Raw genomic sequence first — 72,089 nt, forward strand, 5'->3', positions numbered from 1 at the left:
AATTATTTAGTAATAATAAAGATCATGGCAAAAGAATAATTTAGGAAAAAAATTTAAAGAAAAAAGGACCACTCAGCTCCAACTAACAACCTCTGAATTCCCTAATAATCCATAGTGAATTTTGTAATGATTCTTAAATGAGTCAATATTCTTTAGTTAAGGAAATTAAACATGGTAGCAAATTCTATCAACAATCAAGTTTTCTAAGTTTTCTGCAACAACTATACCAAGAAATTAAACCCAGTTTGTTAGCATCCGTATTCACAAAAAAATATTCAGCTTTATAAGTAAATGTGCACATTCCATAAGCCGATATACAAGTAAAAAATGTCTACGACTCTTGTTTATGATCAATTGTATCCAATAATTGGGTTAGGTGGCGTGATATATGAAAATGATAGAAATATATATATATATATACTGCTTTTTGGTGTAGAATTGATTGGAAATAAATGAAATATATACTTCTTTTTGGGTGGAGAATTGATTGGAAAAAGGTTTTTCTTCTTCATAGGAATTAGAGGGAAATTACTAACAAAAAATTAGGATACTATTTTCTCATAGTATATTTAGATAGCCATTTATAAAAGCATACTTTGAGATTTATGAACAGGAAGAAAATATATATTTTGACAAATATAAATAAAAAGTAGAGTAATTTCACATAGAAAATAGGGAAGAAAGTTTTGCAACATGGGTCATAGAAGAAAAAGAAACCATTATGGCTCTTTAAATTGTACCTTAATATCTTTGAACTTTGTTATTGAATTAATCAGAGGACAAAAGGAGCATGGTTTTTTAATTTGCTTTCCATGTCCACACTTAAAATGTCGCCAGACATGAGCAAAGTTTTTCGATATAGACCATTGGTAATCAAATCTAGTGATCAAATATAGTTAAGTTATTGAATGGGCTATTAAATTCTTTTATCAAACAATAAGAGACTCGACAGGCATATCCATTGGCATTCAATAAAAAGTTTTTCCTTTTTTTCCTTCTTCAGTAAATTCATTTTCTTTTATTTTTGAAATTACTCGTATATTGCTTTTTTCCCTCAGATTCTCTCCAAGACATACAATTAATTAAGTTTTGTTAAAAAAAACTACAAAGTACATTACATGATATATCGAAAAAGAAGATTGATATCAGTACAACACTTTTAATCAATTAAATTTTCTTTTAATTGATCTCAAGAGAATGATTACATGAATAAGTATCACAAATCATGGTACCTACGACGTGTAACGCACGTACTGTCATACTCAATGTTAGTCTTGGTAATGGTCAGTCTACTCTATGTCATTTTCAATGTCTTAGAAATGTATTGAGGTTGTTGTTTATGTCAAACTCACTGTTTCACGTATTATCAGTTGAATATGTGAAGTATTGAATTTTTAACCCTGATATTGGGGTTATTCAATTGAAAACCTCTATTAATGACCTTAAGAAAGGGGTAGGAGATGGGCAGTTGTAAGTTATATTCTACCTTAATTGATAGGACCTGCAGTTTGATGTCTAAAAATTTCTAACATATGACCTCTAAAAATGAAATTCCGTTCTTTTGATTGTTTAGTTTTAACATACTTGGTAGGGTTATGAATTGATGTCTAATCAAAGTAGTTGATACAATTAAATTTGACAAATATGAGTTACACAATGAATAATATTCTTCCACAAAATAAATCGAAGATTAAAATCTAAAATAAGAATTAAGCAAGTAGACTAACATGTTCATGAAAGAAAAAAGACTGCACACATTAAAGGATTTAAGGAAAAGTTTGTTACAGGATTTTGTAGCTAACATATGGAATTACCTACCTTTAATATAGAAAAAGAATAGCATTATTTTAGTATATTGTTTCTTTAACTGTACATTTATTTGAAAGGCTGTTAAAATCACAGTAAAACCTGGATCTTATATAATTACTAGGCAGATTTATTATCTGTTTTCCTCCCCTTTAATGAAGAATAATCTCAAGATCATTTCCTTAGCAAAACATATTAATTTGATTGTAAAATAATCAATGTTTTGCTGACTGGTGCTTCGAATAATCAATATCCACCTAATCATTGACTAAGTAATCATTGACTAAGTGATCGATGCCAACATTTCTGTCATAATGTTACAGACTTCAACGAAGGCTTCAAGTCGTTTCGTCGATTTGCGACCTTTTCCAGCAACATTTAGAACCGTGCTTAACAATTCTGGGTTCATGTTACAGGTTTCCATGAAGACTTCCAAGTCATCTCGCCGATTCGTCACTTTATCCAACAAATATTTGGAACCATGCCTAACAATTCTGTCATACTTCCTCTGTCTCACTTTGATAGTCTTGTTTTCCTTTTTCGTCTGTCCTAAATTATAGTCCACTTTCCAATTGAAGAATATAGTTGTATTTTAATTTTCCTAAAATGCCCTTATTCAATGTAAGTTGTTGTTACTATAAACCTACCCTATTTAATGAGAGTTGATTTTTTTTTTACCATCAATTTAAGTTCCCATAAAGTTGTACTCTATTTAATGTGAGGGTATTTTAGGAAAATAGCAATCTAAATTTACTTTTCCAACAAAGTTAATTACTTTTTCTTAAACTGTGTGAAAAAAGAAACATGACTATCAAAGTGGGACGGAGGGAGTAATGTTTTACAGTTTTCCATGAAGACTTCAAGTCGTCTCGTCGATTTGTCTCATTTTCCACCAAACATTTAGTTGATGGTTTTCTATTTAGTTTCCACGAAGACTTTCTACTAAACACGTTTAGAACCGTCATTGGTGCTTTTCATCAAAGACTGACTAGGGCGAGTGCTCGTGCATGGCGCGGGTGTTTGGTACCTGTGGTTAGAGAGAGTTTTTCATTGGACAAATAATAATATATTTTAAAAAGAAATAATCATCAAATATGACAAATCTAATAATAGTATATTTTAATTGCAACACACACTTGCACACTTTCCTTTATCATTGTTTTACAATTTTACCATTTCCAAAAGACCTCTACAGATGTCAGTTGAAAATCACCCAAGACCAGACATAAGTTGTTTCAGATAAAGAAATATCCTCCAATGGCTAGTTATAGCAACGTGTTAATTGCATAACATGTTAATATGTCTTTATGTTTATTGTACAACAAAAGCTACACTTCAATTAAATGTGTCTTTTTTTTTTTTTTTTTTTTTTTTTGAGCAGACAAATATTTTTCTCTACTAAGATGATCCCGCAAATGTCAATTAAATGTGTCATAGCACCATTTCAGTAATTATACCAACACAGAAATTTATATGAGCTGTACTCGTTGCAAAAACAGTTACAAAATAATTTCATATTCCAAAAAAATACCCAGATGTCTCCATAAATCAAAACTTTAAATGTACCAAAATGATGACATTTCGATAAATATATTTAAATATATGCTGCCCTCAGTTGTACAAAAAATTTTAAAAAAACTATACAACATTCCCAAAAAACTCTTATCCATACGGTTGAAATTCAAACACCCTTTGACTACAACTCATTTTTATATAGGATAATAAGATAAGAATTTCTTCTAATAATCTTTATAGTGTTTAATAATATGAAATCAAAGGGAGATGGAATTCAACCTAATACGTGTATAACATCGATAACATAATTTAGCTTCCTTTTGGCCTTCTGATGTGTTTCTGTGTCTTAATTCATGCATAATTTTCTTTACCAGAATGTTTGTTTGGGAGCATATAGTTGGCTAAGAAAAGATGAACCGAACTAGATAATTGCGCAATAATTGTTTATTTATTTTGCCTTTTTTGTTATTAAAATGGAATTCATAATTCAAGTATCTCTTTTTGCATCTCCTGAAAAGTTTTACATCCATGACATGACAATCTTGCAAATCAATGTATTATTAAATTACACACTTAACCATAAGCAAGACTACCAAACAGCGTGCTTTTCTTACCTACTGGCAGAAAAAAATTAATTAAATGTAGTGGATCACATACTCTCCATCATTAACACACAAAAGAATGCAAAGAGGTCATATTTAAAAATTATACTTCTATTAAACCTGGATGATTCTACGTCTCATTTCATATTGAAAAACTTTATCAAAACACTAATAAAAGTTTACTCAAATAACATTGAAAAAAATAATGGCATAGCACAAACACATCTATACATGCAACAAATTGAGTCTTACTTGCCATGAAAATTTATGTCACCAAAAAGAAAAAAATTTAAACTGTTTAGATACCTCTTTTATAATTAATTAACTCACTGCAATTGTTCAATTACATTTTGTTTGTCTAGCAAAACAAAATTTAAAACAAAAGAGACAGAAGTCATTAGAGCTATTGATATTGCATACACCATTCAAACTACCAATATTGTGATTTTTTCAATTGATCAAATTGGATGATTCCACTGCAAAATTTTTCGTGAATTATGCTTTCAATTTGTAGAATCTTGCTGGTAAATGAGTTTGCAGTGGGAGCAAGGGGAGAGTGAGTAAAAAGTGGAGTAAGTGCACAGCATAACGGGGGCTCATTTATGTAAGACTTACCTCATTTTTAGGCAATTATGACCCACATAATTGATTCTAAAGTACTTGATATCATAATTAATTGATTGACATTTTATCAATAATTAATTAGGATCTCGCAATAGATAATGATTGACATCCTGATTAATTGAATGACATTTTGTCAATAATTAATTAGTATCTCCCATTTGTTAATGATTAATTGATATTTTATTCAATCAGTTAATCAATCAATTAGTCAGAAAAAGTTATTTTCAGCTATGAATTTTGGCAAGATTTCCTTGATGGAAGGAAACCCTAGGAATTTTTGTATTTGCTAGTAAGGGTCCCTAGCCTAGTCTATAAATATTCTGTGGTATTCTATCAATTGTACACTTTTGGGTTAGACATAGGTTAGAAGATCTTGATTCTAAATTCTCCTTCTACTTTTCCTTCTTCTACATATTTTGTTTTCTTAGAATAGACAGGAAGAAGTCAAAAACACAAGAAAGATCAACTTGTGTTTGACAATAATGGTTAGAGGCAAGTGTATTTAGATTTTAACTGCGTAGTACATTCATATGTACATAATAAGTTTAACATGTGGTATCAAAGTCAACCTCTAACCATGTTGTTCAACTTATAATTTCATGGTTTATTGGTAATCTGATAAAAGTTTTAGAGAGTCGTATCAAGTTTAAACGAATCGAATTTAATTTGCGATGGGATCTATGGTCCATTGTCTCAATAATTAAGATTTATTTACTAATCCTATGTATATGTATCATTCATATGATATTTTATTTGGTTATGCAATTCATCCAGATTTCCTCCAATAATCGGTTGTTATTTGGAATTATGTAGCATTTTGTGCACTACACTTAGGTTCATTTATCTCATATTATAATGTCAACATTAGTATGATTGATTACATTTAAATTTCAGAGAATTTCCTCTATAAAGTGTGTCTTGCATCTCAATTGTTTGATGCATGAAGTATTTTAATCACATAAAGGTTGATGGTTAAAAATGAATATTAAAAAAAGGAAATTATGAAATTCTTTTGTCAAAATACAGACTTTTTGCTTATTTTGATATCTGTATAAAGTCTAGCACACTTTATGTTTGAGAGTAGCCATAGCATCTCAAACATTGGTGTACTACAATTTTGATCACATATAGTTTAGTGATTAAAATCAAGGATTTCTAGTCAACAAGTTGACTACTCGTTTTCTATGAATTTTCATTAGAAGTTTTCTTGCATCGTATATTTGGGAGTAGCAACAGTATCTCAAATATGTGGTGTAAATAACTTTAATCACATAAGATTAAGTGATTATAAAAAGAAAGGAAAATTCAATGAAATTCAATCAACATAAAGTTTTTTGACTATTAACAAATAACAAGATGCCATGCTAAGAATTTCACTTTTACATTACATATTTGGGAGTAGCCACAGCATCCCAAATATTTGATGAGAAAAGTTTTTCATCACATACAATTTGGTGATTGAAATCATGAATTTTTAGTCAACATATTGACTAGTTGACAATTTTTCTTATAAAGCCATATACTTAGGAGTAGCCACAGCATCTTAAGTATATTGGTGTTTGGAGAAATTTTGTATTTCTTTTTCACATATTATTGAGTGATTAAAGAAATTAAAAAAATGGCATCTATATCATCAAGTTGCAATTAATTCATTGAGATAGTTATCCAGCCCCACAGGGAGGTAATTATTTTGGTGAGATTAATTGACATAAGATGGTAAATTAGACAGTCAATTAAGAGATATTTTTATGCCCACGGTACGAATTATTTCTTTAATTCTTTGTCCTAGATTACTAGTCTTATGATTAAGTAAAGTAAATTCTATGCATGTTTGCAACCTTTGTCCATAGAAAGTTTTGAATTTAGTATTTAAATTGACATAAGGTTGATTCAAAATAAAGGTACAAATTTTCATAGCTTTTTTATGATATAGTTCTGGATTGTTAATTCAGTGTTTCATTCCAATGATTTTATGGTTCTTATTAGCTTGATTTTTAAATTCATTCTCTTTTGTTTTGGTGCAAGTTTTAAATTAGCACTTTCATGAGAATAAACAAACCATTCTCATAATGTGGATATATTTGCTAATATAGAGGTTGAGTATGAGAACTGGGAGCTCGATTGGTCACGGCACGCCTCCTTAGGAGCCGTTTCCAGTGCCCGCTAGGGTTCGAGTCTCATGGTTAACGTGTTCGGGGGGATGGGGCCTCTCCTCTCGCGCCGGTGGGGGATTAGTCGGGTCCGATTTATCCGATGGCCCGGATACCCCCTCCGTCAAGAAAAAAAAAAGAGTATGAGAACTGGGAGCAATTTAATAGTTTGTTCATTTTGTCTCATATTCATATAAAATAGGGTTCAAACCCTAATTATTTATAGTTAAATCTTGCATGAAAACCATAAAGAAATTGTCACAAGTTTTAACTAGCACCATTAGAAGACTTTCTTTTGTGACACTTAAATATTGAAGCGTATTTTAGCACATTTCTTAGAGTTGAGAATTTTGCTATATCATCAATTAAAGTCCCATCACATTGGGATTGAGTTATTTTTATAGCATTTCATTCTTGATTCTTTCTTGTAGAATTTCTTAACCATTCAAACCTTTATAATACACATAAGGATATATGGTTAATTACTTGTTTTAACCATGTGTATTAAGAAAGGATAAAGAGGTTAAGAATTAAGAGAAACTCAACCTTCATGAAAGAAGAAATGGAAAGAAAGGTAATTTTGTTCTCATTAAGTCGAACAGCAATAAAGACCAACGTTGTTTGTAAGAGAATGATATTTGATATTTGACCTTGAGAGAAAGTAACTCAAAAGAAAAATCTCAATTGTTGAGTATTATAAATTGTGATATATTTGGTGAATTGGCTAAAGCTGTCAATTTACGCTGCTAGTATAATAAGTTTCTGATTATATGAAAAGTGAACAAAAGTTTCTTTATAGAAACTAAAAAAAATGTTCACATAAAGATAAGTGATGTATTATTGCTCATTTCAAGAAAATTTGTTTTCTTATTACTTTAGAATTTCTATTTTTAAATTAATTACTATTGGGTATGATTATGAACCTCATTATCCAATAGTAAATTTTGAAAATAGTGAAGTTATTAATTCTAAAGTTTTCAGTACCATCTTTTGAATTGAGCAATATACTGCACTTGACCACAGTAATTATATTGGCAGTAAGTATGTTTATCACTAGGGAAACTCCTTAAATTTTGGCATAAGAGATTGAGATATATCTCTATAATGAAATAAAGAGTTGATAAATCATAAATCTTTAAATATTTTAGATTTATTGACTATAAAATTTCAGGTAGACTGTATAAGTAAAGCAGACTATTCAACCATTATGGATGCCATAAGAGTTTCATTATAGCACCAATATTTTGTGAATTATTTTCTATCCTTTTTGATTGGTGAGAGATATTTATCTCATTATTAGGTAACCATTCATCAAATATAAAGTTCCTTTCTTATTTGATAAAGGATCAATATTTGATACCTCTGTAAGTGTTCAAATGAGAAAGGAAATTTGAAATTTGAGGGATAGAAAATAAAATGAAGGCACACAAAATTAGGGGATTATCCCATATGTGCTCATTTTATAAATTCCTTAATTATGAAGCATTGCTAATGAGTAAAAGCAATGCTTGATTAGTTACATCCAAATGATATACCTTAAGGAAATAATGAGATAGTTGTGGGTACAGCATTTTGACAATCTTTATATCTTGTGAGTAATGCCTTGAAATTGAAATATATACTTAAACAATTTCCTCTAATATTGTTTAAACACCACTTTGATTATGGTATGGATGGAAATCAAGTTTAAAATATTATGTTTAGTTTTGTGAGGGTAATCAACCTACACATAAAGAAGTTGTACAAAGGAAACAAGGCTCTTACTTCAAGAAATTTAGATTCCTTTACACTTTAAGAATTATTAGAACTGGAGATTTAAATTTATTAAGAACATGAAGTAAGTGGGAGTGTTTTGACTCTAGAATGGAGTTTTGAAATGGTAAGGATTCATATTTTGACTTTTTGCATATGGAAAATTGGTAGCTTTTGTCAAAATAATTATTTAATTATTTTAGAGAAGCAATCAATTGAAAAACTCCTTGTCAAATAAACACATAAAGATAAATCCACTTTGAACCTACTGGTTGACTTCTCTTTGAAACAGTAGGAGGCAAAATGTTCTCTATAGAGAATTGAAGTTCTCTGGTTACTATGTTGCATACCTACAAGAGTTTAAGGATGAATTGGGTAATGTTTTTATAAGGTACAAATGGAGAAATCTCTATTTTCAGGAATAATGTCACAAATTACCACAAAATCTCTACCAAATTTTGAGAGATTTTAATTAGGGTAATTATGACACTAGTAACTCGCTATTAGAGTTACATTAGATAATTATGAAAACAAATGCCCTTAATGTGACTCTTGATAATTAGGTGTACACATGTGTCACCGTAATACATTTGTAGAGAATGCAATTTAAATTGTTTCTTCCCATAGTATATTAATTTATTCTTCATTTGATCTTAGAAGAATTTTTTCTAGTAAATTAATATACATTAAGGTTAGTAGGAGTAATACTATAAGAGTTTTTCTCAATCATGATATTTGTGAAACCCTTCTATCATTGATATTCACAAAATAGAATGTAAAAGATAGTTAATCTAACTTAAAACCTTCATGCAAGAGTTTAATTTCTAGACTCAAAAGCAAGCAAAGAATTTCATAATTTCTTTATAAGTCATATTTCCAACATCAAGGAAATAATAAGTTATAGGATCCATTATTTCCTGATTGTTAGATCACTAAATCGAGCTCAAAGCCTAACAATCAATTCGGCTCGACTCATTTACTAACCTGTATTAGTACCAAACTTATATAATATACATGCAATTCGATGCTTAAATTCAACTGATTATGAAACATGTATCACTTAATAGATTTACCAAAATAATATTTTAGCATTTGAATTTCTTAGTGTTCAGATTTTAGATTTTATTTTTCAGTTTTACCTAACACCCTTTTGTCTTCTTCGAGTGTTCGGCGGATGAGTTCTAGAAGGAATCTAGAAATTTCGTGCGATAAATGATGCGTGAAAACTGAGCAATGTTTGGTAAGATTTTCCTGTCAATTCAGGTCACAACTCTTTTCGGGGTGCCGATCTTTAACGTTTACCAATGGTATTGGTATTTGTTTCTGATCCACAGTTAGTTTCATTAACGTTGATGTATTTGACCACCATTGCCGGCTCCATTCATTTATAAGTAGAACCTAGTCCTGCAGTCGCTTCTTCTCTCGCCTCCCCATATTTGTTTTTAAGTAACAAAACCAACCAACTCTCTGCAAATGGATTCTATTTTTGGGAGAAGAGCACTAATTTGATAATTGGTTTGTTTGCATTGTATTTATTTGCTTGTATCATCAATACATTTTTTAACTACCCTTTTATGTCACATACATCAAATAAAAAACAGTGTTACAGTATTTTTTTTAAAAAAAATATCCCAAATAATTTATTATCCAAACATAGACAAATGTTTCATGTAAATTCTTCACCCGAGAAGGAGGTATGGAAACAAAAAATGAATATTTTGGAGGGTAATTCTTAGCTGTCATTTTATTTGTTCCTATTGTTATGAAGCTTTTAAGATAGAGTGCTTATTAGTGAATAAGTTCAATGAACGTAACCATGGCAGCCGAGACTGCCCCCCCTCCTCCGGGTGGGGGGCTGTCGGCCTCTTCCTCCCCCTTTAGGAAGAAGGCCTTCTCTGCATTGTTTGAGCCACAACCGACGTCCGAGGTAGTGCAAGTTCAAGCGAGGATGACAACACACCGTGGAGAGCCTGCGGTGGTCTTCAGTGCGGCTGACATAGCAGTGGTTGCTGCTCCATTCCGCTACACTTTGGTTGGGAAGTTCTCTAAGGGGCGGCCGCTGCTGCCTGACCTGAGGAAATTCTTGTCGACTCTTGATTTGAAGATTACGGCGACTGTGGGATTGTTAGATGATAGGCATGTGTTGCTGAAATTTCAGTGTGAAGCGGATTTCCTTCGCGTTTGGGGACGAAGTTTGTGGTATGTGAATGGATCCCCCATGAGGGTTTTTAAGTGGACATCTAAGTTCCATGTGAACAGAGAGTCTTCCCTTGCTCCCGTCTGGTTTAGATTGCCCAAACTCCCAATTCACTTATTTGCTAAGCCATGTCTATTTCATCTTGTCTCCTGCTTGGGTACGCCGCTATTCGTGGATGCGGCTACGTCTTCGTTTTCGCGACCGAATGTGGCGCGGGTATGTGTTGAGGTGGATCTGCTCAAATCGATTCCGTCGAGGGTGTGGGTCGATATGGGAGATGGGGATGGTTTTTGGCAGGTTCTTATCCCTGAGAACCTCCCTAATTATTGCAGCCACTGCTATCGTCAAGGGCATGGCGAGAATCATTGCCGTGTGAAGCACCCTGATTTGCGCTTGCACAAGACGCAGGAGGATCTGGTCACAGGGGTGATGGGCGCAAAGGTTCGCTCCTCACCAGCTAACACGCAGCGTACAGAGGATGAGGAGCGAAGGGGGGTGAGTGAAGGAGATGGGGTGAAATCTGGTGCGACACAGAATTCGGGTAAGAGCCATTCCGAGGGGTCACTGCACGTTGACACCCCTACTACTGCTGTGGGAGATGCATCGTGCTTACTGAACCAGCTTGGAGGGTCTACGGTTGTGCTTGTGGAGAAGGGGATAGAGGCTGCTGCTGATGCCATTCTTCACGCTATGGCTGACCGCGTGATTGGCGAACCAGAGGAAGTGATGGAAGGGACTGCTAATACGGGAGAATTGGCGCTGGTGGAGCTGAACGTGGTAGCAGGCCCAGGCATGATGGAGCCCATAGAGGGGGCTGCTGTGCCAGGGCAAAACTGCAACGAAAAAGCTGTCAAGCATGGAAAAGCAAAGTTCGTTGTTGATGACCAAAGGGAGGGACCATGCGATCACATTGCTGGAAATGATTGTGAGGAGTCCCATATTCTAGTGGAGCAAATATTGGGAGATGGTCAGCAGCAAATGGCCGACAATACTTCAATTAGAAATCAAAATGCTGAAAATTCTAATTGGAATAAAAGTGATGGGTCCCAAGCTTTTGAGAAGCAGAATTTGGGAGACGATAATCATCAAAAGGTCGACACCACTGACCCCGACGTTGCCTTACCACTCCTTGTGGTTCCAAGTACAAGTACAAGAACAGAAACGAAAACCACGGTGCCTCAAAATCCAGTGCCAGCTTTCAAAGATGTGTTCGAAGAGGTTAAATGGGAAAAATTACATGGTACACTTCCCCGACCACATCAAATTAGTTTTATTCGTTCAAGTATAACATGCAATAACGACAAAAAAGAAGAAGAGGAAGACGATTCACAACACGACAAACACAAAGATCAAGACCAGAATCTAGTACAACAGCAATTTACCCAAGTGATTTCAAAGAAAGCGAGGAAACAGCTTTCAAAAAAAGGTAAAACAATGCAAACACGTCAAGATCTCAAACCAAATTCCAATGCTCACTCGCAGTCACACAAATGTGGAGCACCCTCGTGTGGATGATTTCTTTGGATTGATCTGTTATGTCTTTACAATTCCTTTATATGTGTGTTTATTTTCCATCATTACATGTTTCTTTTTCTTTAACAGAGGTCAGGTTTGGCCCCCCTCTAATTTGATGTATTTTTTTCTCGGTTTTTAATATATTAAGGGATGGTATCCTTTTAAAAAAAAAAAAAAAAAAAAAAAAAAAAAAAGATAGAGTTTTTTTTATTATTATTTTTGATAAGTAAGAGGTTTTGAACTTTGAACCACATACTTACAATCCCTCCTAACTTATAACCAAGCAAATAGCCCCCCCCCCCCCTCCCACCCCAAAGATGGATCTTTTTCTTTTTTCTTTTTATGTGTAAATGGGAGATTTCGAAGTCGGAACCTCTACTTACACTCCCTCCTTCTGTACCATCTAATATACCCCTCCTCCTCTAAGATGAAGTTTTAAGTGTTCATAAATTGAAAATATGTACAAATAAAGGCATAATAATAATTATTAATTTACAGTGCCCTTTATCTTGTTATTTTAGCTAACTTTGTCATTTATTGGAATTAAATGAGACAAACTTAGAGTTTGGAGTACAAGCGTCTAAAAATGGATTTTAAAATGTAACGTGTCTTAAATCGAAATTTTAGGATGCAAAGCAAGAAAGAAGTACAAGTTTGGAGATTCAAAGTAAAGTTACTCTTATTTTCATTGGTCACTCAAATAATGAACCTAACCTTTATCAAGGATCAAATACAACTCGACTTAATAGATCCCTTTTGCTTGAGTGAGGGACGTGAAAGGTCTCTTCAGTACCTTCCAAACCAACCTCGAACTGCTTAAATAGCGTTCCTCAGCATGCCATCGTCCCCAGACTTCATTCTTTTCCTGATCCTCCACATCAGTTTAAAAAACTCTCCATAACCCTTCAGTTTTAGATATCTCAGAATATTCAAGAATGGCAGAAAAAAGCAAGATTTTGATCATTGGTGGAACAGGATACATTGGCAAGTTTATAGTTGCGGCCAGCACTAAGGCTAGTCATCCCACCTTTGTATTGGTTAGAGAATCTACAGTTTCTGATCCTGTTAAGGGAAAACTTGTTGAAGGCTTCAAGAACTCTGGGGCGACTCTTGTTCATGTAAGCAGCGTTAATTTTTCAATTCATTTGACAGTGTTGTCAATTGAGATTCCTTTTTTTCCCTTTTAGCTGGTGATGCTTGTTTTTTATCTCGATATTGGAATTCTTCCTTGGAGCAGGGTGACTTGTATGATCATGAAAGTTTAGTGAAGGCCATAAAACAGGTGGATGTGGTCATATCAACTGTTGGTAACGGACAATTGAATGATCAGAGGAAGATCATTGATGCAATTAAAGAAGCTGGAAATGTCAAGGTGTGTTGTTTATGTGGTCTTGTTACTAATGATTCTCACTGGGGACTGTATTTGAATACGTTTGTTGTTTTTCTTATGTTGCAGATCTGTAGCTCTGCAATTTAGATAATTATAGGTATTTAATTGTTGAAATATAGTAAATTTTGATAATGCACACGAAATTCATGTGTCGTTCGTAGAGCTTGATGATACATTTTCGGAGTGGAGAAGCAACTAAGATTAATTGGCCAATTTGCTTAATTGAAATTTCAGTCGATTTTAAGCCTATCTATTGGGCAGAGTTAATTGAGGTTCTTTTAGTCATCGTGAAAAACCACAGTGATTTGACAATCTGTGAATTTGAGGAAAAGAATGCAGATTGGAATGAAATAGAGTATAATTTGTGTCAGTTTTTATCTACTATCGTTCCCAAATTCTGACACATAATATGGTGAAATTCTCAGAAATTCTACCCTTCAGAGTTTGGAGTTGATGTGGATCGCCAAAATGCAGTTGAGCCTGCCAAGTCTGCATTTGCAGGAAAGTCTCAGATTCGTAGAGCTACTGAGGCAGCAGGGATCCCTTACACCTATATCTCGTCTAACGCTTTTGCTGGATATTTTCTTCCAACCTTGTTACAGCCAGGAGCCACTGCACCACCACGAGATAAAGTTGTCATCTTGGGAGATGGAAATGCTAAAGGTATGGCATATAATATCACTTGGCTATTTTATTCTTTTTCACCCACTTCACCTGATCATTTTCTTATCCTCTGCTGAATTTATCCTGTAAGAACGTGAATATTGTACTGGTGCTTAAAAATTTTTTTTTTTTAATGTTTCAATTGTAGCTGTTTTTAATGAAGAACATGACATTGGTACTTTCACCATCAAAACTGTTGATGATCCAAGAGCATTGAACAAAGTTGTCTACATTAGGCCTCCTAAGAATAGTGTATCATTTAAAGAGTTAGTGGCAGTATGGGAGAAGAAGATTGGTAAAACTCTGGAGAAAGAATATATTCCTGAGGAACAACTCCTGAAGAACATCCAAGGTGACAAGAAGTTTGATTTCAATTTCCTTAATTCTTTATTGTATGAATTATTAGTGTATGAATGGACCATTTCTTCGCAGAGGCTCCAATTCCGCTCAATGTCATATTATCAATTAACCATGCAATTCTGGTAAACGGTGATACTACCAACTTTGCAATTGAGCCATCTTTCCGTGTAGAGGCTTCAGAGCTTTATCCTAATGTCAAGTACACCACTGTCGAGGAGTACCTTGATCGATTCGTCTAAGAAGTTCATTAGTCTTCTGATTGATGTGGTCATGGCCTGGAATAATTGGCTGATGAACTTGGTCCAAGACTTTGTGTTGAACGTGTTGTAATGATCTTTGTTAAATGCTTCTGCTATATTTGATTTTACTAAATGTATTAGCACAAGTTTCAAAAATAGGAGGAGTTGTTATCTATTATATTGGTATTGAATATTCTCCGAACTTTGCGGGAATAACTTAGTAATGAAACGAGCTGTTTTCCTTTTTCTGCAATGCTTCTACCGCATCTCCTTGCAACTCATTTTATAAGCATGTCAATCTTGTGAATTGCTGCTATTAAATTTCTGACTTTTGTGAAATACAACTCTAATGCGACTGTTGAAAGAATAGGCTTAACAATATGCAATCATATCTGTGCCATTGCCGTTGTGGTTTACTTTGTTGATGAACAAGCAACTTGAAGTTTGTTGAGTTGTGGCTTGGGGGGGATTTTTAGAATCCTTCCTGCTGTCAAATTGTCAAATCGAGAGTTCAAATCCTTTGTTCGGTAGTTGGAGAATGAAAAGTGTGTGGGAAAGAGCGGGAGGGTAAAAAAAAAAAAAAAGACATTTGTGTGGGGAGGAGCGGAAGGATTTAAAAAAAGGGTACAATACAAAAAATATCCCCTGTGGTAAATTTAATACACAGGAAAACCTCCCGTAGTTTCAAAATATACAACATAATACCCCGTACTTTGAACTAAATTGTAAAGGTGACGGAATCCGTTAAACTTAACGGAAATGACTTATTGGAATCTAAAAAAAAATTTTATACCTAATTTTTAACAAATATACCTGTTCTACCCCTTAACCCTCAATTCTCTCTATCTAGAAAATAAAACAAATGATTTTTTTGCGCTGTCTTTTACTTAATTATATTAGGGCATTTTGGTAATTTCGTCCATTTCCGTTAAATTTAACGGATTCCGTCACCTTTACAATTTAGTTAAAAGAATGGGGTGTCGTGTTATATATTTTGAAACTATGAGGGGCTTTTCTGTGTATTAGGTTTACCACATGGATTTTTTATTTTTTACCCTAAAAAAAAATGAAAAAGACGTTTGTTGAGTCATAGGTGCATAATTATTGCTTTAAACCCACCAAGCCTATGATTGTGTCTGGTTGTTGTTCAATGAAGGGATGCTTTTGAATTTCGCTCTTTGCTTGTTTCTTTATTGAGATATAGTAATGATGTCAACAGCAAAACTTTGTTAAGGAACATTTAATGGAAGAAATACCAGTGGCCCGCGCATGGTGTTTATAATCTCAAATACGTCGCCTTTGAACTAAAGCATGGTGTGTTTCATCCATTTCATATAGATTCCGGTCTCCAATTTTCATGCCTTATTTTCTGGTAAATTGTTCAGTAAGTAGTCTCTTTGATTTGGCTTTGGCCAATATTCACCAAAATGGATCCTTTGATTGGTCGGAAGCAACTTATAGATGTTGTTGTGGACCCTTCTCTGCATCCCAATTATTTGTTACGTGACAATTTGTTCCACTAAAACCCTGGAGAATGACATTGAACTTTTCATCAGAACCTTAGAATTTGGGCTTTAGCTTTGTAAATTACAACCATCTTCTATTTTAACTAATTCTAAATTCTATTATAGTTTCTAATTTTTAAAGGAAAATTTCTCTAATAACTTAAATATGTTATAAAACTAATAAAATAAGCTACTATAATATCAAGTGAAATATTGGAGAAAGAAGTAGAGAAATGGAGAGTGATATTCTTATATTCCAATAAGATACAAAAGTCATTCCAAAGGGTGTCAATGTACCTCTATATATAGGTACTACAAGATTAAAGGAACAATCAATCCTATTAAACACCCACTATTACAAGAATATGAAGAAACCTATGAAACGGTTCTTCCACTACATGAATAGATTTATGGATTGTAACTTCTATACATAATGTAACCATAAATCAAGAATTAATCCTCTTGGGAATACAAAGGGACATCCATACTTTTAATTGTTTCATAACACTCCCCCTTGGATGTCCATTACACAAAGAATATGCCTCGTTAAAACCTTACTAGGGAAAAATCCATCGGGACAAAAACCCTAGTGAAGGAAAAAGAGTACACTATTCTTGTGTATTAATTTCTCCCCCTGATGCAAACATCATTTGAGATCTTTTAATCGTCGCATTCCAATATTCTTCGCCAATTGTACTGAGATATGGTACTTCAGGACCAAATATCTCTTCATCTTTCTCTCACGATCTAAAAGGATCTTTATTAGGATCTAATGATCTGACAACCATTAGAGTACTTAATATATGTGCCTTATCCATATAAAAACGCTTTAATACCTTCCGGGTATATGCAGTTTGGTGAACAAAAATTCCACTCTTCAAATGTTCAATTTGTAAACCAAGGAATTTTATTTTTCCAAAATCTTTGATATCAAATTCCTTCTTCAAATATTCAACATTATTTTGATTCTCTTCAGGAGTTCCAATCAAATTTAGATCATCAATATATATAACAATGATCACAAAATTTGATCCATTTTTCTTGGTAAAAACATATGGACATATTGGATCATTGGTATAACCTTCTTTAGTCAGACATTCATTGAGGCGATTATACCACATACGTCCAAATTGTTTGAGCCCATACAGAGACCTTTGTAGTTTAATAGAATAAATATTTTTAGAATTTGATTTGTATGCTTCAGGCATGTTAAATCCTTCGGGGATTCTCATATAAATATCATTTTCAAGATTTCCATATAAATATGCAGTAACGACGTCCATTAGACGCATATCTAATTTTTCATTTACTGCAAAACTCACAAGATATCTAAATGTGATAGCATCCACTACAGGTGAATACATTTCATCATAATTAAATCCAGGCCTTTGTGAAAATCCTTGGACTACAAGTTTTGCTTTATACCTCACAATTTCCTTTTTCTTATTTCTCTTTATCACAAATACCCATTTATATTCTATTAGTTTTACACCTTCAAGTGTTTGGACTACAGGTCCAAAAACTTTTTCTTTTAACCAATAAATCCAATTCAGATTGGATTGTATCTTTCCACTTTGAACAATCATTTCTATACCGACATTCATCAACCGATTTAGATTCATGATCCTCATCAACTTCTATAATATCAAGTGCTACATTTCATTAGGCTCCAATTAAATTTTCTATGATTTCATTCTCTTCAGGAGTTGGCTCTTCAGGAGCAACCTCTTCAAGAGGTTGAATTTTATCATGACATTTATTTAATCTCCGGAGTTATTTGAAATCAATTTATACCTTATTTAGATAGGCCGGCCTTAAATTTATTTGTAACACTTGTACATGTCCTTCAGGGACATCAATTTTAACCAGAGTATTCCCTGCAGGAATAGTTGATTTAATGGCTCATCTGGAGTCGATAAATATATCTGGCAATTGATTTGCAGTTTTCAGCAAATGAATAATTTCTTGAACTTCCAGTTCACGTTATTTTGTATGAGGATCGAGGAAATCTAATTTTTTTCAGATGATTTCCTTTCGATTGATTTCTTCCTCCCCCTAATGTCGGGAATCGTAACTCATCAGAATAAATAAATCATTTAATAGATCACCCATCAAATATTTTATGATATTTAATCGTAAAAAGTGATTCATACCCGACATAAATTCTAAATTTCTTTTTGGAGCCATATATAATATAAAGGGGGTATGTATAAACATTTGTCGGCTCTCAAATATTTTCACTTTCGTTAAATCATGTATTCATTGGGATCAGTAAACTTCTGGTTTACTGCAGGTGATAATTATAAATCAAATGAGAATGAAGACAACTATATCGATAACCATTTCTCTCTCGAATGGTTATTATGATATAATTAACATTTATCTCATTTGATTTCTAAACATGATCTCTATTATTGTCTTATTTAATATCTCAATTTGATATCCATTTCAACGGATATTCAAATTCAATAAATTTTTCGAGACATGATAAAAAATAGTACTTTATTCATAACAAACTTTTCTCTTACAGGGAGAAATATAGTAGTGGCTCTTCTGGAGCTTTCAATCACTTATACACTACAACTGATTGTATTTGTCTCTCTCATTGGAATATAGTGTATATAGTAGCACTTATTAATGAGATACATATCATTGTCACCATAATTCTTATGGGACAAATATAATCACCATAATTTTTTTTTTGATCCCAAATATTTAACATTCATTTCTTCTTCAGGAAGAAAAGCTAATTACTATCATAAATTAAATCAAACATCATACACCTTCAGGGTGTTTAAAGAAATTGGCCATGTGAAGATACGATTATAATTTTGATTTGTCAAATGTACTTCAGGACATTTATCTTTAGGACCTTTATTTTCTTGTCCTTATCATTATTATCCCACTTCAAGTGGTAATTTTTTCTCTTGTCATGGTAAAATATATATTTACCAAAATCATAGTCATGGCAACAACCATAACTAATAAATTGAAATTTAGTCGCATTCACTTCTGGGAATGGAATAGAACTAGCATGCAATAAGTACAAAATACTTCTCAAAATTTCTCTTAATATTGATACTACAGGAGCATATTCGAGAAATCAATTGTGGAGAGTATTATTTTTAATATATCTTATAAGTAAAATTTTCTCAACACAATTTCAACTGAGAAGTAATTCTAAAAATTGCATAATTATGTTCTTGTAGCCACAGGTAAATTTATCATACCAGGCTTTTGAAATAATGACCATCTTCTAGTGGCAAATATTTTCGTTAAACAACGACCATCTTCAGGTGGTCGAATTTTTTTCTTTAAATATTTCAAAGGACAAGTAGATCCTCAAATATAATTGATTTTCTATAATAACATCTCTAAAACTCAATGCATCAGAATATAAGTATTTATAACGAATAATTATAAAGGTAAACAAGTAGAATTAAAAGGAGAAATATTACCTCAAAGATGTCAAACAATATATGTTTGTGTTTAGTGGTTGTTCAACAGTAGGTACTTGTATTTTGCGATAATTCAAATATTAGCCATAAGAAATTGAAATAAGTTTTTGAGTTAGAGATTTACCTCAATAGGTAGTCAAGAGTTGCTCGAAAAAAAACCAACAGTTGATTTGACACTAGCAGAATCTTGACAGAGTCTCGTGTTTCACCTTTGCTCAGAAGTAGAGACTCGTGCTGATAACGTGTTATAAAACTAATAAAATAAGCTACTATAATATCAAGTGAAATATTGGAGAAAGAAGTAGAGAAATGGAGAGTGATATTCTTATATTCCAATAAGATACAAAAGTCATTCCAAAGGGTGTCAATGTACCTCTATATATAGGTACTACAAGATTAAAGGAACAATCAATCCTATTAAACACCCATTATTACAAGAATATGAAGAAACCTATGAAACGATTCTTCCACTACATGAATAGATTTATGGATTGTAACTTCTATACATAATGTAACCATAAATCAAGAATTAATCCTCTTGGGAATACAAAGGGACACCCATACTTTTAATTGTTTCATAACAAAATATATTACAATTTGACATGACAATTTGTCATTTAAAAACTAAATAAATTTTTAAAATACGTCAACATTCCAAGATGCAATTTGTATAACGAATACTGATTATATGTTTGAGTTAAAATCTAGTTCTAAATTATATTACACTTTTTTTCAAACTTCTAATTTCTCGTAAGGGTGATATGAATATCTTTTCAGGCATTGATATTCAGGGAAAGTTATTTACAATATGAGATTTAAACCATATCTACTAATCATTAGGGTCGATCCAGTGACCAAAAGAGGGTTCGTGAGTTTTTCTGCTGTCAAGTTCAGAGTTCGAATTTTGAGTTTTACAGTTTGGGGTTGGAAAAGTTATGGATAGATTGGGGGTCATAGGGGCGGGGGTTGGGGCGGGGGATGGGGCGGGGACGGGGACGGGGGGAATTTTTTCCCCCCGTTTAGAAACGGGGCGGGGGCGGGGGTTTACTCCCCCGCCCTACCCCCCGCCCCGCCACCCGTTTGAAAATATATATATGTACATCATTATATATATAATATATTATCAATTATACTACTAATTATACATGTCTATTAATAAAAATTATTAATTATTTATACTAAATTTATTTATACATTTATGTTAAATTCTTAACTACATTTAATACAACTAGGAGGAGAACACCGCGCGATGCGCGGTGAAAATTTTCGTGTTTGCCCAGTTATGCATCATACATAATTTCAAGTTTGCCCAATTATTTAGGTTTTTCCAGTTATACAAAGTACATAATGGTTGCAAATTATATTAAGCTAAATCATAAATATTGTATTCATCCATTCAAAATTAGATAAAGCTGTATCGTATTTATCCATTCAAAAGTTTCTAAAGCAATTAGTAAAAGTAATTTTCGATGATACTGTAACCGTGAAGTGCATCCATGTTAGCAGACTAAGAAAATGGACTCTCATCTAGAAAGAAAACGAATAGTATAATTGTAAGTTACAGGACCTGTTGGATTTCTTTCTCCACCAGATTTTCCCATTAGAAAGCAGTATCAGTACAATATTCTTAATGTTCCAAAAGGTATAAATTATAAAAATACAAAAAAGCTATGAAATGCCCTTTTTCTCTCAACTACTAACACCCATGAAGACTCCTTTTTTTTTAATGTAAATAGTAAGAGATACAAGACTCAGACACAATTGGGAGTGGAGAGCTGCATATGCTTCCAGTCTGTGATAAGATAAACAAGTCATTATCTCAAGTTTAGAACCTTATTGACATAGCAAATGAGATATGATAAAGCAAATGAAATAGATACATAATGGAAATATTTTGGGCGCATGATAACAGCAAAGAAAGGTATTAATACCTTTCAAAATGGCATTTGAGGCCAAAATATTCATCCACCGACCCAACAAATTTTATCACTTTAATCTTGTTTTCCTACAATAGTTGAAACTTGTTCAAAACTGTTTTTGAATCTTGGAATTAAAATCACCAAAAGACGAAAGAAGTTCAATTTCTTTGGAATTCATAAAACGTAGACACATAAAGAAAAGAATATAGGAACTTGTAGAATAGAAGACTTGCAATATTATTTTTTGAACTAATTTTGACTATTTAAATAATATAAAGTAAGAACTCACCAAGGAGGCTTCATACTCTTGTTTCATCAAATGTAATAAAACATCTCTACACTTAAAAGTCACCAAGCAGATACACAACTATTTATTTGGCTGAGTTAGACTAAGTATAAAAATTGTGTATCTCATGTTTAAAGGTTTGAAACTGCACACTTGTCAAATGGATTTAAACCAAATTTTGCATTCCCACTTGTGCCCTCAAAAAAGGACAAGATATTAGTCGGCCAATATTCTGCATCTTTTTGTCATTACTTATGAGTTGTATGTAAGTTTTTAATCGAATTCGAGAAAAGAAGAAAGACAAAAAAAAATTTTGTATAATACATACTGTATAAAAAAATCAATAAAAAGAAAATGACAACTTCTTTAGTGCTACAATTTAAATATGTTTCACCTTTTTGAAAAAGACATTTTTTAAACCATTTCAGCCATTTAATTAGTTAAACAACTTCCTAAATTGTCAAGTCCTTGTGCTCCAATGAAACAGCAAAAGTGGCACGCCACTTAAGTTCCCAATTTATATTAAATCTACCATAGGAATTTTCTCGTCCTAATTTTTGTGCTTATCTTAGTAGCCAAATTTTTAAAGTCAATGATTAAGAAACTTATTTACATAGCACACCAACATCTTACTAAAGCAAGCAGCACATTGTGGGCATAATCAAACTTATGTAGGCATAATCAAACTTATTGATACAAAACTAAGAAAACAAGAAAACAAGAAGCCAAGAATTTAATTTCACTTACTTGAGTTATAAAATGTTATCCAAAAGTGTGAAATAGCTGGCTACCTATCTCTCATAGTAGACCGCGTATACATAAACCATTGCACCTTTATGTTGGGCACAATTTTCTTACTTCTATTTTGAAAAGCAAAAAAGAAATTTAGAACCAAGTTTTTACCATAGCCACGATGCACAGGTATTCAAAGATTCAAAAGTCAAAAGAATTAGCTTTTTGGATGATGCTCTTTGTGTCTTGCTTAGGAACCTTATATACACTTCAATAAAATAAATTAAATTGCAGCAAGAACTACAATTATTAACATGCATATCTTAAGCCATAACTATTTTCTTCTTTGTCAGGAAGAAATTACCTTATTTCTATGTGCTTTGGTAGCCATCTACCATGAGAAAAAAATGATCAAAAGGGTTAAAACCAAAAAGGATGTCCCATGATAGCTTAAACAAATAAAAGCTAGAGCAAGAACAAAACCAAGAAAATGATTTGAGAAATCACCAAACAACAGAATCATGATGGGAACAAGAGGCACTACAAGAAATATGTTTTTCAGTGACAAAAATTTATGTGACAACAAAAATCTTGTCACAGATAACCTAATTCAGTGACGACATTAGGTGTCATCACAGATGAGTACAGCACAAGCATAATCAGTGACAACATTGGAAGTTGTCATTCTCAACTCGTCACGAAATAGTTGGCGCGCATCTCATTTGATGCCGTGGGAAATGAATTTATGACAACTCAAGTAAAGTCGTCACAAACGCTCTCTCTACAGTGACAACATAACTTGTTGTCATTGAAAGTCTACCCGATTCCAATTTTGTGACAACTTTTTGCATCACTGTATACTACAGTATTTTCATCAACTTTCACTAATTCTACTATGACACCCTAATTTTATTTTTTAGCCCCCAATTCTTTTATATTAGCAAAAGCACCGAAGATATGACACCCTAATTTTATAATTTAGCCCCTATTCATTACGTATTAGCAAAATGCAAATGATATAATAACAAACTATTTTTAGATATTTGTAATTTTTGCTAAGTTGACATAATAGACATGTCTGAGCATAAAAATTTTTTCACGAATTTTTTATTATTCCTTATAACAACCCCCAAAAATCAATAACTGAAATAATTTGAAAAAGTGTAATTGAATATAATTTGTAGTCTAATGTTAGCACTGTGAAAGATTAGTATAACGTGTAATACATCATAAGTAATAATTATTTTCATATGGAATGGGTATATACGAAATTAAAATTATTCAGTAAAATATCTGTCGTGTAATAAGATTGAGAGTTGTAACACATTTAACAGAATATTTGATTACATGTTTCTTTTAATTTATTATAAAAACTAAGTAATAGACAAAGAGTAGGATAAGCATGAGTAAGAAGTGTTATACTGTATATAAGCAATTCTATAGTATTTTCATCAAATTTCACTAATTCTACTATGGCACCCTAATTTTATTATTTAGCCCCCAATTCTTTTATATGAGCAAAAACACCGAAGATATGACACCCTAATTTTATAATTTAGCCCCTATTCATTACGTATTAGCAAAATATAAATGATATAATAACAAACTATTTTTAGATATTTGTAATTTTTGCTAAGTTGACATAATAGACATGTCTGAGCATAAAAATGTTTTCACGAATTGTTTATTATTCCTTATAACAACCTCCAAAAATCAATAACTGAAATAATTTGAAAAAGTGTAATTGAATATAATTTGTAGTCTAATGTTAGCACTGTGAAAGATTAGTATAACGTGTAATACATCATAAGTAATAATTATTTTCATATGGAATGGGTATATACGAAATTAAAATTATTCAGTAAAATATCTGTCGTGCAATAAGATTGAGAGTTGTAACACATTTAACAGAATATTTGATTACATGTTTCTTTTAATTTATTATAAAAACTAAGTAATAGACAAAGAGTAGGATAAGCATGAGTAAGAAGTGCTATACTGTATATAAGCAATTCTATGCATGTTAAATTTTTGAAACATGTTTTATTGTGTAAGTTTTATTGTAAGGTAATTTCTTAAATAATTTGTATATTGAGTTGTCCAAACCCAAAAAGATGTATATAGACACAAACAAGCACACATATATATATATATACATGCACAAAAAAGAAACCAATATCAAATAATTTATTTGATATTTATAGATGAGATTAAGGAAAAAAAAAAGAGATTAAGTATGAAAAAAGAAACCTGAAAAAAAAATTTGACCAGGGAAAAAAAAAAGAAAAAAAATGTATGAAGCTAAAGGTGTGAATCCTGGAATCTCAAAGATGTGCTTAGATGCCAAAAAAAAAAGAGCGCCAGTCTGAAATCTGAAAGAGGCGCGAGGCGGGTGGCTGAAATCTCTACAAAACGACGTCGTTTTGGTTGTTCACACACAAACAAAAGTCTCGCCGCTTCTCTCTTCCAACACTTAGACAAATTTCATTCTCAGTCTTTCCTTCCTATGGTGAACTAACCCTTCCTTCCCGTAGATTCGAAATGCCGCTCGCCACCGTTAGCCGCTGAAGTCCGCCGCAATCCACCACCATCAGCCGCTGAAGTCCGAGCTATCCAGCACCATAATTTTATTCTTCAGCATTTCCTTCACCACTGACGATAGCCCTTTCTCCCCTCTATTGACCCGCAACCGCGTCGAGCTCTTTAGCACCAGCTCAGGTGAAGGAAAATAGAGGAGGGCTTTGGCAGTAGAACAAAACAGAGGGAAAAGAACAAAACAAGAAAAAAAGAACAAAATAGAGGAGAAAAAAAGGGCGGCGCACAAGTGAGCAAGAAAAGCTGAGGGGGAAGCCTGAGAAAGGGCGGCTAGGTTTTAGAGGAGAAAAAGAGAAACAGAAGAGCAGTGAAGCAGCTAGGGTTCTTGGAAGGGAGGCCTTGAGCGTGAAAAGAAAAAAAACAGAGTGAAGGAAGAGTGGCGGCTGACAGGAAGATCAGGAGAGAAAGACGCGGCAACGGACAGAGGAGGAAGAACAAGGTCACCACCAGTCCGCGTCCGCTCTGCTGCTGTCTGCCATCGCCAACACCGCGCACAACCTCCTGGGCTGCTGCCGTTCTCTGTAACACTAGATGAAGGCTCTCGGAGGAAGTCAGACCTAGTCATCTTCCAATTCCAACTCACCGTCTTCAGCTTCGTCATAATCGCCGTCGCCACCGCTCAAGTAAGAGCACTATAAGTCGCCCCTTTTTCTTTGAATTTCAGTTCCTTCCCAAGTCCTCTAAGCATGTCTGCCATGGCTTCGTTTATTGCAATTGTCCCGTTGATTGTTCAAATTTTAGCATGCGCATGTTTATATCATGATTGAATTTGAAATCCCTTGTACTTCTGATGATTTTGGGGCCAACCGTGGCTTCATTTGAGCAAAGAATTGCTGGAATTTTTCATGTTCGTTTACTGTTTGTTGAAATGCCCAAGTGGTCTAACAGCAGGCCGTAACAGGGCATTCGTTCAATGCTCATTGCTGCATTTCCCTATCCATATTATTGACTCGAAAAGACTCCAGCAACCAAAAAAGCGATTTTATTCCAGAAAACGATAGGTCAAGTTTACTCAACTCACAATTTTATCATACGAAAAAACACTTTGAATAAAGCAAAGATTCAAAGTAGGCAACTGGACTTTATTTAGTTACAAAACAGTAGAAAAAGGACATGGTTTTGACGAATTTCTTTTTTTTTTTTAATGCCGGAAATATTCCAGCAGGTTGATACTGAACACCTGGAAAATCATGAGGCTGCTACCTTTTATATCCGTGACAATGCGTAAGGGAATAGGATCCTTCCATCTTCTTCTTTTTTTACAGTAAAGCAAAGCGTATACTACATGGTAATAGGAACCTGAGCTTATCCCGTCATCTTGATTGTTTTCTTTTCTTTTTTTTTTCCCCGAAGGGTATGACATGCTCTGCCCTACAAAATGGGAGCTATAGTTTTTTTCTTTCATTTCCTTTCTTTTGAGAAGACATGGTTTCATTAGTTTAGTATTATATTTCTGATCATATATCACTATCGGAATTGGTAGTAGTTGTATTCATGGAAGTTAAACATTTATGTTCCTAACAGGTGCATGGGTCCTTATTGTAAAATATATATTAATTAGCTAAATACAGGTTCTCTCTTCTTGGTTTCTTAAAATCAGCTAATTATAGTTTCTTTTAAGCTAAAAGCATCTGAGTAACAAAATCGATTTTATGCAGAAAGGCTATTTATGAGGAGCAGTCTTCTAGTTAGTTTTGAAAACAGCTTTTTAGGTTGGAGAAATTTTAAAAGTGAAACGTAATTCCAAATTTTTGGAGTTCACCTTTTGGATGATCACCTTTTCTAATCAGCTTCAGAAAAGCTGAATCGAACAAGGACAGCTTATTTTTCTTGCATGGTCTAATTAGTTTTGATAACCTGTGCATGCTAACAATTTCAACAACATGATTCTGTAGGGTACTGGCAAATAAAACTTGATTGCTTGTGTTGGCCATCTTCTATGATTTGGCTATATACTTGGCTTTCCTGAATCAGGAATATTGGTCGATGCAATATGTTGCTGTTTCTTGAGCTGCATGGAGCACATTTTGGTGCCATCCATTTGGTCCTATTTACTGATTTTATTGTGATATAAGAAAAGAATATAGTTGTTATCTTTGGAAGATAACTTAACAAATTGATATGGAAATCCGGATGTTTCCATATAATCAAAAGTTGCAATGTTGGAAAGAGTTATAGGACGACAATTGCAGGCTGGAGGAAAAGATGGACTAAAACCACAGTGGAATGTTAGTAATTTAATTAATATGTGGTCTTGCTGCTTATGGAAGAGCATGACCAAAAAAGGGTAGAATAGAAGTAAAGGGCTGATGTACAAGGGTGAGATTGAATAGGATAAAGTCTTGGTTGTGTTCTTGGCTTCCTGATTATCACCATGTTTAACATCATGGAAACTTTGTCAAATGCAATAAAGAGAAGAAGGCATGTTTTCAATTTATATTTGTATTTACTATGTGTTTCCACATTCCTTTATATCTTTGATGCTCTGATCTCGGGCTGTTATGATGACCTGTGTTTGATGCTTATATTCTTTGATAATAGTCCCCAGGTCATTTTCTTCCTAATTGCATTATCCTTTGTATTATTGCCATCTGAAAGCAAATGCATCTTTGTTACCCCAATTTTGGTGATAATACTTCTCCCTTCCCTTGAGACGCAACATGTCCACTAGCCATATGACCTTTCATTTTCCCCCTTTTTTTAGATAATAAATAATCTGAATATCACCTCATTACATAATTAAATGTATCTGTTGTGTCGCAGGGATTGTATCCTGGGTACATGATTTTCTTTGTTCAGTCTGCTTTGTTTATTGCTGGTTCAAGAGGTATGAATATGGTCTTTACTTTGGCATATTGTGCTTAGGAATGTATTTCATCATTTGCCTGGATGTCTAATTTCTTTTGTGGTATAAATAAATTGTTTGCTCTTCATAGTTATTACAATTGAGGCACTTGAATTCTGGTTCTACAAAATAGAGATTCATTTTTAATACAATTGGGTTGCTTGATGTCAATTTAGTTGCTTGATGGCACTTGAAATCTGGTTCCACCAAATCTGATTCCTGTTTAATGCAATTGAGTTGCTTGGGGCTGATTTAGGTGCTTGAAATCTTGTTCATGTTTAATTACAGCCATTGAGGTGCTGGATGTTGCAACCAAAACTTTAGTGTTTTTAAAGCAAATGTGTTTGAACGTTGGGATGTATTCCACTTTTTTCTTTGTCGAACTCATCTAAATTTTTCTGTATCAGAATTTCTTTTTTGTGCTAAGGAAAAAGAGGCACCTGTGATTGTGTGTGTGTTTTTTTTTTCTTGATATACTGTGTGGTTCACGATCATCTAGGCTCTCAATGATTTTAGGATTTTATTGTTGTTATTGTTATTGTTATTGCATATATATTTGTGAACATGCAGATATTTATTGTGTTTGTATTGTTATTCTATATTTCATAGAATATACATTCAATGTCTTATTTGCTATAATTTCACTTTATTTTTGTGTTAAGCAATTTACTTAGATTGCTATAATTTCAAATTAGAGTGACATTAGTTTTTATAATATGGTGCCTATCTAGAAGTGTAGTTCCAGTTTTAACACCAGTGATCATTGCTTCAATTTTGGTAACGTGTAGGTTCTAACACGATTCCCAAGAAGAAGAAGCCAGTCATTGCTGTGAAGATGGTTTTTGAATTGAAGACTACAAGGCCTATCGTGCTCATGTTTTGTTCTAGATGAGAATCGTGCTCATATTTTTGTATAGAACTTTACTACTCTCTATTGTGGATGGGAAATCACTAGTATTGTAACTGAATGGCTTATTTTGGATGGTGCATGGTTTATGACTCATTTGAGGCAACATTTATATATATATGTATTTGGGTTGATCTTCTATTGGAAATGAATGTTGGCTTTCTTTTCGTATGTTGGCTTTTTTTTTCTCCTTGCTACTCAATGAACGTTTTGTGATTGTTGGCAGCTATGTTGCGTAATTAACATCAGATTATTGCTTTTTACAAAAAAATAAATGACAATAAAAAAGTTGTCACTGCCAACAAGTTTCACTAGTGACACCAGAAAGTCGTCACTTTTTATGGATGGAAAACAATGACAACAAAAGTCGTCACTGAACGGAAGCATAATGTGACAACTCCAAGGGTTGACTATGACAAGAATTTAGCCAGCTTAGTGACAATAAAAGTCGTCACACAATGTACAACAATGAGTGACGACAAGAGTCATCACAAAAGCGAAATCGTTTGTGACGACTTTCAACAGTCGTCACATGGACCCCCTTTTGTGACATAGAACTAGTGACAGCTCTATGACAGCAGTAAAAGTCGTCACTGACTTTTTTTGTGACGACTTCTGAATTTTTAGTGACGACTTTTGCCTGTCACAGAAACGCAATTTTCTTGTAGTGAGGAGATTCATCAAAAAGAGCTAAGAAAGAGTATTCATCGCCAAGATATCATCAATATACATTATATTTAGTCATACTTACACAAAATCAATAAGATTCCAACATCAGTACAATGTCTTGTTTTACAACTAAACACTTACCAAGGGATAAAATGCAAAGATAATCTGGTCACAACCAATTGTTTTTTATTTTGTATTGCTAGCAAAAAAGTTAGATATTCCCCTATATATGAAGTTTCACTTGGAGGTTAATCTTTTAATTCCTACAATCCATTTTGCAGTTTCAAGGAATGCTTCAATATGATGCAAAAAATACGAGAGAGAGAAAAACATAAAAAATAAAAACGAAATAGGTAATCTACTAACTTTAAATCTAGAGGAAATAGGATAACCTTCCCAAACAATCATCCTCCACTTTTTTCAAGACCAATAAATAGGGCAAAGCGAGAAAAAAATTACAATAAACTACTAAGGAGGAAGAGGGGGGAATGAAGAGAACACAAAAACATTAAAACACACATTCATGGTTGAATGGAGAAAAGTAGCCTCCTTTTTCCTTGTTCCTTTATCTAGAAATAATATAGAACAAACAAATGCAGAAAAAATCAAATTAATTAGGAAAAAGAAAAGACAAAATCAAATTAGATTAACTTTTTTCCAGGGGAAAAAACAGAGAGTCTAAATAATGTGCACTTTGAGAAAAGAATTTCTCCAATCCTTTGTTGCATATCTTAATATCTTGTAATAAACATTTGGAACATATTAGAGCATAAAAGATAATTATAATTAATATGTTAGACCACCAAATCTAGCATAGGGTGTGTGAAACTACAATACGAAACAAAACAATAGCAACAAAAGCCTGAGGATTAGCAGGAAGCAAAGAACTTGTGTTTGCCAAACCATAAATAGGCATTAAGCACTAAACATCTGAATGCATTTCCAAAGTTTCACATCCAAATTGATTAAGAAACCAAAATTAAAGAAAAAGCCAACTAAAAAAACCGGAAAAAGGAAAAGAAAAAACAAATCCAGATTTTTTCATCAAAGAAAACTATCAAATTCCACATATGATGAATTTCAACCAGCCAAACCTCTTCTTTCTTTTGGGTGGTTCTGCTTAACCAGCAATGCAAAACATAAAGGACCAAGATTGGAACCTAAAATATTAAAATCTCAAAAAAAAAGTCAACATATATAATGCAAATACATGTTAAATAGAAATACTAAAGCAAATCATATGATTTTTTCCCAAACAAAAATTTGCTTGTTTGAAGCAAATCATATCCACATCACGCCTGTGCTACCATACGTTGTGCTATAGCCATAATAAATCTTGGTGAATATATCAACATGAGTAAATGTTTTTTACACCTTGCAGTCTTCAAGGCAATAAAAAAACCCTGATTCCTAAAGCAAAAATATTTTCCCAAGCAACAGTAATATGTCGAGATCTAAAGACACTAAGCCAAGTATAACTGAGCAAAACTTCTCTAGCAAAACTGCTGGATTGAGCAAATATGCAGCCATAATTTCCTAATCTTATACCTGTTAATGGTCTCTAAACACATGCTAGGAATAAACTCACCACATGTAATAGTCTTTTATACACACACATATACATACTTCACCATTGGTCTATAATAATCTGGACTAAACATTTCAATCTTTTGTCCAAGTCAAAACATCATATGCAAAAAACAGATAGACACACAGACCAGGCATTTTTGTAATAACTGATTATCTAGGTGTGATATTTCAAGTAAACCTCTTTTTGTTCCTAATACAAGAAACACACATGGAACAAAATGTTATCCAGTGATTAGCAAATGAAAGATAATGAGCAATTATATCTTAGCAGCATCTTCCAAGGATTTGTGGTAGAGTTCACTAGTTAAATTCTGCAAAATGAGAATCAAGAACCACCAAAATAATTCAGCAGAATGCAGTGTTTTATCACCAAATTACATATACCTTAGGCAGCATCTAGTTGAAGTTCATACAAAGTTGCTCTGTCAATTGACAAATCTTTAACATGTCTTCTATACTTGTTCTTTCCCATGTTAAGACTCCTCTCACTCCACTGCCAATTAGTCTCGCTCTAACTTATTTTGTCTAACCTGTTAACATCTTAATTAGTCATATAATAATCCTTTAATTGCTAAAAATGCCATACACAATATAAACCCAGAAGGAAAACCCGTCTAAAATAAGTTGCATGATAAACGGTAGGAAGGCTACTATTATCAAACTGTTCACTAATGAATTAAAGGAGTGAATTTCAAATTATTAGAGCCGACTTTCACATATCAGTCTATAATTGAGCATAGACATTTCTGATTCATGACATTTGTTCAAAATCTGGTATTTTGATAAAACAGAAGGTTGAAGGGAAAAACTCATCGGAAGACTGCACCTATATAATATTCAACCTCACACTTTTTCTTTTGTCTAAACAAATAAACCAATCAAAATATTATGGTAAAAACCCTGCACCATGACAAAGATTACACATTTGCACTCATGGGAAAAAATCTTAAATAGAAGACCTCTCCAATCTTAAATAGAGTAGCGATTTACCTACATATAACCATTTATAGAATAGCAATGAAGCAGGGTGACAATCTTCTTGGAGCAAGATATGTGAATAAGGCATAGGCAAGACAAACTGCAGACATAGTTCTATTATTTCGACCCATAACATTAGAAGGCATTAGGGAAAAAATTTCTCAAATTTCTTACATGTGTTTTGATGCTTCATAGCCATGGGAAAAATCGAGATATGCATATGGCAAGAAAAACAAGAATAAGTCAGTAATAGAAAATGAAGGATGCAGCAAAGCACATTTAACCATATAGAACCTGTTTTTAATAAGGGATCAACAAAAACTTACAAAATCTAATAAAAGTGTTGGAGGAAATTTGTAATATTTCACCTGCAAGATCAGAAATTTATGTATATTAGACAAATAAAAAATTTAAAAAAATAAAGGGCTAAATAAGTTTTGGCAGGGAGGGAAGAACTTTAAAACAAAGAGCCTCTCTAAGAAGATGAGAGAGGCGGGAAGATGAAGAAAACCATCTTGCTCGTTGTTGTTCTCAGAGAGAGGCGGGAAGATGAAGAAGAAGAGAGAGAGTTGTTCTAAGAGGTTTAGAGAGTGACGGTCGATGAACAAAGAGGGAAAGATGAGACTTTTGATGCATTGAGCCCAACCCCCCGTCAAATCCCACCAGAAAAAGCTGTTACAGAGAGAGGAAGTCTACCCACCACATGTTTATTCAGAAAAGTGAAAAAAAAAAATGGGACAATGAGACTAAAGGGAAGCCTGTGGGTTTCTATCCCACATCGGTATTGGGGGGGGGAAAAGAAAGAGACTAAAGGGAAGCGTTTTTCTCAAGGTGGAGCAAGGTGATTAATTAACTAACAACTAATTGCAACAATTTGGTAATTAATTGTGATTTGTTAGGCAACAAAAAAGTAACAATATTAATTAATTAATTATCAATTAATTGTTAAAAAGGACAACCAAATGTGATTTGATTGGCAACCAAAAAAAAGAGGCTAAATTTTGGCTAATAACTACACATAATTGATAATTAAATGCGATTTGTTGGGTAACCAAAACAATATTAATAATTATAAAAGGCTGATAATTAAATGTGATTTGTCAGGCAATAAAATTGCGAAATTATTACTTAATTAATTAAAAATTAATTTCAAAAAATTGATAATTAAACTTGATTTGTTGGGCAACCCAAAATAAAAGAGAACATTTTTTATAAAATTTGAAAAAAAAATTGTAATTAAATGTGTTTTTTGGGGCAAACACAAAAAAGAAGCCAAAATTTTTGTTAATAATTGCAAAAAAGTTATTAATTAAATGTGATTTGTTAGGTAAAAAAATAACACTATTAATTAGTTATTAACAATGAATTGTAAAATTTTGGTAATTAAATGTGATTTATTGGGTAACCGAAAAATGGAACCCAAATAAAAAGTAAATATATAAATAATTATAACAAATAATAGTGGGGAATCTATAATTAAACATGGTGTGTGGCGTGACCAAATAATAAATGACACTAATGGAAGGGCACCACATTGTTGATTGTTTACATAGAATTAATACTAAATAAAGATTATCGTGGAAATTTGATAATAATAGTTGAATGTCTTCCCCTCTCATTCCAAAAAAACAAAAATAAAGAGCACCAATTTTTTTCAATGAGATTAGCTAGGTTGTCGTTGGAAAAAAATCAAATAAAGAGTAAATTTTTCACAATTGGAGCATAACAAAAGCAATTACAAAAAAGATAACATAATAATAATTAATACAATTAGAGCATAACATAAGCAATTATTACAATAAATAAAAAATAATAATTAATAATTATGATTTATTTGGCAACCAAAAAAAACATTGATAATTGTGAATAATTGGGATACCAATTTTTTGTTAACACAATTTATTGTTGGGAAAGGGAAGAAAAGGCTAAATTTTAGCACAATCCTGCATGCAATTAGAAAACTACCACCTCCCATCCAATCAAAACTCGCCACATCACCATTTTCATGTGCAATTGGGAGGACTACCACCAATCAACGAATCAGAGGACGACAACTCATCAAATTGGAATCAATTGGAGGACTACCACCAATCAACCAATGGGAGAGCGCCACATCAGCAATTGGGTTCAATTGGGGCAATTGCATTCACACATTTACTATATATGTTAATAACACTTTTTTCTAAAAAAAACACAATAATAATTTAGTGATTGTATTTTATATTAAAAGTGAAAACTTGATTATTTTAGTTATATTTGTTTAATCATATTAGATTGTATTCAAATAGCCTTTGTTTAATTATTTTTATGAGTTTCAATTGTGAAGTTACAATAAATAATAATTTGGAGATGTGTTGATATTTTAGCACTTGATTATTTGCTCAAATTTCATTATCATGAAATTATATAATAAAATTTTTTTAACCCTATGGGGGCACCCGTAGGGGGAAGCGGGGCTGGGAAGGGGAAGCCGGGGGTGGGGGACGGGGCGGGCGCGGGAGGAATTAAAATGCAACGGGGCAGGGGTTGGGGGAGATGTCCCCCGCCCCACCCCTGCCCCATTGCCACCCCCACGATTCCAAAACTGCCAGTTCCGATTTAAAGATTGATGGTTCCAATTCTTTCGAAAAGTGGAACCAGAACCTGCCCTTCTAGAAACCGTTACAGTTGTGATCATGATTCATGAACCTTCGGTTTCGGTTCTAATTTTACTCCAGTTGCAGTTCCAATTCTTTTGGGTTACAATTTTGATTTTTTTAGTTATACTTAAACACTTATTATTATAAAATAGATTTTAAAAAATATGACAATGAATGTAGCAAAAATTGAGAACTTTATTGCATTATCAAGTGTAAGAAAAAAGAAAAATAATGCAAATTTTATAAAGAATACCTCATTATTGATTAGATTGTAATGATCTCTGATTTGGGTTAGCTAAGGGATCTAGACTTACTAATGAAATGGAACAATGGCTTGCTCGGATAGGATTGAGTCTGTTAGTATCAGGCGCTGACTATTGATATTGAACTCTAAACTAGCCAAATAAATTTAAATAGCAAATATTTTTTTTTTTGAGGGTTTGAATTGGTTACATACTACCATTTCCGATTCTGATTCATATTTTTAATGAACCTGGACTTTGAATTTTTAGTCATGGTTGTGGTTCTGATTCCGATTGAATAAATCGCTGGTCCACTCTCAATTTAATCTGAATTGTGGCTATCCTAGTTGTGGAGAGGGGGGAGAGGGAATTATAGAAATTGGATAAGAGATTTTAATAATTATATTGAATCTTATATGAGGTAAGTGGAATTTAACTCTCTTTAATATAGGTTTATACACATTTAAAACAAGATGTTTAACTGTATCCAAACACGTTAAAGAATATGCATTTTGGGCTAAGCGAGACCCAACCAAAAAAATTACTTTTACTTCTCCAATTGGAGATGGAGGGGCCATGAAACTAATAGAATCTAGATGTGGTATTAGTATTCTGATTTCAGCCCCATATAAGACCCATTTAGATTGCATTTGGTGAGACTTTTTGTAGAGATATTTAATCAAAAGCCTGGTCTTATTTACCATGCCCATCGCCGAAGCAAAAAGCCAATAGATGGAAAAACCAAAAGTTGAAAAGAAGAGAGAAGAAGATTAAAGAAAATGATGACATCTTGGAATTAATGTAGACTGAACTATATGAATATTATTGACTTGTTATAGTCAACCATTTCTTCCTCAATTTTCCCTTCTTTTTGCCCATGAGCTCAAAATTAACCTGCTAATATAAGTTTATAAATTGAAATACCTTTCTATTGGTGCCTTTCATTGTCAACAACAACCGCAAAGAAAGGGGGTAAAGGGAAAAAAAAAAGCTCTACGATAAAATAACGTATCAACATTCTATTTACATCCGTGGTAAACCACCTTCGAACACTTATATTTTGATGATTTGCCCAATAATTCCGACCACATGCATTTTAGCAACAACTCAAGTGCATTATGGTGTATCAATTTATCCCCCTCAACAAAATTTCTAGGCCTTGTTATACTAAACCACACGGTGCGCAGTAGCATGGAAACAGAAAATACCCAGACAAGCATATGATGCCAAGGGAAAATACTGGGGGGAGGATATAACTGAGGACATTTATGTATTTCGGCGCCGAACAGAGCAAGATACATAGTCGAAAAAGTTTCATATAAGGAAAGCACTGAACTGAACAGAGCAACAAGATACATAATCGAAAGTGATATAGAGCCTAGTTCTAGTACTTATCCACTACAACTTCTTGTTAGAGATTATCTCAGTTCTTAATATGTTAGTATGACTAATTTAGATGAATAGTGAAATTAAAATGCCATGGATACAGTTTTTTAGTGCCTTTTCTCTTGAATACGATAACAGCAAAAGAGACGGGTGATTGTGAAATAAAAAGCAATATGTCGCCAGGGTGAAGAGCATGTTCGACGGAGATAATGGCCCAAATCTTGTCGAAAGTTTCATACCAATGTAATAGGTTTTATAGCCGCATGTAAGAATTACTGTTGGTGTCGTGTCTTCATGTAGTCGATGGTTAGCATATTGCGGAAGGACCTATTCACCAAAGAGCATCCATTGTTAGTTAGGTCACGAAAGAATGAAGCCCATAACAAATTGTATAGAGGAAAGTACTTACCAAGCTGTACTTAGAACAATGTGTATAAAACTGATAGAAAGAAACAAAGGATGCGCAATCGTGCTTTAGGAATTGATTTATGAAGGAGGTGATAGTACATAAGTTAGGCTACTGTCTGAACAAGAAATCACAACCTTCAACATTGGGTGTAATGCTTGGGAACATAGGAAAAAGAAGCGTCCATCACAGGACTCTGAAGTACAGAAAGCCATGGAATCATAGGATAAATTACCCTTGATTCTCAAGAAGACCATGTCATTCTCACGAATCAAATTACCGTTACAGTACAATTCCCAACATTCCTCAAAACATCTATCCTTGATTCTTATGTTCCAGGAGTGAATGCCATTATATAATTTAATTGTTATGTCATCTTGGAATCCAATTGAATCAAATAGAGTAGCTGAGATTTCCTATAGAGGAAAAGCCCCACAGAGAAAATTTTATTATGCGAGGAACAAGCAATCGAAAAAATATTTTTGATTTACTAACTTGTTTGGTTCTATTTGAACAGAAAAGAACAAAACACCACGGTTGCACTACTGGTATGCTTTCAAAACGAGTGATGGGTGTATCTATGGACAAGGCTATAGTGTGAGATACAAAAGATACTTAGTAGCAATACACATAGAAAAGGCAAGATATAAGTATACCTGTGTCTATAAAAGTTTCAGGAGAAAGGCTGATTACGTTCTGTAGCCATTGGGTAATGGAGTGAAAAGAATATAAAGATGGTTCTCCTTTGGGTTTTAGTATTTGTGGATAAGCCGCATGGATCTTTGTTTTACTGCAAGTACATAGAAAGAACCTATTCTTGCTGCCTTGAGGAATGGCTAGCCATTTCTTGACGGGATTTTTTGGTCTGGTCATTGGTAAGTCGGAAAGCAGAAGAGGAAGAAACAGTAAAACAAAATGCTAAGAGGTGCTCAACAGTAAGAGCTATGGAAAGAGCAGTTGTTGACATGTTTTACTGCAAGTACATAGAAAGAACCTATTCTTGCTGCCTTGCGGAATGGCTAGCCATTTCTTGACGGGATTTTTTGGTCTGGCCATTGGTAAGTCAGAAAGCAGAAGAGGAAGAAACAGTAAAACAAAATGCTAAGAGGTGATCAACAATAAGAGCTATGGAAAGAGCAGTTGTTGACATGTTTATAAGCCCTTATATGTTGGAGAAGTTTTCTGGCCGTAATCGTAGCATAGCAAGATGGGAGTAAATGTGGTAGCTGCATGAAAGTACTAAGGAGTAAAGTTTCAGAGGTGTAGTACAGAGCTATTGCTAAAACAGCAGTGGATGTGTCCAGCTTTATGGTGCTAGACCTGTAACTCTACTGGGGATATCTCAGGCATAGTTACTGCAAGAACAAATTGCCAGAACTATACAGTACACAGCTGGAAATTCCAAGAGTAGAGCATCATTAATTATGTAAATGGCTTTATCTATCAAGGTATTCTTACTTTGAAGGAAAGAAACAAGGATGCTTCGGATGAATTTAATGGTCAGCTGAATAGTTATTGGACTGAATATTTGTAGGCCTCGTTTTAAGAAGTTGAATAGTTATTGGACTGAAGGGGCTCTGCTGTGCAATAAACCAAGGACATTTCTAAATATTTGCGGTCCTCATTTAAGAAGCTGAATAGTTATTGGACTGAAGGGGTGAAAACAAGCAGAATATTTATCATGGACAAAATGGTATACAGGTGGATACAGATCCTGCATAGATGTACAAACTCATCAATTTGGCTGCATTTGATTGCAAGTAGCCATAGACAGAGACAAATAATGTTGCTGAATATGAATAGCTTCATTGGCTAGCTAATGGTGGCTGTACCTTGTTTTAAAGCGTCACTATTATTCAGCTGCAGTATCAAAAACATTAACTCTGATACTCTAAAGTGCTGGATAACATTAACTCTAGCAGCAGCGTAATGGTCATTTTTTGTTGCAAAGCGTTGCATTGTGATACCATAAATGAGCTTCCAAAATTAGGCAAATTCCTACAAGCGCAAAAAGATCAACTATAGACCATTAAACAGAGTTCCTTGCAACAATAATAAGTCTGGGAAATAACGTGGAACAGAGTTCTTTGTAGCAGTACAGAGTTAAACAAGGTTACACATTATCAAATAGAGTGCCAAAAGAGATTCCCAAAATAAGAACGAAATGCTTCTGCGGTGGTCGAAGACCAGGAATCAAGCATTTCTATTTTCTTGCCTTCTTGTTGCTTATGGAAGCACAAGTCTCTGGAACAGCATCACTTGTTTCCTCAGAAAGTTCAAACACTTTGGAAGGACAAGAGTGTTTTTTGGAGGAAGAACATGTTTTTTCTGCATCGGCAGTATCTCCTCACTAATTTATTGGCAGAAAATAGAATGTTGCTGTTAAACATACTATGTAATGGAATGGCTAGCAAATACCTGTAGCTTTAGCTACCGCAAGTTCACGCTCTAACTGTGGAATAGCAACACAGGCCTCTGAAACAGCATCTCTTGTTTCTTCAGAAAGTCCAAGATTTTGTGCAAGGCAATGGCTTGCTTTGGAGGAAAGAAATAATTTTTCAGGATAACGAATAACTCGTTATAAACTAATTGCCAAAAAATAGTGAATTATTACTCAAGCTAATGTGTAATAGAATGTCAAAAGAAAATTCACAATATCTGATATTATAATCGCTAGTAGAGAAAAAAAAATCTTATTGCCATCCATAATGGTCTTGACCAGTCTACTTTCGGTAATGTAATTTAGACATGCAGTGTAGCTAGTAAAATCCAAAGCCATTGGGCCTTTATTTTAGCAATATTTAATAAGTTTTTTCGAATAGCACACTTGATGTCAATGTTATTATACAAGGCAAGTGGAGTTTTGTTCAATTTCAAATGTGATTTGAAAATCTAGAAACATAAATTTGTTATTTTAAAAGGACTATTGAATAATCAGCATAAAAATTATATTCAATAGTTATTAATTTAAAATAAGTGATTTCTAAATTGTGACAAAATATGTTTTGGAAAATGAATTATCTTCTATGAGTAAAACACTCCACGGTGTATTTGTAAAGGCTTCATTTTCTATAATAGATACCTTGACATAAGTCGTTTAATGTAAAATAATTCACCTAGTGTTGTTCATAATCATAAAGTACAAAATAAGACTTTCAATAAATTCTTGAATTATTTCTCGTTAACATTGCAAATCTTTCAATGTTTTCCAAAAGGATAATGATAATTTTTCTCATCCTCTTATGAAATCATTACTACCTCTATTTGCGTTTCCATATTAATGAGAGACAATGTTAACTTTAAATATCTCAACTTTCAAATTTAAACCACTCTTATTCTTTCACAGACAGTTGGTTAATTGTCAATAATAGCCATATTCTTTAATGTGCATTATGAAAATTTTTTAGTAGTTCAAAACCTCAAGAGATGATTAAAAATAAAATGCTAAAAAATTTATTAAAAAATTTCAATATGTGATATTTGTTACATAGAAAAATAATCATTATTTAAAGAGTGTAGTCAAACATAATCTATAAGTCCTTCAAAAAAAAATAATCTATAAGTGTCAACAAAAATGATTAAGGGTAATTTAGTCAAAATTTACTATGATTCCACAACTGCTTTAATGAAAATTTGATTTCAATCAAATTAGGGTAATTAACTTACATTTTATGTGAATACGAAAATTATTGAGCATATTAATAAAAATATTTTAGGGAGAACTGTACCAATCGTTCTTCACATATCGTAGATATGAAAATTTAGTCCATCAGAACAAAGATGATCAGTTTTAATCCCTAACAAACAAAAAATAATCACCTTTAGTGCCTTTTCACTTTTCCAAACAAATTTTAGTCGGAACTTACTGAATCCACATGCAATGTCCAATTTTTAAAGGGTAAAAGTGGCAAATCACCTTACTATTGACCACAAATGTGATACTAGTACCAAAATTGCCATAACGCTGCACTTAGCATCCTACAAAGGCAACAACATAGTAATGCAAAATATATTAAGATCACGATCTGTCATTTTCCTAATCCGTCCTGTCGCTTTCTCTTACCATGAATTTTATTTTTTTGGGGTTACTAGCATAATAATTCGTTCTTCTTAATTGCCACTCTTACTATTATTCCCCCAAACAACACAATACAAAGCCCACACTAGAATACAAAATCACACATGTTTCGCCTCTCTCCTCTGCTCTTATTCTCTTCTCTCCCTCTATTATTCTTGTACAGAGTCAAAGCTACTAAGGGGTGGTCAAAAATGGGAGAGGAGAAGAGACTCGTGAAGAGGCTAGTAAGTACGTTGTTTTTTTTTTCTTCTTTTCTTTTTTTTTTGGGCTTTAATACTGTTTTCTATAGTGACTTCCTTTATAGATTCTGGGTGAGTTCTTTGATTTAATTGCTATTGCTACAACTTTGCACTGATTTGTTCAGTATTCATCACTTGTTTCGAGCGTTTGCATATGTTATACTGATTGCATGGTTCAAAAGGGTTGTTGTGTGTAGTGGGGCTAATCCGCGCGTGAAGCGTGTCAGCTGGGTGCCCAAGCTCGGCAATAGATATTCGACAGCTCGGATACATCAGCTCGGGAAATGGAGAGGGCCAACTCGGCTGTGGCCGCCGCCTCTCCATGAAGCGGGCCTCGTGGGCCGCCGCCTCCGGACTCTTAGGGACAATCATATGAAACCCTAGAACAACTCCGAACCTTAAGGGGACTCTGACTTCTATATGGAAACTACTACTATCCGCAAGCCTATAAATATGATACCACGCGACAACACAAGGTACGCTATCTACAGTGTTCTATACTGTTACTTTACTCCTAAGCTCTGCTGACTTGACCGCCGGAGCTATTCCGGAGACTTCAGTCCCGCCGTTGTTCATCCTTTGTAGGACTGCCTCCTCGGTTCCTCCTCTCAGCTCAGCTGCACCCAGTCAGCCCGGCTCGTGGCAGCTCAGTTCGGACAGTGTTTTTGGCTGTCACATCAATTGGCGCCGTCTGTGGGAAAACATATAATTCTTCTCTTGTGAATCATGCCAAGGACTAGGTCTTAGAGGAACGCTGACGGATCCAAGAGGACCGAACGAAGTGGCCCCCAAAACCCTCATCGGGGTCCGACTCCGGGGGACGAGGGGACGGGGCTCTCACGAATCCCGCCTGAACAGCTGGTTCAAACGGTGGCAGAAAATCTACCCACCTTCGAGGCAATCATGAACTACCTCAAGGGGCAGACGGGAGGTCATCATGACCAGGAGCCTAAGGTCCAAGGAGTGGAAGGACTTGGGCTGTCAGAATCTCGAACAGGGAGCCCTAAGCCCCGGCCGAAGCTGGCTCGCAGGGAGCTCACACGTGAACAGATCGAGGTCATGGAGCCCTCCCTCAAGAACTCCCGGACTGAGCACCCAGAGCCTTTCCGAAGGTTCTCAAGGGGAGATCTCTCCCCTCGGAAGGAGCAACACCAGGTACAGGACGAGTTGGACCTACTATTGGACCCCGAGGAGGACAGGTACATTGCTTCCCCCTTTGTGCCCGATATTGAGGACTACCCGCTGCCCGCGAAGTTTAAAATACTAAGCATGAAATCCTACGATGCAACCACGGATCCGGAGGACCACCTGTTCGCATTCCTGACGCAAATGCACCTTCAAACAGCCGCGGATGCGGTCAGATGCAAGACCTTTCCAATGTTCTTGGAGGGAAAGGCACGTCAGTGGTTCCAAGGACTTTCCCCCAGGTCGATTCGGTCTTTCACCCAACTCGCGCGACTGTTCTCAGCACAGTTCGTTTCGTCGCGAATCTTCTCCAGAAGCACTGCTCATCTGATGACTATCCAGCAAAGGCCCGAGGAGTCACTACGCGAGTACATGGTACGTTTCAACAACGAATCCCTCCAGGTCCTTGACCGGGACGACAAGGTGGTCATGGCCGCTTTCATTAACGGCATGCGTAAGCAGAAGTTATACACCGAACTCGTGGAAAGACCCCCCAAGTCGGTGGGGGAGATGTTGGACCGAGCTCATGAGAAGGCCAACACTGAGGAGGTCAATCGCCTGAAAAGCGCGCAGGAAAGGCAGAGGGACGACAAACGCAGAATGGGTGCCGATCAGGGAGACGGGCAGCGCAATCAGGGGCGAAAGAATACCTATGACCGCCAGCCTTGGAGTCGGCCTCTGGGAGGAGATAAGCCCTGGACTCCCCTCACAACACCCCGAGCTCAAGTCCTCACGGTGATGGAACAAGAAGGGCTCTCTCGGCGGCCGGGGACAAAAGCAAACGGGATCAGGGCTTGTACTGTGCATATGATCGCGATGTGGGACATGATACAGAGGATTGCCGCCACCTCAAGAAAGACATTGAAAAGTTAATCAGACGTGGCCATCTCGAACAGTTCATACGTGATGAACGAGCTGACCAGAGGCAGGGGATGCACAAGCAGGAGAGCCTGGGCTACTCCCGGGACTGACCTCAGAGGCCCCGTGGCCGAACTCCCGAGCAGGAAATTCAGAACCTAGTTGGGGCGATCAATACCAATGCAGGAGGACCAGTTGGAGGAGATAGTCACACAGCTCGGCGGCACAACCAACCTCCACCCAGCGGAGAGAGCTCGAGTAAACGACTGAAAATGTACGAGGAAATCATCTATGGACCCGAAGATACCGTACCCCTGGCCTCTAATAACTACGAGGCCATCGTGATAGAGGTCATCACATGCAACTACAAGGAGAAAAATGTGTACATCGACAATGGAAGTACCATAGACGTGCTGTACTACAAAACCTTCAAAGAGCTGCAGCTGGAGGACAAACAGCTCGTCCCTATCCGAACTCCATTGATCGGCTTCGTAGGTCCCCCGGTAAGGCCAGAGGGAATGATAACCCTCATGATCATAGTAGGGGCGTCACCAAAGTGCCGAACTGTTCCCGTGAATTTCGCGGTGGTAAAAGAACCTTCATCGTACAACATGATTTTGGGACGGCCCACCCTGAACGCCCTCCGGGCTGTCTGCTCGACTTTGCACCTCAGCATGAAGCTCCCCACGCCCGTGGGGGTGGCAAAAGTGCTCAGAGATCCGGAGGTAGTTAGGGTATGCTATATCGCAACTCTCAAGGGCAAAGAGAAGTTGATTGCTCAAACAACTTGTTTGGAGCGCTAGGAGCCCGAGGAGAAAAGGAAGAGATTGGAGACGGATGAGGGATTGATCGAGCTGCCGGTCCACCTAGAACGACCGAAGCGCACAGTCCGGGTTGCTTAAGCGAGCTGACTCGAAACTCGCTAGAATCTCTCTTAGAAGAATACGCGGAGATTTTCACCTGGAGTGCGGATGACATGCCAGGGATCCCCTCTGAGCTGGCAGTTCACAAGCTACACGTGGATCCCAATGTCCGACCTGTGAAGCAGAAAAAGAGGAACTTCGCACCAGAGCGAAATGAGGTTGTCAAAAGCGAGGTAGGCAAGCTGTTAGAAGCCAAAATCGTGAAAGAGATCTACTACCCGACCTGGCTGGCCAACCCAGTGCTAGTCAAGAAGGAAGAAAGAGTTTGAAGGATGTGCGTGGATTTCACTGACTTAAATAAAACTTGTCCTAAAGACTGCTACCCCTGTGACAGCCCCACCTCACCTTAAGGCGAACCAAAGGGTTCGGCGGACCGCCTGCCCAGCTCTCGCCAGGACTAACGGGTCAATTTAGAGCGATCTAATACGTTTCGGATCATACAAACGCGTGTAAACAAGTCAAAATCACAAAATAAAAAAAATGAAGTCGGAGTCGGCCATGAATAGTAACAGACACGTCAAAATCCAAACAAACGTCAAGCAAATATTTGCATTTCAAAATTTAGTATATACAACCCAAATGGGCATACCAAAGTGATTCAAAAGGGGATACATGGACGGTTTGCCAAATCCAAAAGAGAAACGGACCCAAAAGTACACTTAGGGTTTCAATCAATGAGCTACACAAAAGACATGTCCAACTAGTTCAATTCGGCAAGCATTTATCAAATCCAGTCCAAAAGTGTTTATTTTCCTGTAAGGAAAACAAAAAGGAACAGAAAGGGGTGAGTTTGCGCTCAATGAGGTACCAAACAGATAGCAATAAAATCATGGCATTTCACGTTTAGCAAATCAGGTACACATGCCAGATGTAAAGCAAAGGAACCCATGATTCAAATCAGAAGGATATAGGTGGCTCTCAGGAGCCAAATTCCCATTTGCTTCACCGGAACTTGATCGAAATAATAGTTGACACTCCGTCAACGTTAAAGAAGTAACCAATACCGTAGACTCCACTTCCTTCGACTCCTTCCACCTCACATACCCCACCGGGCCCGAAATCCAATCAGAGCAGAAATGGTAATACTCGAGTATACCCGGAATCAAGGGTCTCAATACCCAAAGATCCCAAAACAGACTACCGTGGTTCGTTATCTAATCGACCAGGCCCTTGCCGGCCTGACTCGAGTAACTAGCCACAGGGGTTGAGCTCAGAGATCACAGAAAGGTCGTTGGATACCAGCCTCCAAACGACGTCCGAACAGATACAAATAACAGATTCAAATTTTGCATAGTAAATTGGCATATAAACAGACAAGAGAACGAGTGTGATAAAGTACACCCTCGTCTCAAACAGAATGAACAGATAGTACATTCGGGCATATTACAGATTGCATTTACAGACCCCAAGTTACTCAACAAATAAGGGGAGTGGTACACTCACCGGCTCAACTTCAAAAGTTTTCACTTCAGATTGGCCTTAATCGCCAAGAAACCCTAAAATAATCAAAATAAACCAATTGAAGGTTTCATATCCAAAATCGAGTAAACGGAATGCACAAGTGAGGCTCGACTACACGTCGTACGCCTTGCCAAATAAATACTAATGCAAGGGTGGAAAACATGATTTTCTTGGAAACGAAAAGGTAACATGAAGACCTAGGCTCAAACAACCCAAAAGTCCTTCGCTCAAATCACAAGTAAATCCAACTAGCCTTCAAGTAAAATTTCGGCAGCATATCCCTTGTGTTTACCTAATTTTCAGCCATCATGGCTTCATTATTTCCTCAAATCAGTCCCAACATCTTGTACAAAAATAATCTCATTCCCAAAAGCCGTTCACTAGGCTTAATGGCATACAAGTACAAAATTTAGTTAGGAAATGACCGGAATGAAAGCAAGCCCTAAAACATGCAAGCAAGTACAATGAGACTCGATAACGAGTCATAACCCAATGCCAAATATGACCCCAATAGGGTTCCATAAGCATACACAAACACTAGAGGAAACCAGAAAATTCGGACATGCAATTAGCTTTGGCCCTAAAAAAATAGTTTTTGACTTTACTTTGCGGTAATGGCACCAAATGCACTACGATTATCGGATGAGGGTACAAGACCCACCATTTCGAAGCTAAAAGACAGTCCTACAACATCACAGAAGGTCACTCAACCCAGTTTTGAGTGCAAACAGGTCAAAAATGCAAGATACTACATCAAAACCGTAAAAATAGATTCACAGAACGCATTCTAGCGGAAACATCATAACTGAGGCTCTCCAAGTCCAAATCCAGAAATTCCAAAACCAAATGAAAGATAAGAAACAGGGCTACGTTTCATCAGAAGACCTCAACAACCAATTCGGAAGCAATCCTGACCACAACAACCAATTACAGGCGCAATTCTTACATTCGGGTAAAACCAGAACAGCAATAGTAATTTCGACTTTTCTCATTCCACACTACTCCGATTGATCTGAAATTTTGTAGGAACCTCTAAAATGTCATTCCCTACAACTTTCATGTTTTAATATAAGGCCAATTCGGCCTCTAAATAGGAGCTAAAAATTCGGACAGAATGCTCCCACAAGAACCCTAATTTTCTGAAATTTCTTCCAAACCAGAAATTGGTTGCAATTAATCACTTTTTCCACCTTCTAGAATCATTATATACCATTTTCAATCATCATAGATAGCCACACAATCATGCTTATATTAAAACAGAAAAATCTCCAAAAATTATAAAATTTCATCACTTCAACCACAAATCAAGAAGTAATCCATAAACTTGCATCTCATACTACCACTAATCATGATTTAAGCATCAATTAAGGAAGGAGAGTGGTTCTTCACAACTCACCTTAGGAACAAGAGAGAGAGAGCAATTGGTCACCTTAGCTTTCCAAACAACTTCACCAATCACTTCAAAATCTCCAAGTGGAGGAGTTTTGTGGAGCAAAACCAAAATTAAACGGTAGGAGTGGAAGATTGAGCAAGTTTGGATCAAATTTTTGGAGAGCTTTTCTTTTCTTTTCTCTCTAATGAGGGCCGGCTATGAGCTTGATATTTGTGGGGAATTTTGGGTCAAATTTTTGAGTTATTTTGGTAAAATGGTAAAAGCATGAATAGTAAGTCAAAAGTAGGATTTAATCTCTAAGTGACACATGTCACTTGCATTAATTGCTTGCCTAACTTTTGTCTCTCTTATACCAATCCACTTAACCTCCTCTCATTATTTCTTAACACCCGGTAAATTAATTCCAGTATCCAAAACTTAACCTAGTTGACCAAATTTTTTCGAACTTTTCGCACTTGTGGGTCCCACGTCCGGTATACGCTCTTAATTTCTCAAAACCTATTCGATACTAGAAAAATCATCTAAAATTTATATCTGCTTCTTAAAGTTATCTAGAAATTTTTCCTAAGCACGAAAATGCAAAAAACAAGCCATGAAAAATACGAAACCTAGAAACTGCAAATTACGGGTTCTCATACTCTCTCCCCCTTAAAAGAATTTCGCCCTCGAAATTTCTTATCAACGAAAATTTTTTTTTTTTAAACCAGGGTACCTAATGGATTGTACCTTCTACGTCCTCAGATGAGTCAGGGACCTGATGCGGCTCCAGAGAATATACCCGAGCTGGTGCCTTCGACCCAGTCCCTTCTCCTTTCATTTGTCCAGGGTTGATCTTGGCTGGTTGCTGAGAATTGATCTTGATTGGTGGCAGAGTCCCTCTCCGCTCGCGCAGGCGAGTTGGACAGTTAGCAATCCGATGTTCGGCGCTTCCACAGCGCAAGCATTTCCCTTCTTTCTTCCAGCACTTTGCTTCCGTATGATTTGGCCCTCCGCAATATTCACAGGGGCCACGAGTAGCAGAGACTGATTCCCCCTGTGGAACACCACCTGTCACCCCCGGTAGCCGTACTTTCCCGTTTCCCTTTCGAACTTTAGGGGTTGTACTATTATCCGCTTGTTCTGAGCTGCTCCCAGAAAAGCCCCTTTTCTTGGTTTGGAAATTTCTAACTTGTAGCCTCGCACTTTCAACCCACTGGGCTTTCTCCACAGCATCACTAAAGATATTAAGTTGAGCTACCGCCAAATCCTTTTGAATCTCAACATTTAGTCCTGTATAAAACGCCTTATCCGTCTTTGTTCGGTTACGATCAGTTCGGGTGCAAACTTAGACAACCGAGTGAATTAACTCTCATATTCGGCTACGGTCTTAGTTCCCTGGCGAAGCCGAATGAATTCATCTTCCTTCTTTTCTTGGATTAGAGGAGGGAAAAACTTGGCGTTAAATTCTCTCATAAAGTTCGCCCACGTCCTCGGGGTTTGTTCTCTTTCCCATTTTTGCCGAATCACGTTCCACCAGGAACGAGCCACCCCTTCTAGTTGAAAGACGGCAAAAGTCACCTGCCTTTTTTCGGTGTAATGCAGGGCCGCAAAAATATCCACTATCTTCTCGAGCCACCTTTCGGCGACATCCGGGTCGGGTTCCCTGATAAATTTCGGTGGTACGAACTTCTGGAACCTCTCAAGTGCCCTGTCGTCGTTTTCGACATGATTGCCCGGGTTTCCAGGATTAGGGTTTGGGTTTTGGCCCTGTTGCTGCACTACTTGTGCCAGCAAGTTGGTCATTTGCTGCATAGCGGCAGCTATTTGCACATTGGGGTCAACTCTCGGTTCAGGGTTAGGTCCAGAGGAGATTCCTCCAGTACCCCTTTCAGGCGTAGGTTGCCTATTTTCACGCCCACGGCCCCGTCCACTACGAGTGCCTTCCATTGGTCTAATAAATCTTGGGTCGAAGCGGGAATATAATAATAAACATAGGTAGGCAAAAGCAAGTAGCAAAAGGTACGCATAGAACAAAAGTATACATATATAACATAACTGTATCAAACAAGTCACACAATAGCATTCAATTAGATACAAATCCATGAAAGTAGCGGGGTCATCCAAAAGTACTATAGACAAACTAGGTCACAAGTACAAGAATAACTAACGAAGAGCTTTTCCCCCTCTAGGGCTCCATCCAGAATCTACGACAACAACACCATCTATATCTTAATCAAGGTTGATCACGCTTAACCACACCCGAACAGACCATATGAAGTTCCATAGAATCGCCTTTCTAGTTCGCCTAAGTCCTTTCTAACCTAGGCTCTCATTGAGTTAGTAGCCGGGCACGAGAATCCCAAATAAGATAATTCACAACTCGAGCCGGCCGGTCCCAAGAGTAAATCATCCATATTAAAGATTCCTACCCGACATACATACCTAACTTTCTCAAGTCCCAATATAATGATCCTTACTCTTATAACATGCACAGTTTATAGCTTACGCTCAAAAGAGCACTTATACCTTTCGACGCATTCACGAAAGCAGGACCATAACACCACTTGACCCCAAGCTCACTCCGCGCAGAGACCACGCGAAGTGGCTCCGATACCCCCTGTGACAGCCCCACCTCACCCTAAGGCGAACCAAAGGGTTCGGCGGACCGCCTGCCCAGCTCTCGCCAGGACTAACGGGTCAATTTAGAGCGATCTAATACGTTTCGGATCATACAAACGCGCGTAAACAAATCAAAATCACAAAATAAAAAAAACGAAGTCGGAGTCGGCCATGAATAGTAACCGACACGTCAAAACCCAAACAAACGTCAAGCAAATATTTACATTTCAAAATTTAGTATATACAACCCAAATGGGCATACCAAAGTGATTCAAAAGGGGATACATGGATGGTTTGCCAAATCCAAAAGAGAAACGGACCCAAAAGTACACTTAGGGTTTCAATCAATGAGCTATACAAAAGACATGTCCAACTAGTTCAATTCGGCAACCATTTATCAAATCCAGTCCAAAAGTGTTTATTTTCCTGTAAGGAAAACAAAAAGGAACAAAAAGGGGTGAGTTTGCGTTCAATGAGGTACCAAACAGATAGCAATAAAATCATGGCATTTCACGTTTAGCAAATCAGGTACACATGCCAGATGTAAAGCAAAGGAACCCGTGATTCAAATCAGAAGGATATAGGTGGCTCTCAGGAGCCAAATTCCCATTTGCTTCACCGGAACTTGATCGAAATAATAGTTGACAACCGTCAACGTTAAAGAAGTAACCAATACCGTAGACTCCACTTCCTTCGACTCCTTCCACCTCACATACCCCACCGGGCCCGAAATCCAATCAGAGCAGAAATGGTAATACTCGAGTATACCCGGAATCAAGGGTCTCAATACCCAAAGATCCCAAAACAGACTACCGTGGTTCGTTATCTAATCGACCAGGCCCTTGCCGGCCCGACTCGAGTAACTAGCCACAGGGGTTGAGCTCAGAGATCACAGAAAGGTCGTTGGATACCAGCCTCCAAACGACGTCCGAACAGATACAAATAACAGATTCAAATTTTGCATAGTAAATTGGCATATAAACAGACAAGAGAACGAGTGTGATAAAGTACACCCTCGTCTCAAACAGAATGAACAGATAGTACATTCGGGCATATTACAGATTGCATTTACAGACCCCAAGTTACTCAACAAATAAGGGGAGTGGTACACTCACCGGCTCAACTTCAAAAGTTTTCACTTCAGATTGGCCTTAATCGCCAAGAAACCCTAAAATAATCAAAATAAACCAATTGAAGGTTTCATATCCAAAATCGAGTAAACGGAATGCAAAAGTGAGGCTCGACTACACGTCGTACGCCTTGCCAAATAAATACTAATGCAAGGGTGGAAAACATGATTTTCTTGGAAACGAAAAGGTAACATGAAGACCTAGGCTCAAACAACCCAAAAGTCCTTCGCTCAAATCACAAGTAAATCCAACTAGCCTTCAAGTAAAATTTCGGCAGCATATCCCTTGTGTTTACCTAATTTTCAGCCATCATGGCTTCATTATTTCCTCAAATCAGTCCCAACATCTTGTACAAAAATAATCTCATTCCCAAAAGCCGTTCACTAGGCTTAATGGCATACAAGTACAAAATTTAGTTAGGAAATGACCGGAATGAAAGCAAGCCCTAAAACATGCAAGCAAGTACAATGAGACTCGATAACGAGTCATAACCCAATGCCAAATATGACCCCAATAGGGTTCCATAAGCATACACAAACACTAGAGGAAACCAGAAAATTCGGACATGCAATTAGCTTTGGCCCTGAAAAAATAGTTTTTGACTTTACTTTGCGGTAATGGCACCAAATGCACTACGATTATCGGATGAGGGTGCAAGACCCACCATTTCGAAGCTAAAAGACAGTGCTACAACATCACAGAAGGTCACTCAACTCAGTTTTGAGTGCAAACAGGTCAAAAATGCAAGATACTACATCAAAACCGTAAAAATAGATTCACAGAACGCATTCTAGCTAGGGATGGCAACGGGGCGGGGTTGGGGCGGGGGTCCCCTCCCCCGTCCCCCGCCCCGTTGCCTATTAGTTCCCCCCGTCCCCCGCCCCGTCCCCCGCCTCCTGCTCCCCCGCCCCCGCCCCGTTTCCCCCGCGGGTGCCCCCGCGGGGTTAATACAATTTTATTATATAATTTTATTATAATTAAATTTTAATAAATAATCAAGTACTAAAATATCAACACATCACCAAATTATTATTCATTGTAATTTTACAATTGAAACTCATAAAAACAATCAAACAGAAGTTATTTGAATACAATCCAATATGATGAAATAAATATAACTAAAATAGTCAAGTTTTCACTTTTAGTACAAATGCAATCACTAATTCATTATTGTGTTTGTGCTTTTTTTTGAGAAAAAAGTGTTATTCTATTAAGTGTAATTAGAAATTTAGTATAAATATATTAGTAAATTTAGTATAACTAATTAATAAATTCTATTAGTAAACATGTAGAATTATTCATATAATTGATAATATCAATTATATTACATAAACTAACATACATTATATAATATATCTAACTAATAATATCATTATCATAAGTTTATAACTAATTAACTTACATGTTATATATAATTATATATTTTTTTATATTTTTTTTTGTTTTGCGGGGGGCGGGGCGGGGGATGGGGCGGGGGTATACTCCCCCGCCCCGCCCCGTTTCTAAGCGGGGGGAAAAAATTCCCCCCCGCCCCCGCCCCAACCCCCGCCCCGAGAGCCCCCCGCGGGCACCCGCCCCCATTGCCATCCCTAATTCTAGCGGAAACATCATAACTGAGGCTCTCCAAGTCCAAATCCAGAAATTCCAAAACCAAATGAAAGCTAAGAAACAGGGCTACGTTTCATCAGAAGACCTCAACAACCAATTCGGAAGCAATCCTGACCACAACAACCAATTACCGGCGCAATTCTTACATTCGGGTAAAACCAGAACAGCAATAGTAATTTCGACTTTTCTCATTCCACACTACTCCGATTGATCTGAAATTTTGTAGGACCCTCTAAAATGTCATTCCCTACAACTTTCATGTTTTAATATAAGGCCAATTCGGCCTCTAAATAGGAGCTAAAAATTCGGACAGAATGCTCCCACAAGAACCCTAATTTTCTGAAATTTCTTCCAAACCAGAAATTGGTTGCAATTAATCACTTTTTCCACCTTCTAGAATCATTATATACCATTTTCAATCATCATAGATAGCCACACAATCATGCTTATATTAAAACAGAAAAATCCCCAAAAATTATAAAACTTCATCACTTCAATCACAAATCAAGAAGTAATCCATAAACTTGCATCTCATACTACCACTAATCATGATTTAAGCATCAATTAAGGAAGGAGAGTGGTTCTTCACAACTCACCTTAGGAACAAGAGAGAAAGAGCAATTGGTCACCTTAGCTTTCCAAACAACTTCACCAATCACTTCAAAATCTCCAAGTGGAGGAGTTTTGTGGAGCAAAACCAAAATTAAACGGTAGGAGTGGAAGATTGAGCAAGTTTGGATCAAATTTTTGGAGAGCTTTTCTTTTCTTTTCTCTCTAATGAGGGCCGGCTATGAGCTTGATATTTGTGGGGAATTTTGGGTCAAATTTTTGAGTTATTTTGGTAAAATGGTAAAAGCATGAATAGTAAGTCAAAAGTAGGATTTAATCTCTAAGTGACACATGTCACTTGCATTAATTGCTTGCCTAACTTTTGTCTCTCTTATACCAATCCACTTAACCTCCTCTCATTATTTCTTAACACCCGGTAAATTAATTCCAGTATCCAAAACTTAACCTAGTTGACTGAATTTTTCCGAAGTTTTCGCACTTGTGGGTCCCATGTCCGGTATACGCTCTTAATTTCTCAAAACCTATTCGATACTAGAAAAATCATCTAAAATTTATATCTGCTTCTTAAAGTTATCTAGAAATTTTTCCTAAGCACGAAAATGCAGAAATCAAGCCATGAAAAATACGAAACCTAGAAACTGCAAATTACGGGTTCTCACAACCCCCTTCCGCGGATTGACCAACTGGTGGACTCAACCTCGGGATATGAGATTTTTTACTTTTTGGATGCCTTCAAAGGGTATCATCAAATAGCCCTGGACGAGAAGGATCAGGAGAAAACCTCGTTTATCACCGAATACGCCACCTATTGTTACGTCACTATACCGTTTGGATTGAAAAATGTGGGCGCGACCTACTAGAGGCTAGTCAATAAGCTGTTCGAGGACCAAATCGGACGAAATATGGAGGTTTATGTGGACGATATGCTGGTGAAGAGCCGGACTCAGGAGCAGTTCATCTCTAACCTTAGGGAGATTTTCGACGTCCTTCGGAGATCACGAATGCGGCTCAACCCCAAGAAATGCACCTTTGGGGTCAGGTCGGAAAAATTCCTAGGTTACATGATTTCTAAAAAAGGGGTAAGAGCTAACCCGGACAAAATCAAGGCCATCATGGACATGGCTCCTTCCCGAAATATTAAGGAGGTACAGCGCTTGGCAGGGAGGATGGAGGCTTTGAACAGGTTATGGTCCAAATCGGCAGTTCGGGGCTCCCCATTCTTCAAAGCCCTAAGAAGAGGTCCACAATTCGAATGGAATCCGGAGTGTCAAAAAGCGTTTAATGAGCTGAAGGTCCATCTTGCTCGGCTGCCGGCCCTAACTTCTCCCGCACAAAGTGAAACCCTGTTCATCTACTTAACTGTGGGAGAGGAGGCAGTTAGCGCGGTGCTGGTACGAGAGGAAGACAATGTCCAGAAACCTGTATACTATGTTAGTCGTACCCTGCAAGGGGTGGAGGCAAAGTATTCTGTAGTAGAGCGGTATGTCCTGGCGCTAGTTCATGCAGTTTGAAAGCTCAGATCGTACTTCCAAACTCACCCAATTGTAGTAGTGACGGACCAACCCTTAAAGCAGATTCTCTCTAAACCCGATGTCTCAGGACGGATGGTGAAGTGGGCTGTAGAGCTGTCGGAGTACGATCTGGGGTACCAGGCGAGGACGGCCATCAAGGCACAAGCGTTGGCAGACTTCATAGCGGAAGGCGTTTTCTTCGGGTCACACGAGACCAAAGCCGACCAGGCCAGAGAAGCAGTTGAGGCCGGGAGGGCCAGAGAAGCAGTTGAGGCCGGGAGGGCCAGAGAAGCTGTCGACGTCGCACCTACCAGAGAAGCAGCCGAAACCCAACGACGCGGAGAAACTACCAAGGCCACGGAGACCTAAGAAGCAGTAGAGGCCTTGCAGGCTGAAAATGCTGCCGAGGTTACTCAGGTCAATAAGATAGCAGAGGTCGGACAGACCGGAGAAGCAGCTAAGGCTGAACGGGCCAGAAAGGCTGCTAAGGTCGAGCTTGCCGGAGAAGCAGCTAAGGCCGAACAGGCCAGAGAGGCTGCCGAGATCGCGCAGGCTGAAGGAGCAGTCGAGATCGAACAGGCCAGAGGGGTTGCCCAGGCCAAAAAGGCTATAGAGGCTACAGGACGAACTGGTCCGATTTGGACATTATACGTGGATGGCACATCAAGCAAAGAAGGATATGGAGTCGGGCTCTTCCTAATCAGTCCTACGGGGGAAAAGCTGGTCTACGCCTTGAGGTTCGATTTCAGAGCTTCTAATAACGAATCTGAGTATGAGGCCCTGATTGCGGGGATGGTGATGGCTCGGAGATTGGGAACCGAGCCAATAAAAGTCTACAGCAATTCGCAACTAATAGTAAACCAAGTGTGAGGAAGCTATGAGGTCAAAAAAGAGCCACTAAGGAGATATGTCGCCAAGGCACATGAGCTAAGAGATCGGTTCAGGCACTTCATACAGGAGCAGATCCCGCGAAACCAGAATAAGAGAGTCGATGCCCTGTCCAAGCTGTCTTCTACCTCATTTAGCACCTTAAACCGAGAGATACTGGTAGAGGTCGTTAAAAATCGGGCGTATGAGCAAATAGATCCATCAGTCATTCGAATAGTTAGCTTTTGGATGGACCCCATTGTCCAGTACCTAGCCAATGGCGAGCTTCCCCTAAGCAGAATAGAGGCCTGTCAAGTCCTTCTCAAGTCACAGAGGTACGTGCTCATAGAGGGAGTGTTATATAGGAAGTCCTACTTGCAGCCTTGGCTAAAGTGCGTAACACCAGAAGAGGGGAATTATGTCTTGCGCGAGCTGCATGAGGGCATCTGTGATAATCACGTCGGCTCAAGAGTTCTAGCCAAGAAAGGGATGTTGTCTGGGTACTATTGACCCACCATCTTCCGGGACTCGGCCGAACTAGTGGCAAGGTGCAGGTCTTGTCAGCTGCACGCTCCAGTTCACCACTCCCCAATTCGGGAGATGGTTCCCCTCCATAGCCCTTGGCCGTTCTTCCAATGGGGAATCGACCTACTAGACCCTTTTTTCCAAGCTCCGGGAGGTTATGAGCATCTGGTGGTGGCAATTGACTATTTCACAAAATGGGTAGAGACTAAACCACTTAGCACCATCAATAATAGAGTCATCCAGAAGTTTCTTTGGAAAAGTATAGTTTGCCGATTTGGCATACCATAGGTCCTGATCTCGGACAATGACAGACAGTTCGCTGACAGTTTCCTTCAGGAGTGGTGCTCTGAGCTCGGTATTCAGTAGCACTTTACCTTTGTGGGGCACTCGCAAGCCAACGGACAGGTCGAGAATACCAACAGAACCATTCTGCACGGCTTGAGGACACGAATAGAGTCCGCCCGAACTAGGTGGATGGATGAGTTGACTATCATGCTGTGGGCTTACCGGACTACACCTCAGACGGCCATCCAGGAAACTCCATTCGTCTTGACGTATGGGGCCGAAGCAATAATTTCGACCGAAATTGGGGTACCTTTGAGCCGGGTTCAACATTTCGTGACTCAGAATAATGATGAAGAGATGCGGGCTCAACCTAGACCTGGTTGAGCATCGGAGGGAAGAAGCGATCATAAGAATGGTCAAGTACAAATGGCAGATCGTGCGGTACTACAACGTTAAAGCAAGGCATCTCTCCTTCAAACCAGGGGACCTGGTGCTATGGAGAAATTCAGTAAGTCGAGCTGCGGGCATAGGCAAGTTAGACCCAAATTGGGAAGGTCCTTATGTGGTTAGAGAAGCTGATCGCTCGAGGTACTGTAAGTTAGCCCATCTCAGTGAGGAAGAAGTTCCACGCACCTGGCACAATTTGAATTTAAAGCTTTTTCGTTAGAACTCGCACTGACCAGGAGTAAGCTAGAAGGATCATTACGCGAGGCTTAGGTAACAAAATGTAAACGTCAGCTCGGTGATCTGTTAGCTCGAAGCTTGGGCTCACAAGAATGTATCCAAGATTCTATGAAAAAATAAAGAATTTTTACATAGTGTTGAACTAAAAGATCATCTATTCCATGGCAAAAAGATGTACACAAGGGGGCCATACAAAAATGAGCTGGCCAGCTCGGATCCTACCCTGCCCTACACCCTATCTATACCTATGCTAGGAGCTACCTAAATTTTCCCCTGTTGCTCCTGCTCAGGATCGGGGGAGGTCGCAGGCAAGGAAGGATCTGTGACCAGTCGCGGGCATAGCCCTCCACGATCCTGTCAATCTGATGGACTGCTTGTGGGTTGTACTCAGACCATCTGCCCAGGTCAAACCCAGGCAGGTTCAGGGATTGCACGTCGTGTATAGTCTGAGTATACCTCACATGCAGTACTGGCCCGTTGAGGAAGGCCAGGTCTTTCAGGAACTCCTCAAACTTCTTGAAGTCCCTAACGCCAAGTTGACGACCTTCCTCCTAAGCAGCTTCAATCTGACCAGGCAGCTCCGCGGATTTCTTCTGTTCGGATTCCAGCTGCGAGGTCAGTTCGGCGGCATTCTTCTTCTCCAGCTCACAAGCGGACTGGGCCTCGGCAAGCTGTTTCTTCAAAACTTCCAGCTCTGATTCAGCTGCCTCAAGCTGGCTGGACAACCTGTCCTTGGCCGCATCAGCCTGGGAAAGATTCTCTCCCATGTTCTCGTACAGCTGCAACAGCTCGGCACCAGCAACATTAAACTGCAGATCGAGTACCGGGTGAGAACCGACAAGGCAAAGAAATTCCAATAAGGCACAACTAGTTGAAGAGTTACCTGAGCTGCGCTAGGTAGTAGTGCTCCAGCAGTTCAGAGTTAGATGCGAGCTGAACGAAGTAGTGGTCTCGGGGAAGCATCGTGTCCCTAAGGAGCTCCCGAGCTGCTTCAAGAAATTGGGCACGGTCATTCACCGATAATCCCCACTTCGGGTAGAAGTGCAGGGGGTACGAATGTGCGCTCAACTCGGAGGGAGGGTTCAGAGGTATCACATTCCTCCCATGCCACATGGCGGGCGGTGAGTCGGAAGAGGCCTGCTGTTCGGCCGAATTCACCCCATAATGCTCCACAGTGGCAGTGGTAGGAGCTGGTTACGGCGCCTAGGCAGTAGGAGAGGTGGCCTCAGTTCAGGCCCTCTTGGCCGTTGATTTTTTCCTCTTTTTCTTGCTTGCTAGCCCCCTCCGCAGGAGATGACTGAGCAGGGGCCTAGAGGGCTGGAACAGAAGGAGGAGCGACGGGGACAGAGCTGCTTGGTACGATGGACGGCACGGTAACAGGCGTACTGGGATCGCCTGTTCCCCCTATGTTCAGCAGCTGGGAAATTTCTTCACTGCAGGATAGAGAGGAGAGGTTAGTTCGAACAACATTGTGGAGCTCATGAAAAAAAGGAGAGATGAGATCAAGAATTTACAAGTTGTCAGCTCCTCTGGGGTGAGAGGTCGGAGATCGGGGGCAGGGTCATTTACCTCTGCCCGAATCAACCCCGCCGACCAGAGTTGAGTATTGTTGAATTCCTTCACCTTCAACCGAGTTTCCGAACTGACCAGACGGTCCAGCTCGACCGCTGGCAGAGACGAAGGAATGGGGTCAGATACTTGGGTCTCCTCCCTCCAGGTCAAGGGAGGAAACCCTGTGTTCTTCACAAAGAAGAATTGGGCCTTCCAACCCTTGATAGAGGAAGGTACATGTGAGAACAGCTCACGGGTTAGGAGCTTCCTCCCGCTCCTGCGAGCGAAGTAGAACCAACCGTGGACCGGGCCGCTCACCTTCATTTGAAAAAATGACCTGAACAGGTCTAAAGAATAAGGTATCTCAAGGATGCGACATAAAATGAAGAAGCCAAGGATCGACCGAATGGCGTTGGGAACGAACTGGGTTATCCGAATTTCCCAGAAGGTCAGAATTTGGTAGAAGAAGTGAGGAATTGGAAGGCGGAGACCAGCCATAAGCTGATCTCTGTAGATGGCCATGAACTCAAGAGGAGGTCGGCACGCGTACTCCCCTGGCCGGGCAGCCCTAGCCTCGAACTGGGGAGGGATGTCATACCTCCCAACCAGTTCATCTACATCCCCTTGGTCCAAAAGGGAGGGATGATCTCGACTTCCCAGAAGTTGATATCGAACCCCCTGGAGGGTCCTGCCCCGACGCAAGCTGAAACTGCCTCCAAAGGGTTCTCTGGGGCAGCAGCTCCTGCGTCAGGTTGGGCAGGTTGGTCGGGCTGATTCATACCTAAGGTGGGGGAGTGGACTGGAGAAGGAAGGTACTCAGACTCTGAGGAACAAGAGGAAGAGGAGTTGGAAGAAGAAATTATTTCTATGGGGGCAAGTCGGACTACTCTACGCCTAGGTGCCGAGCTAGTAATGTCTGAGTGTGTGGAAGAAGACGACATAAAAGGAAAAAAAGACTTACTGGCAGGTAAGGAAGAAGAGCTGATGGGTGCTTAGGAGGGGAAGCTACTCTCGTACGAGCTCACTAGGTGAGGTGCGAGCTGATGGAGATTTGAAAATGGAGAAAATGAGGAAGGAAGCTTGAAAGCGACGTTTGGAAGGGCCTATTTATAGGCCACCTGGGCGGGAAGGTAAAGAGTCTTGAATTGAAATTTCAAATTTATTATTTAAAAATCGTCGCCTCGAAAGACAGTTGAGCTGACAACCGCCATTATGAGGGAGCGTGACCCCTGGAGCGCCGGTTACGCCAGCGGATATGGCAGTTGCACGAACAAGGGATTGTGGGCCCCTCGCTGAACCAACCCGTCGCCTCAAAATTTGGTCCAAATTCACGCGACCCTTCGGTGACTCTAGACTCAAAGGGGGGCTAGTGTAGCGAGGCTAATCCGCGCGTGACGCGTGTCAGCTTGGTGCCCGAGCTCGGCAATAGATATTCAACAGTTTGGATACATCAGCTCGGGAAATGGAGAGGGCTAGCTCGGCCGTGGCCGCCGCTTCTCTATGAAGCATGCCTCGTGGGCCGCTGCCTCCGAATTTTTAGGGGCAGTCATATGAAACCCTAGAACAATTCCGAACACTAAGGGGACTCTGACTCCTATATGGAAACTACTACTACCCGCAAGCCTATAAATATGATACCACGCGACAACACAATGTACGCTATCTACAGTGCTCTATATTGTTACCTTACTCCTAAACTCTGCTGACTTGATCGTCGGAACTACTCCGGGAACTTCAGTCCCGCCGTTGTTCTTTCTTTGCAGGACTGCCCCCTCGGTTCCCCCTCTCAGCTCGACTGCACCCAGTCAGTCCCGCTTGTGGCAGCTCAGCTCGGACCGTATTTTTGGTTGTCGCATCATTGTGCATTACTGGCTGTGCTAATTTTGTCGTGCTCAAGTCTTGTTTTGGAGTTTGAATCCGTCTAGTCAAGATCGGGCCGATCCCAGCTTTTAGTTTTAACTGCAACCTCTTCAATTGTCTACATTTTCGTTTCATGGTCACAATTTACCTACTGGTGATAGATTCTAGGATGTTTTTTTTGCTGCCAAGGCTTTTTTTGCAAGTTTTTCTTTTGGTTTATTTGGTTTAAACAATGGACTCATGTTTGTTTGCTAGTTGAACTGGTCTTGTACTCTTCTCTGTTAATATGAACTACTGTTGGGATATTTTTTTTTTTCGGCTAGTTTGGGCATACATTGCTCTCTTGCTCCGACGTGGTACTTGCTAACAAGGTCATCATCTAAACTTGGTAAATCGTATGCCTGCGGTAATGGTGCTTGCTCCAACACTAAAATTTGTTTTATCTACTTCCTTGATCGTCTTCATCTCATTAAGTTCAGTCCTTTCTTTATGATTTCCCGGCATATTCTTTTAATCTAGCACAGTGGAATACGCTAATGCTATACTATTTGAATTGCTAGGTATTAAGATTTTGGATTGAGAAGAATTGCAAATAATAGTGGGTTAGTTTTATGTGTGTGTGTTTTTTTTATGAATGTTTAACTAAAGTTTTGCACAGTTTGTGACAGCCCCACCTCATCCTAAGGCGAACCAAAGGGTTCGGCGGACTGCCTGCCCAACTCTCGCCAGGACTACGGAGTCGACTTACACAAACCCAACATAGTACGCGCGATAGGACCCAAAGAAAATAAACAATCGGAAACTACTAAGGTGAGAACATGCCTACCAAACCATAAAGTCATAGTCTCAACGAAATACATTTAATAGACAAGGTTAAACACTTATACATATATTTACATTGAAGTTTTGAACAAATTAACATACAATGCGATCCGAGGTACTCATACTACACAAAACACAATTAGGGCTTCGTTTTCAAAAGAGTTTAAAAACATGACATATAAACTAACTTGACCCTTTTCTTCCAAAATCGTGATTTTCAAGTTTGTCCCCTGTAAGGAAAACAAAGGCAACAGAAAGGGGTGAGCTTACGCTCAATGACGTACCAAACATATAGGGATAAAATCATGGTTTTTCACGTTTAATCAATCAGATACATATACCAGATATAAAGGAAAGCATTTAGACACAGTGATTCAAAAGGAAAGGATACAAGTGGCTCTCAGGAGCCAGATTTCCATTTGCAGTACTTGATCCGAACCCGTTGATTCTCCGTCAATGTAAATAGAACCAACATATCCGTAGACCCCACTTTACACCAATTTTCGTCCATCAAACATACCCCTACCGGGCCCGAACTCCATTCAGGAACAGTAATGGTAATACTCGAGTATACCGAAAATCAAGAGTTTCAATACCCAAAGATTCCCAAAACAGACTACCGTGGTTCGTTATCTAATCGACCAGACCCTTGCCGGCCCGACTTGAGTAACAAGCCACAGGTGTTGAATTCAGAGGTCACAGAAAGGTCGTTGGATACCAGCCTCCAAACGACGTCCGAACAGATTCAAATACAGTTAACAGATTATACACAGTAAATAGGCATATGGTCAGATAAGAGAACGAGTGTGATAAAGTACACCCTCGTCTCCAACAGAATAAACAGATAGTGCAGTCATTTAAATTGCAGATTGCAGGGGCAGAAACCAAGTTAAACAGCAAATGAGGGGAGTGGTACACTCACCGGTTCAAGTACAGATACTTCAAAAGTTTTCACTTCAAACTGGCTTTAATCGCCAAGAAACCCTAAATCATCAAAGTAAACCAATTGAAGGTTTCACATCCAAAATTGAATAAACGGAATGCACAAGTGAGGCTCGACTACACGTCGTACGTCTTTCCAGGTTAAGTACTAGTACAAAAGAATAAAATATAACTTTTGAGCAAAAAGATAACAGTTGGTCCTAGGGTTACAAACAACCCCCAAAACCCTTCATTTGTACTAAGATCAACTCAATTGAAGGAATCGCGTAGCCCTAAAATTTTGGGCAGCATTCCCTCTGTATTTACCTATTTTTCCAACCACTTATGGCTTCATTATTTTTCTCAATCAATCCCAAAGTTATACGCAATATAAATTCATCACAACAGCCTTTCAATAGGCTCAAAGTCATTCAAGTACAAGATTTAGTTAGGAAAATGACCGGAAATGAACTTTAAGTTAGGAAACCAAAAAGGCAGATTCACCGCTACTTAGCGTATCGGACCTAACCGAAACTACGCTTATTGAATTGAAGTGCAAATTATACCGTTTCGAAGCTAAGACAGAGGACTATAACTTTGATGAAACTACTTAGTTCAGTTCTTATCCTAACTAGGTCAAAGTTACCAAAACAACCCCAGATTTTCCAGTTCGAAACTCACTGTGATATTCAATCATATCTCAGCACACACAACTCCGATTCAGGTAATTCCAAAGCCATTTGAAAGCTAAGATACAAGGATATTATTCTTAAGAAGACATAGACAACCAAATCAGTAGTATTCCCAGTCAAACTAACCAATTACAGAAGCTGATTATCAGTTTCGGACAAAAACAGGGCAGCAGGGGTATTTCGGTCTTTTCATAGGATAAATTGCTCCGATTGGGCTGAAATTTTGCAGGCAACTATAAAACATCATTATATACAACTTTCATGTTTTGAACTAAGGCTAATTCAGTCTGTAAAATCATGAAATGGAACCGGGCAGAACTGAAGTTGAAATTTCCAGAAATCTGGAATTTGGGCTATTAGTGCATACCACTACTTTTCTTGCTTCATCCTTTCATTGTTTTCCTCTTAACCAACATGTCAAGTGTTAACTCTAACTAAAACCATGAATCAAAGATTTAACAATTAATCAAACACATGGTAGGCCACTTAACCAACCCAACTACTACTTCACTAATTCAAGAGATTTAGCCATAGGAAGCATCCAAACAACTTCTAGTTTACCCTCAAACCTTTAAATACTTAATATAACACCATAAAAGCAAGGATTAAGGATCACATACCTCTCTTACAAGTTGATTAAGTCACCCAAAACAACCACCAACCAAAAGCTTCAAGGCTTGAAGATCACACACTAGAGTTGGATGGATTTCACTCACTAACTCACTCCTTCACTTTTGTTTTTTTTCCTAAGATTAAACTAAGAGTAAAAAGCAAGAAAATGGAGTTTCTTCTTCTCCTTTGCTGCTCCAAGATGGCTGGCCAGCTTATGAAGGAAATGGAGCAAAAAAAAAAAGGTTTTAATTCATCAAATTCTTTGGTCAAATAAGTTGCATGGTTGGTGTCTTGCCACTTGACACCATCTTGGCCATTCTCTCACTAATCTTTGCCAAATCATATTCCTATCCTCCAATTCTTTCCCTTATCTTACTAACACCTAGTAAATTAATTCCGATATACAAAACTTAACCTAATTGGCCGAATTTTATCGAACTTACCGCACTAGTGGGTCCCACATCCAGTATACACTCTTACAATCTTATAAACTAACTTATACTAGAAAAAATGATTTCAAAACCATCTTTACTCATAAAAATTATTTTCACAATTTTTGAATAAATAAAATATGGAAAAGTGTGCAATTAAAAGAAAATAAAACCTAGCAATTAAGAAAATTACGGGTTCTCACACTCTCTCCCCCTTAAAGAAATTTCGTCCTCGAAATTTTCTTATCAACGGAATCTTTCAAAATCTAAGGTACCCAACGGATCGTACCTTCTACGTCCTTAGACGAGTCAGGGACCTGATGGTGCTCTAAAGAATATACCCGAGCCGATACCTTTAATCCAGTCCCTTCCTTTTCTGACTGTCCAGGGTTAGTCTTTGTTGGTTGCGGGGTCCCTTTTCCTTTTCGCAATCGAACTGGGCAGTCAGCAATCCGATGATCGGCACTTCCGCAGCGCAGACATTTTCCCTCTTTTTTCCAACAATTTGCCTCCGTATGATTTGGCCCTCCGCAATATCCACAGGGACCGCGAGTAGCAGAGACCGGTCCCCCCTGAGAGACATCACGCGACACCCCCGATTGTCGTACTCCCCCGTTTCCCTTCCAATCTTAGAAGGCGTACTTATACCTTCTTGCTCAGAGCTACTCCCAGGAAAGCCCCTTTTCTTGACTTGGAAGTTTTTCACCTCCAGCCTAGCATTCTCTACTCGTTGAGCCTTCTCTACGGCATCGCTGAAGGCGTTAATTTAGGCTACGGTTAGATCTTTCTGGATCTCCACGTTCAGACCCTGGACGAATCACCGTATTTTTCGTTTCTCGGTCACGATAAATTCAGGCACGAATTTGGATAGCCGAGTAAATTGGCTCTCGTACTCGGCCATTGTCTGGGTCCCTTAACGAAACCGGATAAATTCATCCTCCTTTTGTTCCTGAACTAGAGGAGGGAAGAATTTAGCGTTGAACTCTCGCATAAAATTCACCCAAGTCCTGGGCATTTGCTCTCGGTCCCACTTTTGTCGTATTACGTTCCACCAGGAACGGGCCACCCCTTCCAACTGAAAAACAGCAAAAGTCACCTGTCGTTCCTCCGTGCAGTGCAGGGCAGCAAAGATATCCACCATTTTCTCTAGCCACCTTTCGGCTACATCTAGATCGGGTCCCCTAATAAACTTTGATGGGGCAAAATTCTGGAACCTCTCGAGAGCCCGGTCCTCGCTCTCCACGTGATTACCAGGGTTCCCAGGGTTGGGGTTAGGGTTGTGACCCTGTTGGGCTAGCAAATCAGTCATTTGCTGCATGACAGCAGCTATTTGGACTTTGGGATCAACCCTAGGTTCAGGGTTTGGTCCAGACGAGGTTTCCCCAGTGCCCCTTTCAGACGTGGGTTGCCTAATTCCACGCCTACGGCCTCGTCCACTACGAGTGCCCTCCATTGATCTAAGTCAATCTAAGGTCGAGGTGCAAAGATAATATTAAAGATAATTATAGACATAAGCAAATAACAAGAGGTACACACAGATCAAAAGCATATATACACACAACTGTACTGAACCAGTCACACAGTAGCAGTCAATTAGATACAAATATGAGAGATCCATGAAAGTAGCGGGGTCATCCAAAAGTACTATAGACAGACTAGGTCACAAGTACAAAAATAACTAACGAAAAGTTTTTCCCCCTCTAGGGCTCCGTCCATAATCTACGAGAACAACACCATTTATATCTTAATCAAGGTTGATCACGCTTAACCACACCCGAACAAACCACACGAAATTCCATAGAATCGCATTTCTAGTTCGCCCCAGTCCTTTCTAACCTAGACTCTCATCTCTTTCGTATCCGGGTGCAAGAATCCCATCTAAGATAATTCACAACTTGAGCCGGCCGGTCCCAAGCGTAAATCATCCATATTAAAAATTTCTACCCGACATACCAACCTACCTTCCTCAAGTCCCATGATAAAGATCTTTACACTTATGACATGCACGGTTCATAGTTTATGCTCAAAAGAGTACTTATACCTTTCGACGCATTCACAAAAGCAGGACCATAACACCACTTGGTCCAATCTCACTCCACGCAGAGACCACGCGAAATGGTTCTGATACCACCTGTGATAGCGCCACCTCACCCTAAGGCGAACCAAAAGGTTCGGCGGACCGCCTGCCCAACTCTCGCCAGGACTACGGAGTCGATTCACACAAACCCAACATAGTACGCGCGATAGGACCCAAAAAAAATGAACAATCGGAAACTATTAAGGTGAGAACATGCCTACCAAACCATAAAGTCATAGTCTTAATGGAATACATTTAATAGACAAGGTTAAACACTTATACATATATTTACATTGAAATCTTGAACAAATTAACATACAGTGCGATCCGAGGTACTCATACTACACAAAACACAATTAGGTTTTCATTTTCAAAAGAGTTTAACAACATGACATATATACTAGCTTGACCCTTTTCTTCCAAAATCGTGATTTTCAAGTTTGTACCCAGTAAGGAAAACAAAGGTAACAGAAAAGGGTGAGTTTACGCTCAATGAGGTACCAAACATATAGGGGTAAAATCATGGCCTTTCACGTTTAATCAATCAGATACATATACCAGATATAAAAGAAAGCATTTAGACACAGTGATTCAAAAGGAAAGGATACAAGTGGCTCTCAGGAGCTAGATTTCCATTTGCAGTACTTGATCTGAACCCGTTGACTCTCCGTCAATGTAAATAGAACCAACATATCCGTAGACTCCACTTTACACCAATTTTCGTCTACCAAACATACCCCTACCGGGCCCGAACTCCATTCAGGAACAGTACTGGTAATACTCGAGTATACCGGAAATCAAGAGTATCAATACCCAAAGATTCCCAAAACAGACTACCGTGGTTCGTTATCTAATCGACCAGGCCCATGCTGGCCTGACTTGAGTAACTAACCACAGGTGTTGAGCTCAGAGGTCACAGAAAGGTCGTTGGATACCAACCTCTAAACGACGTCCGAACAGACTCAGATACAGTTAACAGATTATACACAATAAATAGGCATATGGACAGATAAGAGAACGAGTGCGATAAAGTACACCCTCGTCTCCAACAGAATAAACAGATAGTGCAATCATTTAAATCGCAGATTGCAGGGGCAGAAACCAAGTTAAACAGCAAATGAGGGGAGTGGTACACTCACCGGTTCAAGTACAGATACTTGAAAAGTTTTCACTTCAAACTGGCTTTAAAATCATCAAAGTAAACCAATTGAAGGTTTCACATCCAAAATCGAGTAAACGGAATGCACAAGTGAGGCTCGACTACACGTCGTACGTCTTTCCAGGTTAAGTACTAGTACAAAAGAATAAAATATGAATTTTGAGCAAAAAGATAACAGTTGGTCCTAGGGTTACAAACAACCCCCAAAACCCTTCATTTGTACTAAGATCAACTCAATTGAAGAAATTGCGTAGCCCTAAAACTTTGGGCAGCATGCCCTCTGTATTTACCTATTTTTCCAGCCACTTATGGCTTCATTATTTTCCTCAATCAATCTTAAAGTTATACGCAATATAAATTCATCACAACAGTCATTCAATAGGCTCATAGTCATTCAAGTACAAGATTTAGCTAGGAAAATGACTGGAAATGAGCTTTAAGCTAGGAAACCAAAAAGGCAGATTCACTGCTATTTAGCGTATCGGACCTAACCGAAACTATGCTTATTGGATTGAAGTGAAAGTTATACCATTTCGAAGCTAAGACAGAGGACTATAACTTTGATGAAGACTATTTAGTCCAGTTCTCATCCTAACTAGGTCAAAGTTACCAAAATAACCCCAGATTTTCCAGTTCAAAGCTCACTGTGATATTCAATCATATCTCAGCACACACAACTCCGATTCAGGTAATTCCAAAGCCATTTGAAAGCTAAGATACAAGGCTATTATTCTTAAGAAGACATAGACAACCAAATCAGTAGTATTCCCAGTCAAACTAACCAATTACAGAAGCTGATTATCAGTTTCGGACAGAAACAGGGCAGCAGGGATATTTCGGTCTTTTCACAGGATAAATTGCTCCGATTGGGCTGAAATTTTTCAGGCAACTATAAAACATCATTATATACAACTTTCATGTTTTGAGTTAAGGCTAACTCGGTCTCTAAAATCATGAAATGGAACCGGGCAGAACTGAAGTTGAAATTTCCAGAAATCTGGAATTTGGGCTATTAGTGCATACCACTACTTTTCTTGCTTCATCCTTTCATTGTTTTCCTCTTAACCAACATGCCAAGTGTTAACTCTAACTAAAACCATGAATCAAAGATTTAACAATTAATCAAACACATGGTAGGCCACTTAACCAACCCAACTACCACTTCACTAATTCAAGAGATTTAGCCATAGGAAGCATCCAAACAACTTCTAGTTTACCCTCAAATCTTTAAATACTTAATATAACGCCATAAAAGCAAGGATTAAGGATCACATACCTCTCTTACAAGTTGATTAAGTCACCCAAAACAACCACCAACCAAAAGCTTCAAGGCTTGAAGATCACACACTAGAGTTGGATGGATTTCACTCACTAACTCACTCCTTCACTTTTGTTTTTTTTCCTAAAATTAAACTAAGAGTAAAAAGAAAGAAAATGAAGTTTCTTCTTCTCCTTTGCTACTCCAAGATGGCCGGCCAGCTTATGAAGGAAATGGAGCAAAAAAATGGTTTTAATTCATCAAATTCTTTGGTCAAATAAGTTGCATGGTTGGTGTCTTGCCACTTGGCACCATCTTGGCCATTCTCTCACTAATCTTTACCAAATCATGTTCCTATCCTCCAATTCTTTCCCTTATCTTACTAACACCTAGTAAATTAATTCCGGTATACAAAACTTAACCTAATTGGCCGAATTTTATCGAACTTGCCGCACTAGTGGGTCCCACATCCGGTATACACTCTTACAATCTTATAAACTAACTTATACTAGAAAAAATGATTTCAAAACCATCTTTACTCATAAAAATTATTTTCACAATTTTTTGAATAAATAAAATATGGAAAAGCATGCAATTAAAAGAAAATAAAACCTAGCAATTAAGAAAATTACGGGTTCTCACACAGTTGGTCCCTCGCATAATTGGTCAACTGTGATTTGCCACTTTTACCTTTAAAAATTGGATATTGCATGTGGACCCAGTGAGTTTCGGCCAAAATTTGTTCACAAAAGTGAAAAGGGACTAAAGGTGATCATTTTTTGTTTGTTAGGGACTAAAACTGATTATTTTTGTTTTGAGGGACTAAATTTTCACATCTATCATATGTATGGGATGATTGGTGCAGTTTTCCCAATATTTTAATGGGAAAATGACCTGTTTCATCCCTTACATTTCACAAAAATATTCTTTTAGTCTCTCACTTTTAAAATGAAGCAATTTCATCCCTGACATTTAAAAATTAAAACTATTACATCCTTGAACCCAATTTTCAATCTGAATCAAACCACCTATCAACCTGATTACAAATTTTGGAGGTATAATTGGTAGATCACTTGGTTAACTCAACTTGAATATAACTCAACTTGAATTCCTACATTGTCATTGTATACACTGATAGTTTTATGTACCTACCATATCGTTTCAATTTAAATTTAAACACCAAATTTTGTATTTATGATACACATTTAGACTCGCAAGCGAATATACTAACGGTGCATGAAAAGATTTACCCAAAAGAAAAACCCGACTATTCCAAAACAAATAATGGCCTTTATGTTATAATAATATTATTTTTTTTGGTTTGATAAATGTCATGTGAATATGATGAAATTGACCGAATGACCTATCAATTCTATCTCCGAAATTTATTATTGGATTATTGGATGGTTTTATTCAGATTGAAAATAAGGTTAGGGATGTAATAGCTTTAATTTTTAAATGTCAGGGATGAAATTGCTTCATTTTAAAAGTGAGGGACGAAAAGAATATTTTTGTGAAATGTGAGGGATGAAACATGTCATTTTCCCTATTTTAATTGCCCCCATTAATTGTATCCATCTATTATATTAATATATATATAAGTTAAAATGGGATTCATGGTCACATTTGCTAAGTAAAATTTTGCACATAAAATTAAGAGAACATAGCACTATAGCCAACATAAGGAATAATTATAAATCATTAGAATATTGCACAGGTTAAAATATATGAGTACTTATATAAAGCATAATGATGCTACTTTGTGTCACAATAACATTAACGGAAACAATAGAATCCAAACTAGGAAGCCAAAAATGATAAATCAAAGAAATATATCTCGCCTTTGGGCCCAAAAAATTTTCTCAACTTGGTGCCTAGCACAACTTGATTAATAGATATTCCATAATTGAACCTATGTCAAAGGCATCTTTGAGATTGCCCAAAATTCCGCCAGGAATCGAGAAAGCATATCCCTCCAATACTTTCCTTGTCGAAGTCCCGTTCCCTGTATTCCGGTGTATAAAAGCCGAAAAGGATTAGGGTTGATCAGAATTGAACGAGTCTTTCCGGCCCCCGATGGTCAATTCCCAGAAGGGAAAATGGGAAAAAGGGTGTAGAATCGACCAAACATGCAGCCAAATGTAGACAAAAGTCCCAGTCCAAAACGGCTTCCACCCACGGTCAATGCAAGGGTTCGCAGAAAGACCAAAGGTCTGATCCCCCAAAAACACAAAAATTCTATTCTTTTACCACAAAAACATCGCGACATCTGTGCCATCTATACTTAATTGTCGAGTCCGTAGTCAACTACAGGTAAGCAATAGGAATTGAAGGACTAGGTTAACAGGGCCTCCATACAACAAATTGAATGATTCCTATGAAAATTTCAATATCATAATGACCTACTCATGAAATTCATTAGGATTACGTGAAGCCATCACATGTCCTTCAAAAAAAAAAAGACCATCACATGTAATTTGCAGACAATAATTCATGTGAGGCATAGAATTATCTTACATGTGAACAATCAGAAATCTATCCGATTAAAAGAAATTCAGTAGAAGACCATATATCACCATTATAGGTGCAGTAACACTGTCAATTTATACTCGAATTTTGGGTTCATACACACATCTAAATATATATAATAATTGTTAGAGGATAACTTTTTATATACTATTAGTGTATAAGTTTTTGTTTTTACATTAGTAGGTTTAGATTATGTTATATAACATGAATTCATATTTAAAATTCAAATCGTACACATGTGACATATATCTAAATCTACTAGTGCGAAAAAAATTACTATACTGTCAGTGCATAAAAGATTAATACATTCCTAAATTCTAATAAATTTCTCCTAAACTTTATGGACAAAATAAATCAAGAATTAAGAATGACATAATTGGTTTACAAGTCATTAACTTCAACCTAGTCATAAGTCTGATACCACATATTAGACACTAAGTAATTAAACCTATACTTTGACACCACATATTAGACATTAAGTCTGATACCACTTGTCAACATTAAGAGAATGATCTTGATTTTGACGTTTAAATCATAAGAAATAAGTTTAAAGCATAGTTTATAAGGATAATTACTCTGTCATTGATCATTTGTCGCAAGTGTCAAACATTAATTACTAGAAATTCAAAACTTGTAGTAGTGAGAGTTCAAGTCGAATTCAAAGAGAACAATTGAAACTTTTGTTTTTTAATGTCAAATCAATGAAATTAACTAGAAGTAATTAAGAGGAAATCACTAACAAAATTAAGAAGGCAATGTCAAAAGTGAGTAGTTTAATCAAATAACGAAAGCCAAGCCAAGAACATGAAGGGATTCGCTCTGATTGATTATTAACTCCTAAAGGTCTAGCTTTTAATTAACCATTTGGCCTAAGTTACCCAAATGCTAGTATTAACTCGCAAATTCTCTAAATTCAATAATTAGAATGATGAACTCTAATTGTATTCTTATTATCAAATTATCTAGGTATTGGAGCAATCCTAAATTAATCTAACAATAGCATTAAAAACTAAGAACCAACCAAAGATGATGATAACCCGTGATGCACGCAGTCATCAAATCTACACCACAATTCCCCCTAACGGTTCATAAAATGTGATAACCAATTACTAGCCTTATTTTTCGTAAAAAATACCAATACAAGACAATTACAGATTGAGATTAGTATTTTGGCATGAATATTAAACATATAGAAAATTATTTGCAACTTATTTTACTATATATGCATAAACAAAAATTAGTAATTAAGGAATCATAGATAGTTAATTAAAAGTTGAAAAGATCAAACTTGT

The 72,089-nt window shown here is 37.4% G+C and overlaps 1 protein-coding gene and 3 long non-coding RNA genes across 5 annotated transcripts; 2 read left to right on the top strand and 2 right to left on the bottom strand.

Moving 5' to 3' along the window:
• Positions 1 to 13,003: 13,003 nt before the first annotated feature.
• On the top strand, positions 13,004 to 15,066 carry LOC113775524 (isoflavone reductase homolog TP7-like). Its single transcript, XM_027320443.1, has 5 exons — positions 13,004 to 13,279; positions 13,399 to 13,533; positions 13,977 to 14,214; positions 14,363 to 14,566; positions 14,647 to 15,066. Exons 1-5 carry the CDS (start codon positions 13,097 to 13,099, stop codon positions 14,811 to 14,813), a joined length of 927 nt encoding a protein of 308 aa, XP_027176244.1. The 5' UTR covers positions 13,004 to 13,096; the 3' UTR covers positions 14,814 to 15,066.
• Positions 15,067 to 21,496: 6,430 nt separating this feature from the next.
• Positions 21,497 to 22,743, bottom strand: LOC113752042. The gene is made up of 3 exons (XR_003464868.1): positions 22,729 to 22,743; positions 21,708 to 21,781; positions 21,497 to 21,568 (listed from the first exon to the last, which is right to left on the bottom strand). It is a non-coding gene; the product is annotated as an uncharacterized LOC113752042 (long non-coding RNA).
• Positions 22,744 to 25,607: 2,864 nt separating this feature from the next.
• Positions 25,608 to 29,201, top strand: LOC113748587. The gene is made up of 4 exons (XR_003464419.1): positions 25,608 to 25,931; positions 26,471 to 26,532; positions 28,072 to 28,135; positions 28,942 to 29,201. It is a non-coding gene; the product is annotated as an uncharacterized LOC113748587 (long non-coding RNA).
• A 2,378-nt stretch (positions 29,202 to 31,579) lies between these two features.
• On the bottom strand, positions 31,580 to 32,933 carry LOC113750535. 2 transcript variants are annotated; one of them, XR_003464656.1, is made up of 5 exons: positions 32,624 to 32,933; positions 32,472 to 32,484; positions 32,310 to 32,397; positions 31,733 to 31,849; positions 31,580 to 31,630 (listed from the first exon to the last, which is right to left on the bottom strand). It is a non-coding gene; the product is annotated as an uncharacterized LOC113750535 (long non-coding RNA). The 2 variants fall into 2 exon arrangements; XR_003464657.1 differs by lacking the exon at positions 31,733 to 31,849.
• Positions 32,934 to 72,089: the final 39,156 nt, after the last annotated feature.

The sequence above is a fragment of the Coffea eugenioides genome, chromosome 1 (genome assembly GCF_003713205.1).
Source record: "Coffea eugenioides isolate CCC68of chromosome 1, Ceug_1.0, whole genome shotgun sequence".
NCBI lineage: Eukaryota > Viridiplantae > Streptophyta > Magnoliopsida > Gentianales > Rubiaceae > Coffea > Coffea eugenioides.

Bases quoted from the DNA above. Each gene is read 5' to 3' on its own strand.
- LOC113775524 (XM_027320443.1), top strand. From the start codon at position 13,097: ATGGCAGAAAAAAGCAAGATTTTGATCATTGGTGGAACAGGATACATT. The intron at 13,534-13,976 runs GTGTGTTGTTTA...TGAAATTCTCAG, and splicing joins AAGAAGCTGGAAATGTCAAG to AAATTCTACCCTTCAGAGTT. The intron at 14,567-14,646 runs GTGACAAGAAGT...ATTTCTTCGCAG, and splicing joins ACTCCTGAAGAACATCCAAG to AGGCTCCAATTCCGCTCAAT.